Source organism: Cryptomeria japonica, chromosome 4, assembly GCF_030272615.1.
Source record: "Cryptomeria japonica chromosome 4, Sugi_1.0, whole genome shotgun sequence".
NCBI classification, from domain to species: Eukaryota; Viridiplantae; Streptophyta; class Pinopsida; order Cupressales; family Cupressaceae; genus Cryptomeria; species Cryptomeria japonica.
The window spans coordinates 243,154,100-243,226,188 of record NC_081408.1 but is presented as its reverse complement, the minus strand read 5'-3'; the positions used below and the strand labels follow the sequence as shown (position 1 = coordinate 243,226,188).

Below are 72,089 nucleotides of genomic sequence, written 5' to 3'. Positions count from 1 at the left end.
TTTTGGAATGCACTCAGTTAAAGGCCTATACTAGTTAAGAGCTTATAATATGCCCGGTTAAGAGTAGACCCTGTTAGGAGTCACCTAGTCAAGGGATTTGCCTCAACCCTGTTAGGAGTAACCTTGTTAGAGGATTTTAAACTCAAGTTAATGAGCCACTCAGTGAAGGGATTTATAACATAAGACCTATTAAGATCTACCCAATTAAGGGATTTCAAACTGTTGTAACTGTTAGGGAACAACAGGGCAAATGATCTTATCACAACACTTCCTTGCTTGCTAGTATGGATCCTTTTCAGCACAACTCTGCTACACACATGCAGACACTTCAATTTGGTTTGGAAACACCTTCTCTTCAAATCAGCGACATGCAATCTCTTCTCCAACTAGCCCTTAATACACTTTTCAGTTAGGTTGGGTACATAACCCTAACTACATTCAAAATATAATGAATTTATATTACAAATCATTACAACAAATTTCTAGACAATTTCCACCATTGAATGGTCACCGCACATCACCGCACATTGATTTGATAAGCAATCAAACCCTTGTCACATTCTACTAAGCACTTTGTTGTTACCCAAGAAATTTGATCCTTGTACGTGCTCAAACACAATATTATCATTACACATGGATTCCGACATGTCATCACTAAGTTATGAACATGATAAGATCCACCGCCAAACCTTAAATCATTATCGGTTAAAGATTTGTTATCGGTATACATTCTTCTTCACAGAGTTCATGACAGTTAATCATAACTTTCTCAATACACTGAATCTGTTGACGCGGTTTTGAACATAGGTGCATGTTCTTTTCTTAAACACTCCTATAAAACCGCAACGTCTAACTCTTCACCAATCATCCATAATGGTCTCTTGATCATCGCTATGTTCTTATTTACTGGTTTACATCAACTTAGCAGTTTTGTTGTCTACAACATTCATCTACCGGTTAGACTATACCAGTAGGCCTAGATGACTTAGATGACTAATAAAACATGGTTTCCATCAATGACAACACAAATAAAGTCATCAAACAACTTACAACTATATCATCATCATCTAGCCAACAATCTCCATCAAATTTACCGGTCATCTTCATCTCATCAACATCTCCATATGTCGACAATCTCCTCATCATTATCTTCATCAATTATGCCAACATTCTATATGAAGATAATTAAAAATTCAATGAGATTTTATTTCTATCATATTGGAATTTTTCAACTATGACTACATAATTGCATGCTTTCCATAAAATCCAACTTTCTCTATGTTTGACCTAAGTCATATTTTGATTATGTCAAGTTTCACAATTTGAGTTGTATTATAGATAAAATTGTATCAATAGCCATTATCTTAAAATTCTCGAAGTTTAAGTGGAGGTGAATCCTCATCAAAGGCCAAGAATTCTAAGCTAAAATTCAAAAATCCCCATTAGGTGGAGTTTTAAAGTTTTCATGCAATCTTGCAAGTTGTTGCACACCTGCACGAGTTCTTTGAAAGTTTAAAATTATACTTTGATGGGGTTTCTAGGTCTAATTATAGTCACACAATGTTTGTTCATTTGCACAAGTTCTCTTAAAAAAATTATGCTTTATATAAGTAGGAGATGCAAAAAAGATATACAATTATGTAGTTGTTGGGACTTTCCAACAAATCTTTGAAAACTAACTCAGCTCAAAGTCATTTGGGATTTATGTTTTCTTTACAACCTTGAAATCCTTGCATACTTCTAAATCCTTGAATGTTTGCACTATACCTTTTGTAGGGATTTTAAATCTAATTAGCATGTTATGTGCTTGCACCAAATGGTTGAAAGAATTATTGTTATGCAATTACCACGAAATACATATTTATTGCATACGCATGCTTGAAATTTATTAAACTATATGCCCCTCCATTTGCAACTCACTTTTCTAGCCACATGTGTTCAATACACAAATTTTCCTCCACATAGCTTTAAAGTCCACATAAGGCTATTATCCCCTAGTTTCAATATATGTTGTAGGTAGAGTCATCAATTCATTGTGGGAGCTTACAAATGAGCTAGGTGTTGCGACTATTTGTGATTTTGAAGCTTTGCTAGATTAATAAATTCAACTGTCAGGATTCCTTCATGTGGATGCCACTTCATGCTTCACTAGGTGCCCTAAATTATTTTTTCTTTAATCCTCTATGTACTATGTTGTATCTTTATTGGAATACTTCAAACTTGAATATTTTAGGGAATATTATAATAAAAAGCACGAGACTTGACAAATAATCTTATGAAGGCCAATTGCTTTCTATATCAAAGCTTTACAAATAATAGAAGCAATATTTCCTATGATGGTAATGTTAAGGTTCTAGTGTATGAGGAGAAAAAATAAATTAATAAGCCAATTCTAAGAATTAGTTGGTCAGTGAAAGAATACAATTCGAATGAAGAGAGGATTGAGCATATGATCAAGAGAAGCTTGGGATGAATGAATTTGAAGATCATGGAACCTAAAAAGTCAAAGGAGAATCATTTAAGCGAATGAAAAAGAATGGAGAGTACCATAAGAGAAATAAAGTTCTACACTCGCTTCCCAAAACTCAAGTACCTATAGAAAAGGAAATGAATGCAAACTAGTAGGAATATGAGTCCCCTAATGAAACAAAGAAGGCAATAAGGAAAAAGAATTCAAGAGTTAAAATTTCTTTTTTTATAAAGCCTGAGAAGGTGAGAGCACTCAAAATCTAGCTAATGATCCTTTTCTATTGAAATCTCTCATCTCTTATTCTTAAAAAATCCAATATGATATTCAAGACATTTGTTCTTCTTCTTTTAAGAAGTCTCCACTAGTGCACAAATATCCTCCAAAGAATCCTCCTCTAGTTGAGAGGTCAATTTATTTTGAAACTCCTCCTCCAAAGATGTCTCCTAAAAATCCTCTACCTCTTGAAGTCACATCACCTTCAAAGATATCTCTATTTCTACCACCTTGAGAATCTTCAAAGGTTTGTCCTTATATTATCTTAAATCTATAAGGTAGCCTTTAAAGCAAAACTATCTAGAGGAGCAAGTTGCAATCGAGGTTCCAACAAAAGGAAAAACTTCTATCCTTGTTGCTCTTGTATATCTAAATCAATTTTTTCAAAAGAGAAACTAGGTTACCAAAATAGTGGTGAAAGATTTCATGAAGCTTGTATCTATTTGGGCCTAGTCTCCCCCAAAAATGAGAGCCAAAATGAGATCTTATATTTTTGTTGATGCTAAATGTGCAAGATATGTTGAAATTGCAATCCTTTTATGAGATAAGGAAGAAGGGGGCCACATGCAAATGTTTTAATAACAAGTTAGAAAGGTTTCTCTTTGAAATCAAATGACAAAAAATATCCAATAAACCACTAATTTTTCCATTGATATCATGATCCAAAGGCTGGATGAGGACAAAATGACAAAACAATAGTTAAAAGAGAAGGTACATTCTATGAATTTTATTAATTGTGTTTAGTGGCTCTAGTGGAGTCATGGTATTTGAATTTATTAATGTCATAAGAGCCAGTAGGGCATGGACAAAGAGTTGGTTTCATTTGGATTCAAAAATGTTGACGATGTTCTCATTGTAAATCACAACATTCTGTATGCGAGAAAAGTGGGTCGATAGAACTCAATATATGAAAAATGCTCCAAAATACTTGTCCACACACACACACAGGACTTCTTGGTGCAAGTTATGGAGTAATGAAGTATTACTCAGCTTCCCAAGGTTGGTCCCATGGTTCTCTATCTTACAATGTCCCTCAAACCAATATTTTTGCTCTCAGATCACTGAGCAAAATGGTTTAGGGATGGCAAATGCAAGAACGAGGGATGCTTTGATAGATTTTAGAATGAAATGCATCCTGAGCTATGCATGATTCTAGAAATGCAATAAACTAACTATAAGATGACAAGGTTAGTAAACAAACTATCCTGGCATACTATATTTGTTCAATGATTTAAGCTAATGATAATAGAAGGTATTCTAAACATGCATATTTAGACTAATTTCTAGTTAAAAGAGAGGCTAAATGATGAGCATATATGAAATGAAAGCTTGAATGTATTTGAGCATAATTATGATACTACAAACTTGGATTGATTTTTCAAAATGGAGGAATGAGAGCTCTATTTATAGCAAAAACAGGGCAATGGATGGTCAGGATTGAAAGAGTTGATCAAGGGTTGAGTTTGAAAGTTGGGGATCCATGTTTGCAATTTGCACCAATGAAATGGTGACAAGTGTCAACATAGGGTTGGGTTGAGAGAAGGGGTTGGAGGCATTAAATGCCTAAGAAGACCTTATGGTTATCTAGAGATAAGGGTTAAGCTTAAGTTAGGCTTACCCAATGGATTAAGAGTTAATCCAAGGATAAACCCTTGTGCAAATGATTAAGAGATAATCATGGTCAAAGCATTAAAGGCTTGATGAGACCCTTGGGTTGGATGAAGGTTAAGTTAGGCAAAAAGTCTCTAACCATGTAAGAGGGTTGAATTAACCATTAATGGTTTGGGAGACTTTGGAAAATTAAGTGGTTGAAGACTTGAAGCCTTTAATGGTTATCAAAGACTTTAAGGGTTTGAGAAGTGACTTCCCTTTGTTTAGGGATGTGACAAAGTTTAAAAGATGGGTTAGGCTAATTAGAAGCGATTAGAAGAGTCTAGAAGAAATTAGAAATAGGTTTAGGAAGCAAGTGGGAGATGTAGGAAAATGCAAGTGGATGGAGGGATAATAGGATTTAATTGAAAATAAAGTTAATTTAATTCAATTTGGTTGTTATTTGGGGAAATTAAATAAATTAGATTTATTTAATTTAGGATAACTATTTAATTAAATTTGAATTTAATTAAAAGTGGATAGGGGGATTTAATTGAATAAAAATGATTTATTCATTAAATGGGTATAGTGAATTTAATTGAGTAATTTACTTAATTAAATAGAGGAATGCGGGTAATTTAATTAAAATCGATTTAATTAAATAGAGAAATGAACATAAAATATTCATTTAGGAATATGGTCATTTTTATACGTCTACACATTCAATTTGAGCTCAATTCCTAATTAGATTTAGAGGAGAAATTTGATGTCTAATTGAGGACTCTAGAAAAAAGCTTCCCACAGATTTAAAAAATGGTAAGAAATGAATTTTCCATTCATGTCTTAGAAGTGCTTGATGGAAGGAACCTACATTTGCATAAATAATGGAAAGAATCGTATGTATAGAATCCAAGCTTCAAAGAATAATTAGATAAAATTGAAGTAAGCTTATCCATCCACTTGAAGCACTATAATTGCTATGCATGAGTTCATTATAAAATTATGTACCTATTTTATTGAGAAAATAATTCAATCAATTCAGTCTAGATGTCTTAAAAGAGAAATTTGAGAAAGTAATAAAAAAGAACATATAAAGGATTGTCATTGAGTACATCATGAGGATAAGGGTTTCTTGTGAAGATTTTGAGAAAAGGTTGAGTGAACACAAGAAGGTACCTCATAGATTACTCGATATTTATATTGTAGGGAATGGTTGTTAAAATTATTATAATGGTCCTTGCCAAGAATTGGTTGAAGCAACAATATACAAGTTTAGCCAATACCAACAAAAGAGCTAAATAAAAGAAAAATAAACCATTGACAAAGAAGGAAATCAACAAAAACAAACTCTCTAATCAACATGGAGGCATCTAAATGCAAGTGAATTTTAAGCTAAAATTTTATGTTTAAATAGAAGACATTTTATATTAATTTTTTTGTAAAGACTATAGTTAGAGCCAAATTTGAGCACTCCATATTGGTGGCATTAAATATGTTTTTTATTTCTTTATTTATTTTTAACATCCAAGATGGAACATTGAATGGTTACAACAAGGAGAATATTTGCTGATATATTTGTAAGTTGGACATTGCAAAGGGACTTTTTGATACTTTTTGCAATTTAATGTATGAGAAGGAAAAAAAAATTGATCTTCTTATATTGAGATAGTAAAAAAAAGTTGTAGTTTTGGGCTTTCAATCAAATTTGTATATTCTATAAAGTGTGGTAAAAATTTACAACTTGTAAATGTGTTCAATGATATCCATTTTACAAACTCTCAAAATTACCCATGGTAGATCAATTAAAATTAAAATTTTATTTAATTTTATGTCATTATCACATGATGGAATCTTGATTATGCATTAGATTTTTGACATGATATAGATGCTCTTGGGAGAAAATACATTCATTTAGGACATATAATCTTATTTTGAAGCAATGTAGATCATGATATCATGGAGAGTTCGTAATTCTCAAGATTGGAGCTTTATAGGATTTTGGATAATCTTATTGATGAGTGGTGTGATCATTTTGCTTGTGAGCTTATGATTATTCATTTTTAATATTATAACTATTCGTTTGCATGATAAATTTTCTTTTTAAAAATTGTTATTAAAGTTCAATAAATTTTATTATTAAAAAAATCAAATATTAAAACGTATAATCATAATCTTCAAAAATAACTTAAAATGGGCCCTCGGTCTACTAGTGAAGTTGAATGGCTCTAATTGAGCCCACTAGGGATCAAGTCTTGATAAGGGATGAGGTCCAGTCCTGGGCTCTTAGTCGAAGAAGTTTCAGCCTAAAAATTACTCTATGAAGGCCCAAATCATAACCTCCGTAAAAAAAAAAAAAGAAAAAAGAAAAATAATGAACGGCTATTGATATGTGAAATTTATTAATGGGCTTTTATTTTTTTTTATTTTTTATTTTTTTCTAAATAATAATTAAGAGATAGAGTCCAAGGGGTTCAGCTTAACTGGTTAAAACACTGGGTTCTCACTGTGGAGACCCAAGTTCAATTCCCCATAGGGACATCTAAAATGGAACTCTAAGCTCTGACTCTTGGCCTTCCTTAAAAATGGGGAAGGTTCAGGGTTCTCACTCTGGAGACCCAAGTTCAATTCCCAATAAGGACATCTAAAATGAATTCTAAGCTATGACTCTTGGTCTTCCATAAAATGAGGAAGGTCTAGGGTCAATCAAAGTACTGGGATAGAATGTGCAAAGAATGAACACTTATATACTCTTCTCCTATTCTCCAAAACAAAACCATAAAAAACCAACATATAACCCAAAACAAAATTCAAATATTTTAACTCTCCTAACCATAAAAGAAATTATGGAAAGGAAGAAAGTGATGGGAATATGCTGTCCAGATTCAAAAAAATGCCATTATTCTAACCTTCACTTTCATATTTAAATTGCCAAAAGGTATTAAACCTTGTGCAAAAGGTCAAAAAAAGCTACCTACTTAAATAACGTGAGTTGACACGCATTTATGAGATGATGGTCCCGCCGCGGCAACAAACTTGCCGTTAAATAACGGTTAGGTTGGTATAAAAACCTCCTAAGCTTTTTCATAAAGGAATATTAATTAATTTTTAATCCATATTCATCATTAACCCTTCGACTTTAATTATTTTATCCATTCACTAATTGATATCCTTTGCTTGGACTACTCGTTTGTACGATTAGATAAGCACGTTCACATGGATGAGATAGTAAACAAATAGACAAATACTACATCACTCATGATTTGCATTCATATGGCTACAAATACATTAACTTAAAAGCACAAAAATAATAATCATGAATATTTCTAAACTTCAAAATTATATTATATTAAAAAAATAACATAAAAATATAAAAATATTAGACAGATGTATAAATCAAGTCATGAAAGTCAATGTCTCTAACTTTAGTATAGTATTAAAGAGATATAATCATAACAAATTTTGCTAAAAATGTTAAGAATCACATCATTCACTTTAATTGAAAGCGACAATACATATAAAGGATGTATCCTTTATTAATGACAAGATTTAATCTTTGAGATTTGAAAGAGAATATAAACTCCACAATACCATTTAGTTAGGACGATACAGTAAGACCCCTTAGGACTAAAATGTGGTCACCAATCTAGTTGCCACCTCCTTGAATATGTACACTTACTAAATTCATATTTTATTTTTATTATAGTACTCAACTTGATATGCAACCCACATCACCACTAGAGCCCTTTACAATTCTTGATTGAATGTATTTCATCCACCTTTTGCAGAACCAAAACATTAAAATGTGTTATAATTTCCACATTTTATCTTATTCAAACACTTTAAGTCCATGTTGAACATATTGCCATTAGAATTAATGTTGCAACCTAAAATTATTTTCTCTCTATCCCCCTATATTTTCCATATAGCCTCTAACACCCAAAACGTTGCATGAGTAATGTGCTAGTGATTGTTACCATGTTGTTTCCCCCAAATATTATAGCCTAAAAACCAATAAGATGTGTCACCTTTAGAGTGTTTAGGGAGGTCAAAAACTACTCTAAATCCCTCATGGTCTATAAAATATTGTCTCATATCCCTCCTTTGCAAATTCTAGCTTCCAAGTAAGTCCACAATAATCAATAGAAATTCAACTTTGTAGCTTATCATCTTTTACTCCCTCAATCAAGATCTTCATCTAGCTATTAGGAGCTTACTACATTATATTTGATAGTTTCATCGATCACTTGTTTGGTCTCGAGTAATCAACCAACCCTATGAAAGAGGAATGCATGTATTGCGAAGGATTGCTTCTTTCATCTTGTGTTTTCTAAGGGAATTAAGTAAAAAGCAACTTAAATAGGGTTATAGACATGACAATAGTTTCTCTTTAGTGCACCCCTTTAATTTTTGTTCTCTTTTACATTTGTTGAAACTTGCACTTCTTATTCGTTGCTTTCGATTGCACTTTAATAATTGCATGTGCTAATTCTATTCTTTTGTAAATATTAGCATCATTGTCTTATCTTAAAATGTGCATTAGCATCATTATCTTATCTTAAAATGTGTGCAAAGTCACAAAAGACTCCACCTTCGAGTAAATCTCTCAAGAGACCTACAAAATACTTCAATCTAATTAATTTCCCAACAAAAAAAAAAGATTCATAGAACACGAGATTTTGACTCATTGAATTTGAAAAAAACACAAATTTTAAAAAATAAAGATCTAAATCTTCAACCCTAATAACATCTTATATAATTTAATTTTTAATTTTAAATTTTAATTTAAATAAATATTAATTAATATATTCATTCTTTCCAATCACACTTAATAATTCATCATTAGACCAAAGAAGAATACCAAATTGAAGAATGGTGTGAGCCCACAAGAATATTGTATGTCATGAATATTACCATTTCAGGAAGGTGAATAAGAATTGCATTTTCAATGTCTCTACCTAGTCACTGTCAATACGAAGAAACCATGCAAATGGAGTCTTTTGGGTCAACGTTTTACTTTTGACACAAGAAATTTCCACCACGTAAACTGGGCCCCACCACACATGGGCTTCTAATTGTATTTAGTTAACACGTCCGTAAAAGACGCTTTCGTGAACGTTCAAATGGAAACAATGAAAACCTCTCCACGTCAGTGTCCCTTCCAAATAACAAAACAAAAAGATAACTATCGTTTTTACATATGGGTACAACTTATTATAGCAGCTTGAAAACACCAAAAGAATGGTTGTTTTTTTTTTCAAACATCATTGCCCCTAAATTTTGGTGAATACAAATATGATATGTATATTTTTAATGTCAATCAATTACAGAATTTAAGAATGTCAAAAAAATAATTAAATATGAAATTATTGTATTTTAATTAGAGAGCTTGTTGAATTGTTAAAAAAATAAAAAATAAATAAATACTATTTTTTATTATTTTATATTATCTAATTTATAATGTAAATTATAGTATAATATTAAAGATTTTGTAGATTTTAAATTAGGAAAAGAGAGAAGGTTATTTGAAAAAAAAAAAAGAAGATAAAATTATGAGTAGGTATTTGAAATATGTATTTCATTTATGTGTTCATTGTTTTGTTTTTGTGTCAAATGGGTGAATTTGTGTGGTTTTATTTTATTTGCTATAGTGTCATCCTTACAATTGTGTTAGCATTCTTTTGTTGAGATGTAATAAACAATTATGCTCGTGTCCTTTATAACTTTGCAAATAGTACTTGTAGTGAAAATGAGATACCTAGTTGGTGGTATTGTAGACACCTTTTGAGGATAGTCATGAAGTGGTTGAATGATAAAACTTCCTCAATGATGATCAAACCCCAAAAGTATTTGAAAAGAATTAGAACAGAGGGTTGTCTTGACAGTTGCAATGTGGAGAAAATGTTATGATGTGTGTAAATGCAAGGAATGTAGTAGTGGCTTCTATTGTGTTGTGTGGGATCTATTGTTATGGAGTGATTTCTACCTACCACTATGTATGCTTCTACTACCTTCTATGTTTATGCAATTACCCCTTTATTTACTAAGTAGTTTTCTAATTTTTGATGGTTGTATGGGTGTGGGGAAAAGATAGGGACATAAACTAGAGTAAAAAGGTATGTGTTGAAATGGGAAAAAAATAAATCAATCTTTAAATGTCATGGATGCTAACACAAGTGTTGTAATTTCTAGTATGTCTAATAATGAGGATTAAAATGGAGTTTGTGTGTTTACATTTGAAAAGGCTAAGTGTGGGATATATAACGATCATTAGTTGTTTATGCACCAAATGATCATAAAAGACCATCATAATATTTGTTAAACAAAGAGGTTTAAGTGGATATTAAACCAAGAGAACACTACTAAGTAGGCATTTTCCATCTGTGCATTTTGCCTTGCTTTAGTGTGCATGTGAGATTAGGTGGATTATTTGTGTGAAGTAAAAATAGAAACTATAAACATTAAAATGTATTTGAAAGGACACGTAAGAATTTAGATGGTGTTGTTTTCCTTATCTTTGCCTAAGAATGTCTTTAGACCTACAAAACATGCAAAGCCCATGAAATCAACCTACAAACTAAAATATCATCATAAACAATTTATACAAGTTAAAGAAATTATACCTTATCTATCAAGTTTGGAAGGGAGTCATGGAGATGTGATTGAGTTGACCTCCATGAAATACTAACAAAGAGGTTGAGTAAACAAAAGGGATAATGTTAAATGTGATAATAATGGATCGATGGAGTTGGTCTTGTGAGGTATATACAGTAGGATTGATTGTGATTTTGTAGTAACCATGGCACAATTAATTTTAAGCATTCCAATGAAGGTGTTACTTTAACCATTGTGTAATGAATACTTTGTATCATAGAGTCACTTTAACCATGGTGTGTGATGTAGGACCTATGAAGGTGTTACTTTAACCATTGCATGATGTGAATTTGCATACGACATAGGATATAATATATATTGCCCACAAATTGATTGTATATGAAGATATGCAATCAATTAAAGGTAAATAGGGGATCCGCACATCCTAGCACATCCGCCGCTGATGTCAAATAGAGTTATGTTAGAATGAAGTGTATAAAAGATGGGTTGATTCAACTTCAAAGGGGTGCAAGAATATTATCCCCATTGTTTCCCTTGATGTAAGTACATGTGTTGTGAAAAAATTACGCGTTTAAATATCAACATTACAAATATGACATATGATAACAACTTTAAGTTGCCACTAAAAGAAAATGCTCATGCTAAATTGTATGATAAATGTGTAAGGATGTTTTGTTTCAAACATAATATGATTCATAAAAACATTGAAATGCATTTTTATTTAAGAAGTACATGGTTTAATTTTTTGTCATTCTAATCACCAATTCATGTATAAATATTTGTAATATAAAATATGTGAGCATGTCAAATCGACTGTAGAAAATAATTTTTTGGTATTTTTAATGTTTCATAAAATAAAAGGCAGAGGCATGCTAACATAATCAAAGACAAGTCTTGAAAATGAAAAAGGAAAAGGAAATACAAAAAACATGGCTTAAGCAAAAGGTATAAACACAAAATTAAAATAAATCATGTTTTGGTCAATAACATGATAGTGTTGTTGAGGCACTTTATAGATCTGCATCATCCAAAATTCATTAAAAAAATATAAAAGGGAAAGAAAGAAAATCAAATAAAAGTACCAAAAGGAAATTAAGCTATATTTTTGGTCAATGTGATGAATGTTGTGAAGGCACCCCTTAACTTAATGCAATCCCAAATTCATATGAAAAACAAAAAAAAAAGGAAGAAGCACAATATGAAGGAAGATACAAACACAAGATTTTCATGACCTATACATATTAACATGAATCAAAAGATGGCATTGCATCACTAAGAGACTATGAAAAAACAAGACAAGAATGGAAACATAGAAAAAAATTCAAAATAGAAAGGTAGATTTTATGTATTTGTATTCTTTATTTTTATTGGTGATACAAGGACCTCAACTTTGGTAGTGGCGTGAACACTGCAATGAATCACAATCTGTGAGCCCACTGGAATAGTGAAGGCACAAGCCTGCGTGACACAATAGCCCAATAGGATTTGAACCTTGGTGGCACCATTAACAACACACTATGGGATGAACCCAAATATATATGATATGTATTCACTAAATTCATCTTCATCAATTTATTTTAGAGATAAGGTGCCAAAAATGTGTTTCTAATGAAGTATCTCTAGAGAAGTTATCATTGCTAAGAGAGAAGGTATATTTGTTTTTTTGTTTGGATATCTAGAATTATTTGGGTTTAGCCTCATTCTTAGTGGGAAAAGGTGTAGGAGGAGTTTTAATTTGAGTGGAATTATGTAAGGTAGGTTTAGGTTCAAGTGTGGGATGTGTTCACGTAGGTTGAATAATGGTGTGTTTAGAATCTAGCTTAAAAGGGAGAGATTGGAAATGTTGTTAAATTTAGATCAATTTGGTAGAGGAAGAGTTGGAGATTTGAGATTAGTTTTGGGTTTCAATTATGCGAGTTGTGTTGGGATTTTGAGTGGTTTTAGGTTTGCATTGGATAGGGGGATTAGGAGGTATAGTCTTAGGTATTGGTTTTGATTGTATGAGAGAGGTAGGAAGAAATGGGGAAAGAGATGAAGGGGTGGGTTAAGTATGACACTTTTGATAAGGATTGGTATTAAAGTACCTAGAGGAGAAATATCACCAAATTTAAGTAGTTTTAAGTTTTGGGAAGCACCATCTAGAAATAACATGTTTTATGCATTGTTGTTCTATGTATGTATTATAGTCTGTCTAATATACATTGATATGAGTGGGAACAAATATGTCTATAGTAAAATGGGCATATCCTGAAAGTGGTTGGTAGAAGTCATTATGAATTGAAACCACCCTTGATGTGCAAATTTTACACATTGATATTGAATATAGGGGATGGTCTAGAGTTGAGAAATCCAAGAGTGGTGGAGGAGGAGGATGAAATAGATAGAAAGAAGTAGGAATCACATGAAAGAGAATTAACTCTTTATGTTCATCGATATACACATAAAGGATACTGGATCCAAAGGTATTTTGGGGGACTGTATCACAGAATCTTTAGGAGACACTAAAATTGCCATATAAAGGTTGTTCCTAATGGTTGGCATACAAATATTCTTCTAAGCAAATATTAAATTGAGAACTAGAATCAACCATAATACCATAGGTGGCCTTATGAGAGACAACAACCATAATATAAAGAGGTCCTTGGTATCCATTATTAGGGATTTCATTGGACCTCAAGAACATTGTTGAGATCATTTAAAGAAGTAGATGGGATGAGAAGTGTGTCAAGATTAGTCTCCTCAGTAATAGATTAATATTATTTGTTTGAGTGTCTCAAAGGAAAAGAATAATAGGATAATCAAAGGTTTTTGTTAGAAGGGGTAACATATTTGTTACCCTTATCATTAATATCTTTTGCATGAATCATATCGTTATCGATGAGGTCTTGGATTTTGTGGTTGAGGCCAAGGGAGTGTTTAGTGTCACGATTGTTAATGTGATGATATCCACAAAAGACATTGACATCATAGCCACGAGGAATGAAAAAAGATACATCTATGGGTTGGATAGGGGATAGAGTGATCATTCAACTCTTAGAAGTTATTTAAGAATAACATATGAAGGATCTAAAAGGTGGTGAGTTTTTAGAAGGATTTATATATAGATTAAATTAGTAGATGAATGCAAATGATCAACATGGTTGACATTAGGATTTTTATTGGGTTTAAAGAAAGGAGAGGTCCAACACCCATTTTGAATGGAGTTTTTCATTATAACTTGAAAGGGTGTGTAGGATTGGAAAAAGATGGTTGAGATGAGGAGCTATAAATGAGAACATTGTCATCAATAATTTTCAAGTAGTAAGCCTAGATATTAGCATACACAATATAGATTTTATCATAGATGCAAAATATGACTCTTTTCTTGATTTGTGGCATTAAGTTACCAAATAAAAAGCATTAGGTTTATTGTTAGGGAGCCAATAATGCATCTTGGCATGTAAGAATTAGAAACAAATACCATGGTTGTTAAACCATTTAATAGTGCCTTGCTTACACTAGACCAATTCATATAGGTAACTTTTAGGATGATATTGACCTACACGTTGTACAAAAGAGATGGCTAACCTAGTATAATAATAGATGGAGCTATGAGGTATAGAGTAAAACCATTCCAAGGAACAATATGTTATACATGCGAGGAAAGAGTTTAGCTGGTAAGTAGTCATTGCATATGATGTCAAGGAAAGTGACATTGAAGAACAAACATGGTTCACTAGATCTTCTTTACCATTATAGATATTAAATTAGGGAGCCATGAAATCTATGGTGAAAGCATTATATAAAGTGTCACAAGGGAGTGGATTACAATTGAGATCTACATTAATGTATTTATAGGAGAGTGTGGGGATAAAATACAATTTACTTTACATAAAACCTAATTGTTGAAGGGTGTAATAGATGGTGGAGTTAGTAGCAAGATTATTAGAAATGAGAGTGTAAGTGATAAGAGTACAAGTTGGGGGAAGATGTGTCAATGTAATGGGTGGGTGAATGAGGGTGTTTTATTACTATAAGAAGTGTCTTGAATGGTTGATGGTGGGGTAATGTGACAAAGAAAATCAAGGGGAAGAGTTAGAGTAATAGGGATGAGATAACTAGTTATATGGATTTAGGATGGGTCAAGGGAGATACGAAAGGGGAAAGTGGAAAGATGAGGTTGGGGACAAATAGAGGATGATGGATCAAACATGTGAATAGTAGGTGGTTGTGAGGGGGAAAAGGAAGGGGGCCAGAGTGTGTGAGTTAGGAGGAATAAAGGGGTGATGGAAGAATGAGATCATGAGAGAATAATAGAAGAAGCTTGAGTTTGAGGAGGAATATACTCATCCACTATTTGACCAATCCCTTAGAGGGTATCTATTAAGTGTAGTCAAGAGAAGAGTATGGAGGGAATCCACAAGGGAGTAAGGGTTAGTTCCACCATCTAGTGTCTTGGAATTATCTCTAAGGAATTGAAGTTTGTTAGTGATATTATTTATTTTTTGTTGTCTAGTGTGTTCACAATGGCCATCATACTCTAAGTTTCCTCACTATTGAGATAGGATGATTGATTAATATTTTTTATAATGAGGATGTTGTTAGTTCCATGATGAGAGAAGGGTTGAGAATAGGACTATGCCTAAGAGGGAAGATAAGTCACTAAAGATGTTTCAACATACAATACAAAAGAAAGTGCAAAAGGAAAATTGTTAAATAGCTAGGTTAGTCAAAATGAAAAGAAAAAAAAAAATTATTTCTTTTTGATCTTTTCATATTTTTCATTCTAAAATCTAAATTAAACTATACTAGAATATTCAAGTACACTTTTAAATTCTAAACTAGGGAAATATATTGGGGGTTGGGGGCTTGTCTCAATTGGTGAGAGCTTCTTGTGGTAAAGCACGGGGTCCAATCTCTACTAAACCCACGTGTGACTAGAGGATGTGCCACATCATCATCACCAGTCACGTTAAAAATTTTACCAAGCACACTACAACTTATAGGGGGTGTTATACCCAATTCCTACAGTCTAGGAAAAAAAAAACTAAGCAAATATAATAGGCTACTTAGAAAATATAAACTCAGGAGAGCTTAGTCATTATGTTGTTGATGTCTAGCTCTTATGTTCATTTTTTGAATTAGGAACAAGATTTTGGCATATGTATCTCATCTTTGTCTTTTATGTTCTCTATCTATATGTCAAGAGGACACATCTATATACAAATATATCTTCTTTGGCATAATATTATCTATATGATCATGATGGAAATATGATCATGATTACAACCTTTTGTTGTGGAGGCGTTCTTGATGATTGTGACAACATCTTCTATGACTTGACAACCTATTATCTAAAGTGGAAATAAGAAATTTGAATTTTGTATTATTATTAGCACCTTCGGGGGCTTGTCCTAAGATAGTTGAATAACACAACTTCCTTGACTATAATCAAGCCCCATAAAGATTTTGAAAGAATTGGAATAAAGAGTTACCTCGAGAGTTGTCCACTGATGAGATGGGCCAAATCTAGATGGAAACTAAAAGGTAGTGTCGACATATCGACAATGCCAGGGGGTCTCTTCCTATTTTAAGTTCATTGCGGAGGAAGACCTAATCTTTGTCCTCTCAGGCTCATGGGCTTATGGGAAGCATTTCCTAACTCTGGCTAAATGGAAACCTGGTTTTGACCCCTCAGCAGAACTCAACCGCATGGCTCATGTTTGGGTTAGACTACTTGGCCTACCGCTAGAGTTCTGGGACGAACAGATCTTCTGCTAGATCGAAAACTCGTTCGACAACTATGTTACAACAGATTTGGTCACTCTTGCTAAATCCAGATTGGTTTATGCACGCTTTTGTGTCAATGTTTCGATTAACAAAGCTCTCCCCAATTTTGTTTCTCTAAATTCGAAGTGGGTAAAATGGTCCCAAGCCATTGTTTATGAAAATGTTATCCTTTTTTGTTACAAATGTGCTAAACAAGGGCACACTTATACTGAGTGTAAGACCCAGGAGTCTACATAACCCAAGCTAAAAGAAAAGGCTATTGTTGATGAACCCATCAGCATAAGTGCCCCCTCTTCATCAGCCCCATTGGGACTGCCTAATGTGAAAGAAATCCCAGATGACTACCCCCACACAGACAAGATCCTTGAGATCTTAAAAACCTCGGCTGATCCTGTGAAGAATGTTAGCCCAATTGTTCCCTTGGAAGAGGGTGAAATCCCTCCGGTGAAAAGCCTTCGGCTTCCCTCTGATCCCTCTCCATCCCCCTCTGTGGCTCTGGGTAATAACTACCTCTCCCCCAAGCCTCTAGCTTTTTCTATCCCCACAACCCTTCAATCACCCAACCCTAAGGGAACTATGACCCCTCAAGTGTGAAAAAGTTGTTGATCACAACCCCCCTTTGTTCCCCTTGCAAGGCGGAGTCGTTTGTTCAAACAAAAAAATCCCCCATACCGACCCCTCCTTTGAAGTTATCACCACCCGGATCTCCTCTGGTGGACAATGAAGAATGGATGACCCAGAAGAAGAAACCCAAGGCTAAGAAAGCAGATGTGGGGGGTACTAAAAAATAAAGTCGGAAGACCTTCGGAGAGGGAGTTGAGACATAAAGTTATGGCAAGGGACATTGCAAGGGGCAGACACTTGACCTTTGATGGTATCAACAAAAATAAGAAATGAAGTTCCTCTCATGGAACATAAGGGGTCTCAACAGTCCCCATAAGCAATTCACTATAAAATAGTACATTTTGGAAATGAAACTTGATATATGTCTTCTTTAGGAGGTTAAAATGTCTTACCAAACTTTTGCAACCATTGCTGGTAAACTTTGGTCGAGGTTACCTTTTTGTATGTGGATGCTTTGGGGGCTTATGGGGGAATTGCTACCCTCTAGGACCCCCTCAAAATTCAAGGAAAGATTTTTATTAGCACTCAGAACTTCTTAGCAGTTACTTTCCAACATGGTGAGCACAATTAGCATCTGTTCAATATATATGCCCCCAACTCCAAAGTGGGAAGGCAGCTGGTGTGGGAGGAAATCTCTGAACTCATCCTGGTGGACCAGAAGTCTCGGTACATGCTGGCTGTAGACTTTAATACCCCACTATACCCCTCTAAAAAATGTGGTGGTCTAGTTGATTTTACTAATAGCATGGGAGATCTCGCCAACCTCATTAATGTCTCTAGCCTTTTTGATCTTGATCTTCAGGGTGTACCCTACACCTGGTCAACTAATAGGAAAGGCAATCACCTGATTCAAGTCAGAGTGGATAGACTCCTTGTCTCTACCAACTGGGATATTGGCCACAACTCTTACCTCAAGACTCTCCCAAGGACAACTTCTGATCACAACCCCCTCGTGCTCCACTAGAAGGATAGACCCTACCTACCCCCCCCCCCCCCCCTTTCCATTATGAGATTATGTGGGCCTCTCACCCGGATTTCAGAGACCTAGTCAAGGGTTGGTGGCCTACCCCGATTCAGGGGACTGCTATGTTCAGAATTGTTGAGAAACTGAAACTCATTTGCAAGGAAGTCAAAGGTTGGAATAAGGCAACTTTTGGTGACATCTTCAAGAAGAAAAAGGAGTTATGCTCCAGACTAAAACTACTCCAGAGAAATATGGTAGTAAGGGACCCCCACACTCTATGCAGGTTGAGGAAGAGGATTGTTGTAAGAATTGGAAGGAAATCCTCTCTAAAGAGGAAATCTACTAGAAACAAAGATCCAGAATTCAGTGGCTGAAAGAGGTGACAGAAACTCGACCTTCTTCCATCGCTCGACAAGCATCCATAAAAGGTGAAACTTTATAAAAAGTGTAAGGGATGACTCAGATCAGGAGATCACTGGAGATTCCCTAATTGGCCAAAATGCCACTGACTTCTTCATAAGAATGTACATGGAGTATGGAAGGAACAATGTGTCTCTCCAGGAAATTCTTTTGAGTAAGCTCCCTAATGCTATTGGGGAGGAGGATAACTGTCAGCTACTTGCTCCTATCTCATCGGAAAAAGGTTCATTTGGCAATCTTTGCGATGGGTGCTTTCAAGACCCCGGGCCCAGATGGCTTCCCCCCGATGTTTTTCTAAGATTATTGGGACATTGTTAATTATGATGTTACTAAAGTAGTGAAAGATTTCTTCAAGACTGGTAAATTACTGAAAAAATTGAATAGCACTTACATTGTTCTTGTCCCTAAGTCATCGAACCCCAATTGCATGAAGGACTTTTGTCCCATAAGCCTCTACAATTCTATCTACAAAATAATTTCCAAGGTCCTTGTGAATAGAATCAAGCTCCTTCTGGCAAAGTTTATCAGTCCTTCCTAGAAAGGCTTTGTCCCTGGTTGCCAAATTCTAGACGTTGCCATTGCCATTCATGAAATATCCACTCCATGGACAAGAGCAGAATCCTAGGTATGGCTTTCAAGCTTGACATTTCAAAAGCCTATGATAAAGTAAACTGGTGCCTTTTATTTAAAACTCTATCAAAACTGGGCTTCAACCAGAAGGTTGTTGATATGATTCGATAATGTGTTACTACGATTCAATTCTCGGTCTTAATCAATGGGACCCTTAGGGGCTGTTTCAAGGCTGAAAAAGGTATCTGATAAGGAGACCCTCTGTCACCTTATCTTTTCATCATGATTGTTGAAGTTTTGAGTAGAAATATGGTCGATATGTTGATCAATGGTAGAATGCAAGGATTCAAAGTTGCTTCCATGATCCCCCCCTCAATTATCCAACAATTTGTTGATGACACTTTTCTGTTTGGTATGTCATTTGTTATGGAGGCCAACCTATGGAATAATTTACTAGCAGATTATGCCAAGGCATCTAGGCAATGTATCAATTATGATAAGAGCAATCTCTTCTTCTTCAACACCCCTAATGACCTTCAACTTAAAATCCTCTCTATACTGGGGTGTAAGACTGCTGCTCTTCTGGGGACTTGCCTAGGTCTCCCCCTCACTGTTAAAGAGGTCACTCCCTCATTTTGGAATACTATACTTGAACGGATACAGAAGAAACTTGCTGGTTGGAAAGGGAAATTCCTTAGTAGTGCGGGCAAGCTTCAACTCCTAGTTGCTTCCCTCCAAGGCATCCCGATTTACTTCCTTTCCTTGTTCAAACTTTCTAGTGCTATGGGGGAAAAGCTTGAGAAAATCCAAAGAACCTTCTTGTGGACGGGTATGAAGGAAAAAAGACACCTTGCTTTGGTAAATTGGGACACTGTTTGCTTACCCAAATCCATGGGAGGACTTGGTATCATAAAGATAAATGCCTTGAATAAGGCTTTAATTGCTAAAGTGGGATGGACCTTGGCTAAAGGTGAGGCAAACTGGTGTAACATTATCAAGGCCAAGTATCTGGAAAGGGAGCAATTCTATTGTAACTTGAGTACAAAGACCTTCCTCAGGGATCTAAACTATAGAATAGCATCCTGAAAAATAGACCAGTTATTAGAGAAGGACAGAAATGACAAATTGGAAATGGTAGAAAGATTAGGTTTTGGGAGGACTCTTGGGTGGAAGACAAACCTCTGGCAAACACTCGTTTCCACCAAATTGTGTATCACCTAAAGGAGCACTTGGGGGATTACATTGCTGATTATATGGAACCAGGAAGAGGAAGATGGAAAAACATTGTCCAGTTTTTCTCTAATCGGCCCAACCTGTTACCCATGGTTCGGTAGTTGCAGGGTATTATGCTGGAATATAGAATTCTCCTTGCTCCTCAGGAAGACAGATTCATTTGGAAAGGGACCTAGTGAGGGGATTTCTCGGTCAAGTCTGCTTACAGACAACTCCTGAGACCCACTGGCGATGTCGAGTGTTGGAGGAAGATATGGAACTCTTAACTAATCCCCAAAGTCAACTTCTTTTGGTGGTCCCTAATGCATAGAAAAATCTTAAAAGAGGGGCTTCCAACTTTCCAATAGATGCATTCTTTGTAAAGCTGAAGAGGAAACAATTGACCACCTGTTCATCCCCTGCCCCTTCGCTGGACACTTGTGGACTAGGACCCTAGAAAAATGTAGTCTACAATGGGTCTTTCAAAATAACATTAATCAGTTTGTTACTGGATGGACTCCCCCCTTCCACCACCCCTTGATCCTCCAACTATGGAGGCAGATCCTGCTGCACATCTGCTAGCAGATATGGAAAGAAAGAAACGACAAATTTTTTAGAGATGTTGAAGCCCCCCCGGATAGTGTCTTCCATAATTGCCTCAAAATGATTCTTGATAACATATCTGTGACTAAGTGGAAACCCCCCCCCCCGCCAATCCTCCTAATTCGATGGAGAAAAAAATTGCTAAACTTTGGAAGCTCCCCCCGGAGTTCAAAGTCTTCAACAACAGTGCTAAAATCAAAAGGAAAAAAGACCAAATGGTTAGCCCCAAAACCCCATTGGTACAAACTGAACTTTGATGGGTTTGCCCAAAATGTCTGCCAAAGCTAGAGATGGAATCATCCGTGACCACTTGGGGAATACTATGGCAACTTACACAGGCAACCTAAAGAACCATACTGTCACCTAGGAGGAGGGAATGGCTCTCCTATGGGGTCTAAGATTTTCCCCATCCATTGGCATTAAACATCTGGAAATTGAAGGTGACTCATAGATCATTATGGAAACGGTGAGTGGTAGATCTGCTGCTAGGTGAAAAGTTGATCCCATTTTGAGGGATGCTAGGATGCTTCTGGCTAACCTTGATGGATTCACCATCCGCCATATCTTTAGAGAAGGGAATGCGGCTACGGACTCCATGGCATTGGTGGGAAGGCTGCATAACAACTTACGATGTTGGAGGAACCCCAATCTGCTGCCAGTTACCACCAAGGTGATCTTGGAGACTGAAAAAAACCAAGTCCAATGATGAACCTATATAACCATTACCAGATGAAGCGAGCCAATTTTCAAATTTTAAATTTAGAAGGGAAACCCGCCCATCACGGGCTTGGTCTACCACATAGCCACGAATGGCCTTGTCATCACTCTCAAAACGGGTTTATTAATGAGGATAGTAATGATATCAGGAATGGTAATTTCCTAATTATCATCCAGACAAAGTTTATTGGCAGCGATAAAGGAGATAGTTGGGATAAGTCTAATCACATTGGCTAGATTGAGGGTTCGCACGAGTGTAGTAAATTTCAAGATTGCGATATCTACATAGGCATAAGTTACAATAATCACATCGTTTATTGCGTGATTTTATATCAGGACTGGATAAGTTTTTATCACAACTCTGCTCTTTCTCTAGTTCAACTTTGTGTTTCTGCTACCCTGTTTCTCCTCTGCTATGCTAAGCTGGAGGAAACGGCTATGGGGGGTGACAGGCTAAGACTGGAACCCGATAAAACTGACGATTTTAAAGTGAAGCCGACGGTGTGGTTTGTCTATTAGGAAGGTGGGATCGACAAATTTATGGAAAGCATGAAAGGGAATGATGAGAGATTGTCTAAGCAATTTGTGGCTTCCTAGGAGGATAGAAGGGTTACCATGGGGGGTATCTCCTTTGAAATAAATGAAAGTTATTGCTCAAGCGACAAGTCTATCTATGGAGGGGAGGAAATGGAAGAAACAAAGCCGCATTTCGGATACCACCAGTTTGAACAAGTTCTTTTGTGAAGGCGAAAACCTAGTGAAGAGGGCGGGCGGTTTCAACCGGGAGGAGCTTCCGCCTCCATGGGACGAGGTCTGCTATATCGTTATGAAATACTTCACTCTGGAGGAAGGTATGGAATCTTTTACTATTACCACCTCCCATTCCTTAACCACCTTAGAAACAAGGATTACATCTCCATTCCGTTTTTCCTCCTTAATTCATTGGATTCTAATGTCAAGGATATTGCCAAGGCCAAGAAAAAAGGAAAAGACTTCCCCATTCTGCACCAAGGCCTCATCCTTCATCTCTACAACTTCCACTTGGCCCTTTGCCCGCCCCAAACTATCTCCATCCAGAATGTGGCTGATAATCACCCCCCTGCTATTACTACCATTAAACCTGACGCAAGCCCTCCTCGGCTACCTGAAATTGGTTCTTGCAGCAAGAAAAATAAAAAAACGCCCTCCTGAGGATGTTAGAACCCCCAAGAAAGTTAGAATCCAGGAGATTGATTCCGATATGGAAATTACTAATGAGGCCAACACCCCCCGCCGTTCAATGAGACTGGCCTCCAAACCTCCTGAAAAATCGCTAAGAGACCCCTCCTCTTCCCATGAAACTGGGAATTCAATCCCTTTTAAGAATGTGGCCCTGTTCCAGTCTACCTCGACTCCCCACTCTATCAGCTCCACTCATGCTTATGAAAGCCCTAAAAATTCAATGAGTTCGGAGACCGACCCCAAATCCCATACAAATTCTCCCTCCCTGACTCTCAGGTTCGAGAAAATGATGGTGGTGGAGGAAGTGAGCAGCATAAAGGAGGAAGAAGAAAACAACCTGGTGGAGTTGAGCAAGAAAGTGGAGGTTTTGTTTGATAATGTGTAGGAAATCACCAACAGGTTGGAGGCAATGGAAAACAAGCTGCAGGACGTCTCCAAGTTTGCTTTGAACGTGATGCGTTGCTCGACGACCACTCTGTGTCTCCTGTAGGAAAGTTCTATCAAAGGCAAAAACAAGGATGACGAGGACTACAAGGCCCTTTTCAAATTCCTCACCAAGGAATGGCCTAGGAAGCTCCTCCCTAAGAGGAGCCATGGAAAAAAGAAATAGTTTGTTTCTATGTCTCGAAAGTTTGGTTTTTTGTTCGGTCCTAGCTGCCTACGGGCTGATAGTTTTATTTTTTGTTTATATGTGAACTTATCCACTTGTTGCCCTGCTTGGCAAAGGTTTAATATGTTTATTATGACTTTTATATATCTGTTGAACTTACGTAGAATGATCAAAGTTTTTTATAGAGGAAAGTAAGAGGGCTGTAATTTTGCTGATGTTCTGTTGACAGTTGACTTGCCATTGTTTCCTTGTTCTCCTCCTAGGTCAGCCCCCTTGTTTTGACTGCTTTTAATATAAAAAACAACTTCTACTCAAAGATGTGAGACATGTTGCTACTTATACAATTTTTACTTACTCTTATTTATATTTATATTACTTGTACTATCTTCTTCATTTGTACAACTAACTTTTTATTTAATAAACAATTTTTATGAACATTCATGACTAAATGCCACCACAATATAATAACATCCAAAATAATTACATAATAAAAAAATGAGGTGAAACTTAAATAGATAGATCCAAAGAGACTAAGTGAGACAATATACAAATGAAAAATACATATAAGGCGGGGGCATTTTGACGTGCATAGACATATTCCTCGCGTGGAGGGAAAAGTCATCATAGCCGTTAAGGTAAGTCTTTCATAGCCTCAAGATTATGTCATAAGTATGGTGACGGTGACATTTAACTAACTTAGATCTAATATACTCGATATATTAAACTCAATTCTAAATATGGACTAGCAAATCTATCTCGTAGATAAAGGTGAAAAAGAGAACCTTTAAAATAATATATATAATAATTAAATATTTGATTAAAAAAGTTGAGTTAAAAGAAATATTAAATTATATATAAAAACAAATATTAAAATTAGTAAAGGGAAAAGTAGTAGTTGTTTTATATTTGTAGTAATGGATATTTTGTTTTTATATTAATAAAAAGGAAAATAAATATTATAATTTTATGTGAATGTATGAGGTGATAAGGAAAATTAAGGCTTTATATTTCAATGGCTTGTATAGCATAGAAAAGTGTGTTTATTGTTTGTTTTAGATTTTATTAAAAAATAATGAAGAAATTTTAAGATGATGATATGTTTGATTTAAGTTTTGGAAGTTTATAAATGAGGATTTTATCTTTTTGGAAATTTATAAATTTAACTTAAAAGAAAATGATAGTATGATAAACAATTGAATGGTTGAGAAGATTTGTTGGTTAAAATAAATCTTTTTTTTTTAAATGTTTTTTTTTCATAAGATCTTTATTTTATGGACAAGTCATATATAGATGTTTTTAGGATGATCTTGATTACATCCATTTGATGTGTTTAAGAAACTAGAGGTGTCCAAGTGTTCTTTATAAAATTTAATATTATATAATCTTATAGATTGGATATGTCACTGATAATGATAATGATGCTACTATCCATGAAATGTTATAATTGGTCCATGGGACTAAAAATGTCCAATGAAAAATAAAGAATAGAGAATGCAAGTGCAACTCTAATAAATTGAGAATAAAACAAAAATAAAATTATTGCACTAAAGACAAATTATTTGAAAATAAATCACATCCTTTGATGCCATACAAATCTTGTCATATTTGTAAGCCTATTACAAGGTCACTTCATACCCAATCTTGAAATAGAAATAAGCTATGTGAAAAATTCAATCCTCTAAGTGTCTAGAGTATTGTAGACATGAATTTCTTGACCAATTATTAACAAACATAAAACATCTCTTAAAGGTAATTAGTTAAACATTTCTATCCACACAAACCTTGAAAATCTTGAGACAATTATACGAGTCTTTGAAAGTTTGGACAAATTCTTTTATGTATAGTTATTTTGCATTTCTCAACCTTATTACTTAAAGATTTAGTATTAGAATTTTATTTCATTTTGAGGTTGAGATATTATATTATACTTAAATTGATTAACATCGCCAAGATCAAGACATGTTTACATCACATAACACGAAATATTTTGGAGAAAGGTCAATTATCCTTATTGGTGGTCTTCCCTAATGACCTCTTGTGAGATAAATTTACCACTATATGCAAGTGTCTCCCATTTTATTGTCATGCTATTACAATTTTTTGAGTATGATTATTTGTAGAAATAACATTTTACTATGAGTTTTTGTACTTTGTGTCTTTGTAGGAAGCACTTAAATGACAAAGCCTTGTTGACTACATTCCAAACATTATGTGACCTTGCACACAATTTTCATCAACAAAAGTATGATCCATAGCAAGTTAGATTCAAAGAAATGTTAACACACATTAGGAATGCAATTGCAACATATGCGGATTGCCAAGTACTTGTGAGATAACATACATCTTAGTGAGTGTCAAAGAGTATGCAATTTAAGCTGCATTAATACATTTATATGCTACAAATAATATGGACATGCTCTAGAATTCATCCTATAGTGTGATGGTTAAGTGGTTGCATTGTTAATGGTGCAACCAAGGTTCAAATCCTCAATTGCCTCACATGGTGTTCATGTCATTTATGGGCTATCAATGTGGACATGTTACTAGTGGCAAGAGAAATAAGGTGGGCATGTAGGAGAGGAAGACACGCTGGAGGAAGAAGACAAGATGGAGGATGTGGAGGAGAACCAACTGTGTGTTAATGCCAAAGGTGGACATGTTGGAGGAGGAGGACATGCTATTGGTGGAGGAGAGACAAGAGGAGAAATGGATGGCCAGAGATTAATGTTAGGGTGAAGGAGGACGATTGAGTGTTAATGTCTGGGATGAGGCCCCCCATTTGTGGCCTCACCTAGAGCTAGGGCTAGGCTAAAAATTCTAGTGCTTTCATCGATAAAAAATAATATGGTTGCTGGTAAAACAAAAAAAGGAAATATTTTTTCTTGGGTTTCCTGCTGATCAAACGAGATTTGAAGTACTTTGTTATTTCTGTCTTAAAGATCTCTGATATAAATTTGTTTGGCCCATCCGAGACACCAACATTTTCTTGGGTCTCTACTAGGGACACAGATGCATTCGGAAGCCTCACGCTTTCGTTTGAAGATTAGTGTCTTGTTGTTTTCAGAATAATTTTTCTTGGGTTTCTACTAGGATACGATACGCATTCAAAAGCCTCACGCTTTTGTTTGAAGTATACCGGTATGCTATTCATTGTAATTCCTGTTCTTGCAGTTTCTCAAGCTTTCACCAAGGATATGTTAAATGGTTGCTCAAGGTCCTTGGGGGAATGCTTTTGGTCCATTGAATTTGACTCCGCCATTGCATGCTCTTCCTGATGGTTCGAGGAAGAACTTTCCCAAGTTCTTTGGAGATGAACATCAACACCTTGATGAACACATTGTTGCTTTCTACATTGCATGTGATGTTCATGGTGTTGAACACGAAGATGTATTTGTAAGGCTATTTGTGGAGACTCTTCAAGGTATTGCAGCTGATTGGTTTTATAACCTTTCTGTTGGTTCGATTATATCTTGGGCCACACTTAAAGTCAAGTTTGAAGAGAGGTTCAAGCCTGTAGAAGATGTGCATGCATTGTTAGCTTAGCTGGTTCAAATGAAAAAAGAGTCACATGAACCCATGCGGGATTTTGTGGCTAAATTCAATAAGTTGTGTAACAAAATTCCAGTTGTTGCTCAGCCTACCGCTACAAATTTGAAGTGCTTCTTCATCAATGCTCAAGTGCCAGAAGTATGTTTTTTGTTGAGAAGGGAAGCTCTGAGAGACCTTGCAGCAGCGCAAGCCTTAGCAATTGATATTGAAGATGATCTTATCCTTGCTGGTAAGATAAAGATAGAATCAAATGGGTCCAAAGAAATCTCTTCATTGGGATCATGGGCTACCAAGAGAACAGATCCTATGGTGCAAAAGTTGGCTAATGAGCTAATTACCCTCAAAAGACAAATATCTCAAGGTGTATTCTCTTCCCCTTATGAAGACATTCCAAGGAGGCCATACCCCAATATTGCTCCTAGTTATGTAGCTGAAAATCAAGATAAGTTTCCTTCATCACCAGAAGGGCTTTCTCTTGAGGCACCACCAACAAATGCAGCAGTGGATGATTCTGAATTTGAACAAAGTGATCTTGCTGGTCTCTTCCAAGAAGATGAGGAAGCAGACGTAGCTCGCGACTCTCAAATCTGGTTTATGCAATTCCAGAAAGTTGATGAACAAAAAGAATGGACCATGTCGGATACCATGGACAATGCACAACAAGAGGTTGAAATCCACTCTTCCAAGGTGCTAATAAATGAGGACAATCATGTCATGGTATGTGAAAAGAAGATTTATGAACATAAAGACAGTTCTATTTTGAATTTTGGAAAGTTTGATGAGAGTTGTCATGAAGCAAATTTTAGCTCTCCTATTCAAAAGAGCAAAGAAGATATTGAAGAGGATACATTTTGGGATGAGATGGAACAATTTTGTTCAAGCTTTGATATCAAACCGGTATCCTATAAGTTAAAAGATCATGAGCAACTTGAGAAAGATGAAAATCAAGAGTCTATTTTCCAAGATGGAGGTTTTGATATTTGTTCAAGTCCTCAAGAAAGCTCTATAGAAGAATCTTGTTCAAGTCTTGTTGATGATTCTCTCAAATCTGAAGTTTGTAAACAACATACCGAGGAATGCAATCCAGTCATGGTTTCATTTGAATCACATGAAGATCTTTTTGTTCAGCATAAGGTTATGGTTGAAGAAGCAATTGATAAAGATGTAATCAGGAAGAAAGATTCAGTCTTTGTCCCATCAAGAGGATGTCCAATCAGACATCTTGCTTGGTTGGAAGCTAATGGAAAGCCAAACATTCAACTTGTTCCTGAGCCGGTAGATACACTTGTTGAAGAGGCCAAACATGCATTTTCAGCTAAGCAAGAGCAGTCTAGTTTCAAAAATCTACTTTGGAGTAGCAGTACATATGATTCATTTCAAGAGGAAGGTGAATTTGTTCATCTTTTCCAAGGACTGTTGCATCAAGTTCTAGTACAATTGTTTGTTCTTCAATTGGTTGTGGCTGCTCATGATCATGCAAGGTACAATAAGTTGTTGAAAAAAGGCAACTATTTTGCTAAGCCAGTGAATGGTTTCATTTGAAAGGTTTTTCTTTGTGGCTAGTTTAGGATAGGTAGGTTTCCATTTTCAATAAGTGCAGTTGCACAAGTTAGCGTCTTAGGTAGTTGCTTTGCGTCAGTCATATCATTCGTCTTGTCATCCGTGTCTCTGTTGCTTGACTCTATAACCCAATGGATACTAAGGCACTTAGAGATCTGGATTCTACTCCCTTCAATCGCCCCAACAATCAAAGGAAGTTCCCCAGTCAGAGCCAATTGTCGTCCTCATTTTTGGATTCTAAAAAATATAACAACCCCTACAAATTTTTGCCTAAAAAGTGTCATTTTTGTCTCCAAGGCATGTTTTACGAGGTACAAAACTCACATTTGATAGTGTCAAATCATTGGGGGGTGTCTTTGCCATCATTGTCTAAGTTTTGGTGAGTTTTGGTCTTCCTTTTCCTAGCTTTCTGTGCAATTTCGGGTTTCAGAATAGTCACTACAAGTTGAAGATTTTACTCTATGGCACGCTTCCCGGGGCATAAATTTGCCCCATCCTTGGGCTGGATCGATCGTTGATCCATCCCCAAGCTACGTTTCGAATTTCGTCGCGTTTTGAGTCCGTTTGCTATGTTTTTGCTTCAATGTAGGGGAATTTTTCGATGATTACTAGTAACTGGTAATTTTTTTTTAAACCCCCCCTTGAAGCTTTTTAGGCTTGTAGGGAAATTTTTCTCCAACTGCAAGTTTTTATAAAACTTGTAACGGGGGTTTTAAAACCCCCATTACCAGTAGCTTGACTTTAAGTGTTTAAAAACTTGTAAATGGGATTTTAAAACCCCTTTACATGTCTTTATAACTTAAAGTTGTTTTTATAATGTTAAAATAAAACTTGTAAATGGCATTTTAAAACCCCTTTACATGTTTTAAGTGAAATCACTTGTAAAGGGAATTCTATTTCCCTATTACAAGTAATTTCACTTGTAATTTCTTTTCTAAAACCCGATTTTGTCTAACATGCTGAAAAAGTGAAATTTTAAACTTGTTATATCCTCCAAAAAACTCGGTTTTCATTGTTTCATGCATTTTAAACTTGCTATTTGTTCCAAAAAACCCGATTTGCAAGGAAAAACATTTTTTTGAGGATTTTTAGCAAATTTTTTGTGGAGAATTTGTTGGAGGAGGAAGGCGTTTAGGATTCCTTCCTATTTCCATGCATTTTTAGACACCTTTCACGCCACATGGAGGTTAAGTTTGTTGTTTTTTTTTTGGTTTATAACAACCACCACGTTTTTTCAAAAAACCACATTTTTGTCATTTGGAATGCCATGAATCAACAATGTTATGAATCGTTTTGGCTTGGTATGCTAAGGCATTGAGGTTAGAAAGAGTCTTGGCCATTTTCCATGCCATTTCTCATGCATTTGCTGCCACGTTTTTCAGTTTTGGGCATTTTTTCAAAAACGTGGCTAGGGTTTTGGAATGCGGTTAATTTCTTTTTAAGATTTTTTCTTTCCTCTTCCAAAGATTAATCATCTTGTTGAAGAAGCATTTTTAGATTGGAGCAAGGTAAGATTTCTTTTCTTATTGTTTCATTTTTCTTGTTTTCAAATATGTTGGTTCTTCCCCCAAAAAATGGGTTTATGAGAGGAAATTCTCCATTTTACAAAGAAAATTGTAAAGTAAAGTTGTTCTTCCCCTTTGAAATTTCTCCTTCTTTACTTGTATTCAGGTTTTAAAAAATCGATTGCAAGTAAGAGGAAAATTAGTGTTCTTCCCTTTTTGGACAAAGACTTAACCTTCTTTAGTCCAAAAACCAAGCTTCAATGATTAAAAAATCAAGGTCTTCCCAATTTTGGGTTTTGAAATCCGGATTGCAAGTTGAAAGTTCTTCCCATTTTTGCATTGGCAAAGTTCCAAGTGATTTTCTTGAAATTCATTTTTACCTATCCGCTTCCAATTCCCTCGTCCGTACATACCATTTCATCCACTCATTTCACACCTTCATTCATTTTCCCCATTTAAAGTCTACTTGTAGTCAGCCATCCAGAACCAAAAATTGGTCCAAAATGCACTCAAAAAACACTTGAAAATGAGTTTTAAAGGTCCAATTACAAGTGCAAACTTGTAGTTACCCATTACACATATGAAGTTGCATGTTTGTTCCCACATTTGCAAGTTAATGCTCTTGTTTTTCCCACACATGTAATGCAGCTTCCAAAACCCGAAATTCACTTGTGAGCCCATTTTTGCATTAAATTATCCCTTCCCCTATTAGTCCGGTTTGCACACATGATCTACCAAATCAATGGATCAAGGCATGAGCCTTATTTTGCAAGAAGATTTCAAGAATGAAGGATGATACAAAGAAGAGATACAACAACAATTCATGGTTGAGAGCATAGAATGCTTTCAAGACAAAGATGGCCATGATGTGAAAAGAGGAAGGCAACCCTTTTCCTCGTGAAAAGCTAGTACTACCCCAAGAAAGAAGATAAGGATGCAAGTTCCCGTTTTAGTTCAAGATGTCTTTACCAATCCATAATACTTCAACTTCTAGCATCCTGAAGTGACATGAAGATCATCACAGACAAAGGATGATGCAGTTAGAGTCGTGTCTTTAGACACATGGAATAGTTTTAGTTATGAATTTGCAATTTTGTTTTGACAAGTTACATGTAAAAAATAACTTTGTAATTGCAAGTTAACTCATTACTTGCACTTTTGTAATTACATGTAAGGCAACTACAAGTTGTGTCCGATTAGGACTGTAGTTGGAATAAGTCTTAGTTAGTTAATGAAGTCTTAGTTAGTTATTGAATAAGTCTTGGTGGTTGCGAGAATCTCTCAAGTTAGTTAGGATCCTCCCACCTTTTTCTCAAGGCTCCTCTCCTATAAATAGAAGAGAGGGTCCATTGTAATTTTTATCTTTTTGGGAAAGCAAGCAAAAACTCTCCCAAATTTACAGCAAGAAGTCTTTGAGCTTATGTATGTGAATTGAAGGTTTTGAAGAATAATAAAGAAGGATTACTCAAGTTTTGAGTCTTTGAGCTACAAGTTTGAGTTTGAGTCTTTTTATTTATTCTATGCAAAGTGTTTCTAAAGGAGCTTAGTTCAATCTGATTTGAAGTCTTTGAGCTGCAAGTAGAGAAGATTAATTAAAATAGGAAAATCTCTAGAAGGAGCAGCAAGTCTTTGAGCTTGCGTCTATTCTTGAGGAAAAATTACTGTTTGATAAGAAATAGCAGCAAGTCTTTGAGCTTGCATTAGTTCTTGTCTTTGTGTTGAAAGAATAGATTATTCCAGTCTTTGCGTTGTTATCTTTTATTTGTTGTGAAATTTAGTATAGCAAAGGGTAGATAGGACTCGCAATAGTCAAGTCTTTGAGCTTGATATTGTTGTCCTGTCCTGAAGGAAGTGACGAAAGTCTTTGCACTTTCAAGAAACTTCATTTCCTTTCTCTCATTTCACTTGAAAGTAGTTACTGCTCAATCGCTATCCTTTTCTGTGAAGAGAAAAGGATATTGTCTTTCTTGAAGAAAGAAGGAAGATTGTTGTACCATCCTGTTTTTATTTCAGTTTTAGTTAGATAGGGGGAGCCTTCCCTTAATTAGGAGAGTTTTTACTCGTGTGCTGTGGTTGAAACCACAATTTTGTATATTTCCCCAAGTGTACAAAATTTTCAACCAACAATGGCCATGCTCCATAACAAGAATATGTTAAATTAATTGAACACACAAATAGTATTATTGTCTCTTCATATATTCAACACGCGTAATCACATTATGTAAATGATGATAATTCAAATGGCAAAAGTATTTCTAATGTGATAACTAGCCACCACATTATGTTCGTATGTACATTATGAGTGTCTAGCTTAATTGATGGGGCACTTGGAAACTATAAAGAACATAATATACTATCAAGGTACTTGCTTACCAAAGTCGTGATTATAAAGCCATGAAATTCAATAACTAAGTGAGTGTGTGTTGGACATTAATAACCCAAAGTTTATCTCCATTTTGCTTGTTATAATAATAAAATTGTACACAAATGTATGTCACAATTATGTAGGATTTAACCACACACAAGTCTTAAGGGCTAATGTTTGAAAAGGACAATAATAGATATCGGTGCTGCTAAGAGGAATTATTTGACATCCACTTTTATCTCTCAAGTTAATTCTCTCAAGATATTAGAAATATCACCACCATTCCCATAGGGTATTATAATGACATTCATGTATTCTCATATTGCTATTATACATGTTATGCTTATTACTTGAATGTTTTGGTCAATGTGTAACCTGCAACCTTATACCTTCACTTACTGTCCCATTATGTCCTATCACCATTTGAATTTGGTTGTAGATATTTGCTCTCAGACTGCACTGTAGTTGCTTCCAAGATGACAATTTGATGAATGGACTGATAATTGGATGTTTTATAAAAGCTAAATGATTGTGCAAAGCTAGATATGCAATTATATGAAAGATTAAACTAAAATGCCAAAGGCACACTGTAAATTGCTAAAATGCTTGATTACTCTAAACTCATGTGAATGCAAGATAACTCCTAGATAACAATTAGATTTAAAATGCTCAGGAAATGCCCTTTTTAATAAATTTTTATGAGCAAAAATCCCATGTGGTAGAGATCAACGGTTGAGATTAAATCTTGCACGATTGATGGCTATGACGAGATTGGTTGGAATGTGAGAGAAAAAGGGGAAGATGTTCCTCCTACACATGTAGGATGGAGGAAAAGGTGGAAGGAGAGACCAAGTGTCAGAAGGCTCACCTTGACTGGAGTTGAAGATTTGAGAGAATATAGGATGGTTGGAGAAGATATAGAAGAATCGAAAATCTGTGTACTTAAACATTATTTCATTTAGGAGACGAAAGTTGAAGATAACTATGGCTATTTAATTATTGAAGATTAATAATTTATTTAGCCACAAAATTGTGAGTTGGCAAGATTGAGTGATGTGGAGATGAGGTGAGTTGGAAAAGAAGAATAAATAATTGTGGAATTATTTAATTAATGGAGACTTTAGAAGAATGCATAGTGCATGATTAAATATTAAATATTTAATAATATTGATATTGAAGAATGACTAAATGAAATAAAATTTTCAATTTAATTATTTAATAGAGGAGTTAACATTAAATAAATAATAAATATTTATTTAATTAATCATAGCCAAATTTGAGTGTATACATTTTGCCCCTCTTTGAAATATTGTTGGAACAACATTGTTTCAAAGAAAATCAAGTCTCGATATTTTTGCCCCTGTTGGTGATAATTTTTTTGGCGTGGGTGCCAAAATGTGTAACCTGGAAATATACTTCAAAAGTGAACTTGCAAGATTGAATAATTTTCACAAATAACAAGAGAATCCTATAGAATACTCCAAAAGTTACCAATGAAACAAATAAAAGATTTAAAACTTAGAACATTATACCTTCACTTACTGTCCCATTGTGTCCTATCACCATTTGAACTTGGTTGCAAATATTTGCTCTCAGACTGCACTATAGTTGCTTCCAAGATTGATCATTTTTGCAAGATTAAACATTGACTAGAACATTCAAGTAATAAGCATAACATGTATAACCTGGAAATATACTTCGAAAGTGAACCTGCAAGATTGATTAATTTTCACAAATAACAAGAGAATCCTACAGAATACTCCAAAAGTTACCAATGAAACAAATAAAGGATTTAAAACTTAGAACATTATACCTTCACTTACTGTCCCATTGTGTCCTATCACCATTTGAACTTGGTTGCAAATATTTTTTCTTAGACTGCATTGTAGTTGCTTCCAAAATGTGTAACTTGGAAATATACTTCAAAAGTGAACCTGCAAGTTTCACAAATAACAAGAGAATCCTACAAAATACTCCAAAAGTTACCAATGAAACAAATAAAGGATTTAAAACTTAGAACATTATACCATCACTTACTGCCCATTGTGTCCTATCACCATTTGAACTTGATTGCAGATATTTGCTCTCAGACTGCACTGTAGTTGCTTCCAAAATGTGTAACTTGGAAATACACTTCAAAAGTGAACCTGCAAAATTGATTAACTTTCACAAATAACAAGAGAATCCTACACAATACTTCAAAAGTTACCAATGAAATAAAAAAAGGATTTAAAACTTAGAACATTATACCTTCACTTACTGTCCCATTGTGTCCTATCACCATTTGAACATTATTTCAAACAACTTAGGATTTAAAACTTCGAACATTATACCTGCAAGATTGATTGTGAAATTTTGAATTTTTTTGATTGAACGAGGAATCATTGCCAAATTTGAGTGTATACAGTCCACATTTTCAAAAACCAAGTATTTGTATCCATCACAATACATTGTAATTGTATAAAAACATTTTATGACGAAAAATAAACATTGTACATTCAAATGTATTCAAAAAGTATACATGTTTATTTTGTATTAATGTAATTTTCTATTACATAACTTGTCCATTATTTCAAACAACTATAGCTTTATTGAAAAGAAAATTATGAATTTGTCATTCTTATGATTAATATATTTGTATCACTATTGAGTATCTTTATATATGATCATTAATAATAAATTACAATCATAAAAAATATCTCTTAAATTAGCACATATATGATTTAAAAAAATAAAATAGTAATTACATCTTAAAAGAAGTATACATGTTTATTTTGTATTAATGTAATTGTCCATTATTTCAAACGACTATAGCTTTATTGAAAAGAAAATTATGAATTTGTCATTCTTGTGATTAATATATTTGTATCTCTTGAGTATCTTTATATACGATCATTAATAATAAATTACAACCATAAAAATATCTCTTAAATTAGCACATATGTGATTTTAAAAAATAAAATAGTAATTACATCCTAAAGGTGTTACCAAATACTTAATATACACAAATATTTATAGTCCTTAACAGAACATATATACTAAGATACACAGTTTAATGTATAATGCTTGGTGATAGTACTATAAATATTTGTGCCTTTCCAACACTTGATAAAGATGTTGGTTACTAGCTATAATAATCCCATAATTAAAAAAATTGAAGGCAAGGTTAAATTTGAAATGAATATTTTTTGTCAATGGAATTCTGGTATGATAGCGAGGTTGAATGGTTCTAAATGAGTTTATTAGGAATCAAGTCTTGTTGAGTGCAAGGCCTCAAGGGATATGGTCAAGATTGTGCCTTGGGTGACTTTGGCAAATGGATACCCCTCCTTCCTTGGCTCTTAATATAGGAGGTTTTAGCTTAAGGCTCATGCTTTTGTATCGAATAGCTAATCAATTATCTGGTTTGATATAAAACCCTCTACCAAAAAAAAACCTTTTGAACCAACTTTAGTGGACTTAATAACTAAAATACGGGATAGGTGGTTAAAGTACTTGTTCAATTGACATAATAAATTCAATTTTAGATCTTTAGATCAAGCTTGAATTGTAGAAATATTAATTAAAATTTCAGAAAGTACAATAGAGTTGCAGCTCATTTGATTGAACACAATTTATAAGTGTGATGATATGCTCCTTAACTCGGCCCCCCACCAAGATTTAAATCATCTAGAGATGAAATAATAAGAAATGAGATCGAAATCATACCTTAGATAACTTTAATATAAAATCTTTGAAATTAAAAATAGTCAAAGCGTAGGTCAATTAATTGAGCACGATTGGTGAGGATGATGACACGTGATATAAAACCACCAAGATTCAAACCAAGGCACGCTAGCTTCAACTTTGACGAATTTGATGAACTAGATTTACCATAGAAATGCTTTACCCTAAGACAACTTATGGTTTAGATATATGCTTACTCAAAATGTTATAATATGCTAAATAAAGATAGAGATATTGACATCTGTTTATTTCGACTTATTTTCTTAACAAATAAAATAAAATAAAATAATCTGAACTACAAAAAGAGGGATTCAGAGATATCTTATTTAGAATCATTTCCGCCGCGGATTTTCTCGCATATGCTATTTTCATTTATTAACTCGGAGGAAAGTGAGTTGGAAATCTTATGGCTCGTATTTAAACGCCTTCCGACCTCCGCTGTATTTTGATGCCAAAAATGCCCTTAAAAGCCAAGTCAATAATAAAGTAAAGACCATTACAATACAAACAATAATTATGACGCTGTTATTCCTCGAGCTTTTCAGCTTCTCCAACCTCTCCGACGGAGACGGGCATCCGTTTTCATCACACGTTAAGTTTTGGTAAATCCCTCACCTGGTCAGGTTGTGAGAAAAAAGTGAAAAAGAACATCCGCTCCCGCCACTGTGTTAACCAATTTTGTTGACTATGGGAGTCGATCGCGTGACCTCCAGCTGCCCACCTTAACAGCCAAAAAGTATGAAGCCCCTTAACAGCCAAAAAGTATGAAGCCCCAGCAGGCCAACGGAAAATTTCTTGTTTCTATGTAAAATTAAGAGTTTTTTCTGCGATCTGTAGCACAGAGTAGAAAGAATAAACGCATGGCTCCTCAATCTGGCTACGGTATAGCAGGTATTTGTTTTCTTTAACATTCTGTAGTTCTTCTTAATTTTAATTATTGAACAAATTCATCTAGACATCGATTTATTTAACACAGAAAGGAACGCATTATTTTTATTTTGATTGTCTGGTCACTGGCCTTTCTGTCCAGCTTGCATCTGATAGATAAGGCATAAAAGACAAAACGGACTCTTATCTTTATTTTACCGTGCTACATTAACTCCTCAATCTGGAGTATTCATTCATAGCCATCGGGAAAACAACGTTTTCTGCCTTCAAGATTTGTTTCAATATATTCAGCTAGCTCAGTGCAGCTAACGGAGTCAAATCGAATCAATTTTTGCACGTGTTCTATCCACTGATAAGGATGAACGAAAAACTTTCGAAATCTTAGACCATTGGATGAATTTTAAACAAGAAAAGGGGCAATAGCAGGCACTTTTTTCTTTTCTTTAGAAATATTTGACGGGAATTAGTGTAGTGCAATGATCTCAAAGATTGGACTATAATTTTGATCCACGAACGTTTTACAAGTAAAAGTTGGACATGAGTCATAACTGAGGGCTTACAATATTATTCTATATCTTTTTAGCAGAGGTACAATGAACGTATTAATCTAAGTTTCTAACCAAACTTTTTTCTGTTTATTTACCCCGATTCTATCCCAGTATAGGAATATTTGCCTTTTCGATTTGCCCTGAGCATTTAGTAGGCGAATTTCTATTGGCTAATATTTGCTTATACGTCTTGCTCTGAGCATAAGTATGGGAAAATTCTAGTGGCTAATATTTGCCTATTAAAATCACTGTTCCTCTCAATTGTTGTGAACAATATTGAATTTTCTATGGAACTGGCTAGTGTTTGTATAAGACAGAGAATTTTTATCAATTTGAAAATTATGTAATCTTTAATGAGAATTGGATAGAAAAAGATTTGTCAAAAATTTGAACTTTGCAAAATATAATTTTACTATAAATATTGCCGTCTGAAAGGGATGGATTTGGAGAAATTATGTACAATTATACTTGGGAACTTGACTATTTCTTTAAAAACAGAATTAAAAATTTAGGCCTTTTAAAATCCAGAGAAATTTCAATCTTCTGAACATGCGAGGCACATAATTAGAGTGATTGATGTTAAATGAGGGCTTTTGTCAGTCTAGAAGACATTTCAAAAATCCCCATTTTCTGTTGGCAGCTGCCTGGTTTACCATTTGCTCTTTATGAAGTTTTGCTTGATAAACTCGTAACAATTTTAGAGCTGGTTTTATCTGAGGAACAGCTATTATATTAAATTACAGTCAATCTTGTGGTTTATTTCCTGGAAAAAGAAAGATATTGATGCGCCTATAAAGGACAAGAAAAAGATAGCTTCTTATGATTGAAGAGTTTTACTTATACCAAGGCTCTTAAACCCACTGATTTTCTGATTCCAAGACTTTTCAAGCCAGAAAGAAATATGCAACTTCTTTTAGATCTTCAATAAGAAATGAACATGATGAAATTATCTATTCAATGCTTTAATGTAATATGGAATCTATCCTACATGGTAACATGCTATGTCTCTTGCTACCTTGTAAATATTTTTGATAAGTATAATCCTTAAGAGCTTCATCTTTGTCAAGTTACGCATTGATATTATGGGGTAGTGTGAGGTATTTTGTTCTGACTTCTGATCTGATCTACCACTTTGATGTGTTGTGCAGTGGTGTCTAGAAGGAAAGCTCGATCTGGTCTTTCATCCATGAGCTCCTTTCATTGGGAAGCATCTTCAGAACTTATGTTTTTCCAACTTTGGTTTGGATATATGTTGATATTGTCATGGGCTGTCATCTCCAATGCTAGTGGAAGGTCACTGTCTTCACTATCAACAACAGGATATGAACATGAAAATGTTCCAACTCCAATCCATTCACCAAGCATACACCCAGCAGTCACTCCTGTTAATTCTCCTCTTCCACTGCATAAGTTTCATCATTCTACCGCACAATCCCCGTCTTCGTCACACGTGCCTCATGGAAAAAATCTCATGGCACACCATGTCAATTTGCGCTTTTCAGGACCACTACTGTCTCTTAAATCTTGGCCTGTGAAGGTTGATTCGCATGCTTCAGGGAGTTTAACCACATTATCTGGATACGGGAGAAGATTATCGGCACCTGTTTCTGATATCCTAAAACCTCCTGCAGGGGGAGTTGCCCCTCCTCCATCTATTTTTACATCCATTGCATCAAATTCCACTCCACCATCCTTATCTCCACATGTTGGTGGTAAGAATATGTCCTCCTTTTGACTGGGAAATCTTTGAGATAACATTAACAGTCAGTGTGTAGGTTTATGATTATATTATTTGACATGTATGTGTAGAAGGTTAATGAAGAAGAAACAGACAGTTTATCAGAGGAAACGTTGATCTTTGTAATTTGTTCATTGTTTATGTTAAAATAGTTACTATATCTTTTCATTGCTATTGACATGCAAACTACTTTGAAGTTTAATGTATTTACTTTTACCTTTATTTTTCTGCTAATTGTTAAAATAAAAGTTCTTCATTTCTTCTCATTAAATTCTTCAATAGGTTCCTTTACTTTCAAAAGTGACTCTAAATGTTGGAGTAAGTTTTTAACTCGGCAGTCTAAATATGTTGTCCTTGTTTCTTTGTACAGATTGCTGTAAATCCATTATGATAAGCAGGCCAGGAAGTCACAATTGCTCTTGTGTATATCCAATCAAATTACAGCTTCTAATTTTAAATCTTTCCACCAGTAATACAAATTGGAGTGCTGAATTCCAGCAGGAACTTGCTTCCCAGCTTGGTTTGTCAGTTGTTCAGTTTGTCATTTCATATTTTCACATTGACAACACAAATGAGTTGAATATGTCCATGGATATTGCTCCGTTATATGGTCTAAGCTTTTCTTACAGTGAGGCACATCAAATCAATTATACATTAGTCAGACATAAATTGCACCTCAATAGTTCCTTGTATGGTGATTACAGGCTTCTGAATTTTACTTGGTTCGAGAAACCTGTTATACCTCCTGGTAATCTGGATTCTTTTTTCCTTTGTTTTCTATTATCAAATTAATTTAGATAGTTTCTTTTGTGTTCCAGAATGTTCAATTTATTATATGGAAAATGCCAAACTTGAATTCTGTCCAATTAGAGGATAAATATAATAGAATAATAAATTTTCTTTGCAATCTATTTCAGAAGAAAAGAATGATATTGATAATATAAAACTAGATAAAAATTAAATTTAGGGCAGTGCATCAGAAGTAAGTCACTTAAATCTGAAAATCCTGCTTGGAAGATGCTCTTGGGGTAAGTCTTCTGTGTAGAAAAGAATGATTTTTAGAGGAACAAAAAACCTTGTTAAATTATATATTTGAATTGTCTATTCCTTATGGATATTTATATCTATGGAAATCTTGTGGTGTTCTTTTTGTAAAGTTTAACAGCTTTTGAAGAGCTATTTCTGTAGTTTTTTTTTTTATTGCATTGTGTTGTTTTATGTTCCTATGTGTAATGATAATGCCATCAATATGTACAATTCCCTTCTTCCAACGGTGTAAAATAATTGATTTCTAGATCAGTTATTAAATTCATATTAAAATGGACCTCTATGTATAATGATACAAACTGATTTATTTCCAAGTCGTTTATTGAATTCATGTCAGAATAGACATCAAGTGCATGAATCCATGTTTGTGATTTAGTTTTCCCTGATCCATAAAACATGGGGATGGCATTTTTTGGCATCTAAGTTTGATTTTCAGCTCTAGCCTCGTTATTGGTTTCCTGTTCTTTATGCCCATGATCTCTTCTTATGGTGCAGTATGCTTGGAAATCATGGTCAGACTTAATCATCAATAAGCTTTCCATAACCTTCAAATTGAGCCTTGATCAAAAGTTTTCAATTTCTCTTATTGTATTCCTCTGTCTGGGAGGACAATGAGACTGCCACACTGAAAATAAGGATCTCTTCTGGATTAAAGTGCTTTTCCAGCATATTGAATAAGCAAAGAAACTACCATTATCATAAATCTTCCTATACTTATGGAAAAGCAAACCCTTTTCCGTATTTAGGCACACTCCTAAACATAGACTTTCTCCGAAAGATCCCCGTACATGTTTTATCCTCCAAAATCAATTTTTATCATTTTACAGAAATAATTGCTTTATTCTTTCAATGATCTTTGGCCTTGTATAGCTTAAGGTTCTTATTTTACTGTTATTTATAGAATAAACCTTAAGATTTATTCTCTTTTCTTTTGACTATGTGTAAGCACTGTTTATTTCATTTAACTGAGGAAGTCAATGAGAGTTCAGTTGACTTTGAACAACATTTTTGGAGATCGAACTTTTCTTTATAGAGACATTGAATCTCTCACCGGGTTTGAATCTGGGATATTTTCCTGGCAATGCCCTATCTCAATCAATCAACTCTGTCAAATAGAATTTTTGTTCTTTTCCTATTTCCCTCATAATAACCTATTCCATTTTCTTTTTCCCTCTTTCTCTAATTCCTCTAAAATAATTTTATTTTTTGATAACATTCCTCTAGATCAAGATGCTTTGTGAATGAATTGTAGTATGTCCATTATAGGCTTATAGCGAATTGATTTTTTTTGGTTGCGGGACACTTAAGGAAAATACTGGTATTTTTGTTCTCTATAGATTTTCTCTTGGCTAATTTTATTCTCAACTTGTACATTTTGAAGTCCCTGATAGTAGAACAGCTTATGAGTCAGTGATGTTTGATCTGCTGGACTAATTGCATAACTTGTATTCTGCTAACAATTCCAGTTCCAGCTCCAGTCTTCTCTCCTAGGGTGCCATCAGCTACACCCCCTTCTGCGGTGCAGACCATAGCCCATAAAAGTCGGAGAAAGAGTCCAAGTTTGGTTTTTGTAGTTGGCTTAGCAGCTGGCATCATTGTGGTAGTTTTTGTTTCTATACTTATTTGCTGCAAATGTATGTCGAGTCGAGACAAGGATTCTCATCAACACCTCAAAGAAAAAGGTATGAAGATTTACTATATAAATTTTGCTTTGCTTTGCTAATTATAAGATTCATTGAGTAGATTGAATTTATCTTAAGTATAGTATTCTATTGTTTTCTTAATTATGAGAAAAATGGTAGCTGAATATATTTCATACTTTAATGAAATGATGCTATTTGTAGAACACATTGATAAATAGGTTTATAACATGAGTTCTTTTGATATCATTTGTGCAATAAAAATACCAATATACTGGAAAATATCTTCTATTTTGAAGTAGTGTTGGAGTGACTGTGGTTAGAAGGGAGCAATTAATTGACACCTAAACTGGTGAAAGTCTTTTGGAGGTTATAATCTATGTTTGGAATGATTGCACATAGGCATTTTCACATTTGATAAAAGTGGTAGTTGAATAGATTTCTTATTTTAATGAAATGATGCAATTGGAGAACACATTAATAAGTAGATTTGTAACTTGAGTTCTTTTGATATCATTTGCGTAATAGCAAGACCTTGATGCACTGGAAAATATCTTCTTCTGAAGTAGTCTTGAAGTTTCAAAAATCACAAGGAGGCAAGTAAATGGCATCTAATCTGGTGAAAGGTTTTCAGGTGTTATAATTTGTGTCTGGAATCATTGGCCATAGTTATTTTTACATTTGGGTATTTCTTTATCCATCTGCTAACCATAGGCCATAGGATTCTGTTTCTGGGATATGAAAAGATTCCATAATTGTATCTTGGGCTACTTACCAAGTATTTGTGTACCATGGAAAAGGCTTCCCCCTCAAGACCAATTAAGTATTTGTAGCTATTAAAAAGTGTGTGTGTTTAAACACTCCTACACTTGAAAACTCATTTCCTTCACTCTTTAACATTTTATGTACTTCATGTAACTCGTTTGTGTTAAATTTTATGATCAGATTAGATAACAGTAAATCAAACAAAAATGCACAGATTATATCCTGGGAAAACCTTCTGGCAATCTCTTCTAGCAATCTCCCTTTACCGTTGCCCCACTCTCTTCTAGCAATCTCCACAAAGTTAGTATAGGCTTAACTTTGTGATGTATTTGGAGGAAAACTAGGGAAGATGAAAATGCTTGTGCTAAAAGAGATGAGATTGGAATTTTTAGGGTAATTTACTTGATAAACATTAGATTGGGAATTAGTAATGAGGTAGAAGTTGTGGAATTCATGGAAGTCTTTATCAGGCTTTATCTCCTTAAATTTTGGAACTTAGGTATTGGAAAAATGACAAATATCAAATTGATATTAGTAACGTATCGATGAAGTTCTGACCTTACTAGTCTAATCGAAAGGCTTCTCTATTAAACTTGTTAAAGAGAAGCTAGTAGGACTATGGTGATTGGTATTGCAAGGAATCCAAGGTTCCAGTGCTAGCCATTGTATATCGAACTGAATAATTTAGTTGTGTTAGTCCTAGGAAATCCCTAGTTGTATATTTAACATCTTTTTAACCCATTTTAAAACATTGATATCGTAATCAATGTAAGATGGCATACAATCACTGTTTTGGGAGGTAGCAAACTTTGATATGATCTACTTGATGCAAATTAATGAGTCCGGGGTGGCAAAATTGAGGCATGACCACCATCTGTCATTTTTTGTTTTCATTTGTAGCCACTCTTCTCTTCATTCTCACCTTTTCTATTTTTTTTTTCTCTCATCCATGGCCACATTAACTTAGCTACAAGAAGCAAAGTGTGTTATATTCAAGAAGAGGAGTTGTAATGTTCGAGTTCTTTCCATGCTCTATTTTTAATAGAACTGCGATAATGGTTTTTTGAGTTAAAAGATGAATTTGAAAAAAATGCAAGAAATGCAACTTCAACTATTTCACAAGGAATCTAAATATTTAGATGGACATGAATATTGTATTCTAAACTATCTATATTGCAACTTTGTCACAATTTCCTCATTGGTTATATTATGACCAAAATAAAGACTTAAAACAAATTTGTGCCACAAGACCTTCTTACCAGCATTTTCTACCAATACCAAACTTTGGGGTGAATATGACATGCAGGCAGCACATGACATTTTCCCACAACTACCATGGACACAACTGCATTGCAATCTTGGATATTTATTAACCAGGACTCAAAGCATAGGTGTCATAATGCAATTAGTAATCTCTTTGATTCATCTTGCTGCAAAACCAAAGTGTTGTGAGATTTGTGATAAGTATGGCATTATATAGGTCTCATATAAGGAGAAACTATGATTGTTTTGTTACCGTTAAGGGAATGCACACTTTCCTATGAGATAATGATATGATATAGTACTTCCTTTTTCTTTAAAGAACTTTCAATTTTTGTGAAATCAAGAAAGGTAGAATATTGTTAAGTCTCGAATATTAGACATGAACACAAGGTAGAAGCTTGTAGTAATTTCATAAATTTAATAACTACAATTGCTCTATCATTGTCACATGTTCTAAAGAGGCGAAAAATGGTTAGCTTTGCAGGTGTATGTTGACCCGTGGCCCATAGAACTAGAGCCTGTTGAAAAAATGATAAAAACATCAAACATGGAAAAAGAAAAAAAAAGTCAATTGAAGTAAAAGAGACAAACTTATAAAAAAAATCACAAAAAATTACCTAAAATGAAAAATTCTTCGTTGTTTCAAGCTCCCCAACCTCTTTGGCAGAAAATGAGCACTTTTGGTTGAGAATAGCAAAGCAATGAAGTCTAAGCACCAGCTTGACAAGGTTTCAGCCTTGAGCATTGGCAGAAGGTGATTGGGAGGCAGGTTTTTGTTTAAACCTTTATAGCCATTTTAGGATTTAGGGTTGTTACTTTATGTTTTTAGATTTTAGTATTAATTTTTTTATTGTTTCTTTTGACTTGCTTTGATTTAAAAAACCATTTGAAGAAAAACATTTTCTGAAACTGGGTTCAAGCGAGGCACAATGTACTTTGCTTTGGGTTTGGAACTGGTCAGCTTAGATATTTTCCTGTTTAAGATAACACATTCTGTTTCCTTTTATTTTATGTTTAGAATATATTGTGGAAATTCTGTTGATTCCAATAGTTTAATTGGTGTGTTCAAAAGGGTCAATTTCTTATTTAATTTTAATGTTTTGAGTACGATGTCCTGAATAAGCCTTGTCCCACCATTTTTGGATATTCTGTTAGAGCATAGGATGAGAAATCCACATTAATTCAAATCTAATTTGAAGATATGTGATTTATTGTTTCCTCCAGTGGAAAATAATATGGGATAGTGATCAAGATTCAAACCCAACCATCTTGGTTAGGTTGGAAGAAATTTACTTGTGTTATTAGATTTTCACTAAGTAGGACACTGTCTAGCCTTTTGACCACGAAAGTTGAACCCTGTCTTTGGTTAGTCCAAGAATAAACTCCATCAAAAGGTTTGATATTTACTAACCTTTGGATACACAATTCAAGGATAGCACCTTGGAGTATGTCAAATTATGCTCTTCTTTTTTGATAATGTGCAAATTTTGTCCATATATTGAACTTCTATGGTGTACAAGAATTTGGTTTGCTTCCACAAACTGTAGAAAACATTTGCTATACTTAAATGCATTATTGGTTTGTATAGTGTCTGTATGTATTCACTATGCCTTGATTATGGTCTCTTCTTGGGATGACTGAACCATGTTATCCAATGTTGGCTTCCTGCCATGGGGCTGAGATCAAGTTTCCTATAAGTCCAACAGATTTTTTATTTTGCCACCTTGTGCATCGATGGTGTTGAATCATAAGGTCCCCAAGTTGGGGCATCCAATAGTCAAAGTTGTCATTATCAATTTTAGTTTCCTTTAAAAGGATCAGATTTGTTTTATTTATTTTGACATGCATGTATAACGATCTGCATTGAGGATTTTTCTTCAGTTGTAGCACATTCGAGGATAATATTTGGTGGCAGTTTGAAGTTTTACTCTTGGAAGTCGCCTTTATAATAATCTGTGATGTAGCATTAGATTTGGTTTGTGGTTCCTTTTAAAACTCTAACTTAGGTTTTATGGGATGGTATTTGGGCTTCTTGAGTCGGATTTGTTGCTTCTCTTGTGGGATTTGTTGCCCTTGTAATCATTCATTCCTAAGCCTCTACAAATGGATTCTCTGTGATCATTGTTAGGGGTTCTTTTGCTTGTATAATATATATCTATGACACCAAGGGTGTTACTGTGAGTGATTTGGACTATGCCTCAAACGATTTGCAAATTTTGAATAAGTGTACTGTTGATTTAGTGACTTCTTGGCAGATTGGGTACTTGGAAGGCCCCAGCCATCCTTTTTTTGTAAATTGGCTGCGATGATTTCTCCATGCAAAAAAAGGTCAGGTAAAGGTTTTTATTTTCGCCCAGGGTTGAAGTCTCTAGATTCACATAGATATTTTATCTGCTGTATGATTTGTTATTTAAAAGAGTGACATTTGTATATGAGACGGTGCTCATGATTGATGGATAGGGCAGGCCATATCCTCCTGTCTCCAATGTGACAGAAACATGTTTTTCCAATTGAACCCTTAATGCCATTACTGCCTGGAAGTATTTGGTCTCTTATCTTGGATATGAGTTCTTTGTTCCATCTGGTTTCTCCATCTTGAGAGTTGAGGTAGTTGGAAACAAAGCATAATCCATCATCGTGCAAGGCAGATTTAAGTTGGAGGAAGCCTTTGTTTGTGTGCAAGGATGGTTTTCATTCCAAATATTTTTCCGAAGTCTGACCTAGGTGCTTCTGTTTATTTTCATTTTATAAGCTCGTCAAGCAATATTGCCTCCCTTATTTGCTTGAATAGAGCTGCACCTTGTATGGCCAAGTTAGTTTACTGTATTGTATTGAATTCCCAAGCATTAAGATATACTTTCATTGGATTCTTTAACTTTCATGGTGTAGGTGGATCCATATGCATATCCATGTCAATTTCATGGCCAAAGCCTGATTGAATAAATGAAGATTTTTGAATCTCAACTGTCATATTTTCTTGTGGCCATGTGATTTTGGACCCCAGTTAAAATAAAAATCTGCAATGCTCTTCCACTGTTTGCCAGACATACTTTTTCTGTATCTGTAGTGTCATTGATTCTACTTTCCAGGGTAGGGTGAGTAGAGTTAACAGATAAACTAAGTTTTTCTTACAAAACTTACTGTCACAGATAAATCCTTCCTGCTAGCAATAGCCATCCATTGGTCCAATAGATAGCTTGTCTTGCACCTTGCTGAATGAATATAAGATCCCTTAGATTGGATGTATGCTAATGATCATGGATTGGGAAAACTAGATCTCATAGGAAGTTTTCCCTCCCTGAAGTTTAACAAGTGTAGGTTTTGCCTCTTTATGATTGCTGGAGTATTGGCAATATTCTAGCAACTATTATATCTGATTTTTGAGTACTAATTTTGTTATGGTGCATTTTGAGATGTATTGAAAATTGATTTCATATTATTGAATTCCCTGTGAATTAGTGTGGATAGGATGTCTATCATAGCCGTAGGTGAATTAAAACTTGGAAAATCACTGCCCTTGACATGTTGCCTACAGTAAATGTGCTGTCCTTTCACCTTTTTATTTTTGACACCCCCATATTTATGGTGAATTTCCTCCCCATGAGTATATTGTAGTATATGGTAATATACTGATAGATATGGGGAACCAGACCCTCTTGTCAGGTTAAAGAGCCCCCATTTATTGGTATGTGAAACTGGGTGGAGTGATGCAGCACCTTACCTATTGCCTTAGAAGTGAACCAAACCCAAATGCCATTGGTACTTGATCTATGAAGTCTCAGGCACACTTCAAAATCCTTTTGACATATCTAGCCTGAGCAGAATTTCAAGCATGTTTTGGGCCTTCTATAGGGAATGACTTTCTGTATTGGATGAGTGTTTGAGTTTGAGAATTTAGCTTTGAGAGGAGTCATTTAATTCCGTTAGTGATAATTTTGGATATTAGTTTGAGTACCATGATTGAAAGCTCAATGGGCCTGTATTAATCTATGGCTTGTGCTTTTGCCAGCAGTTGAAGAGCTCGGAAACAGAACTGGTCAATATGTATTGATCCCCATAAGCAGTTTTTTTTCACCTTAATGAATTCTCCACCACCTCTTGCAACTCTTTGTTGAATATTTCCCAGTTGGTTGGTTAGGTAGAATTTTGTTGTAAAACCTTCTAGGCATAATGCTTTGTCTAGTGCTAAGGGGAAGACAATTTCTTTGCCTCGGGTAGAACCTTTACCAATTTAGGAATGTTTGTTAATAGTTTTTCCTTTGCTTGGTCTCTTCCCTGGTCACCCATGCTGCTTGGAACAACTAACTGAATAAAAAATGTTGGAAATCTGTGTATTTCATATTTCTTTGCATAGTATTCAGGAGTTGCCTATTGGTTTGTGACTTGTGGAAAAAATGGTGTTTGTATCTCCCTGCTTGATCTGTAGCTCCTTGGATCTATAGCACAGGCAGGACTCTTCTTTACATTGTATTTCAGTTAATTTGTATATGAAGTGCCGATCATGCTTATACATTTTCATAGCTGAAACCATTCTGTCTTGTTTTAGGTATCTACTCATATGCTCCTGTTTGCTTGTTATTTGGTTGAAACCATTTTTTCATTTACTTCTGAGATGGTGCAATTAAGCCACAATTCTGAACCTTATGCATCCCTGGACATGGGCAGCTTCTTTCCACCACTTCACAATGCAATTAGAAAATCAGTGCTTCATCCTCATATTGTCAAATTTGAATGTGCGGGTTGGTTTGAAATGTGCCATTTCCAGTTGTCAAGAGTGTAGAGTCATGGACATTTGCTGTTACTTCCATTATGTTGGATAGCCAATTATGGGAGATAAGCCTATCAAATTTTTCTATCATATACCTGTGCCTTATTCTATGGTTACACCATGTGTGAAGATATTCTGCATATGGGACATCGATCAGGTCAGTCAAGATCACATTATGCTTCATATGTTCTGAGATTGAGGTTTTGGCCTCCTGATGTTCTTAAAATCTTGTGCTATATCAAATTTCTTGTTGAATATATGCTGGATTCCAGTCTGAAATCTGCTCCAGGTATCCAGTTTTAGTTTGCCCATATGGGCAATTGTAGATAGAGATAATACAGCAGTCTATTTGAAACTCAAATGAATGAATATCATAATCCCCAGTTAAAAAACTGGTGTGAAGATAGGTCATACCTGGCTAGATTCTACTAGATGGTTGTTTTTCCTTGAGGGCTCTGTAGAACACAGAAGTACTACTGAGAGGGGGAGTGGGAGGGAGGGGGGGGGGGGAGGTGTGAATCAGTAGTACAACAACTATAATCAATTCTTTCTAACTACTTAAAACATTTATCAAGCTTTAAACTGAAATTGAAAGATTTGAAAGAATCAACAACTGAAAAAAGATGCAACAGCAAAAGCACAACGCACAAGATTTTACGTGGAAACCCAATGTGGGAAAATCATGGTGAGAAATGCTGCTAGGATCTACTGTCCTAATCCGGCCTCACAGTAGAATCCAAATACAATCTCAAGGGCACCAACCCTTCCAAACTTCAAAATGAGCACCAACTCATCACTTTTCACAATTTAGTAATCTGAGCACCAACTCAGAAACAAACTACCAAATTACTTTGAATCAATGAAAGCTTATGATCTGAACAAAATAGATTCACAAATTCTCTGTAAACTGATCTCTGCAATTTTGATGGTTGTTTTCTGGAATCTGAATTCAAACAGGCTGCATAATAACCCTATTTCAACATGAGTAATACCAACACACTGTCTTCAAGATCTGTATCCAGATATAAACCGGTAACAGTATATATTTACTGTGACATAATAACTTTGCAAAATTTGTCTTAAGTGTAGATAGGTTAAAGATAAAATATGTTGATCAGACTTATAACAATATGTTGATCAGTTTTGCTTCAATTGTATAGACTTGTGCATGCTTAACAAAATATACCTGCTGTTCCTTATATCCGAGATATCGTTTTCTTCTTGAAGAAATACTCACAGACTGTGTTTAATGAAATATCTTCAGAGACAATAGCACTGAATCAATGCAAACTTACAAAAAGGTTTCCAGATACGGCTGTTCTGAGTCAATACATTCTAAAATGAAGCACTTTCTTCAACACGAATTCATTTATTATAACTCCCGTGATCTCAATGTTTTCATGAACTCATAATTTTCTTCGAATCACTCATTCAATTTTTTCAGAAAAGAAAGCAGAGTGTATTTAAGAACCGTGGATGAAGAGGTTATAACTATCAACAACTAATCACCCCACCAAACACAGCAAACTAAGCTTTATTTCTTTTTCAAATACTTATTATGAATTGTTGACCACAAATACGATATCCAACTCATCGCTTTAAGATGGTTATTCTCCAGCATACTTAACATAATCACCGAGTTATTATCTTCCAGCAACTGTCCAATAACTATAACCGAATCTTAGGCAATGACAATATAGTGCAATGAGAAGAGATAACGAACAGCATCTGTCCAAACAATACTCAACACAGAAATCTGCAAGGTTCGATAAAGAAATTCAACCTCTGTTCTTCAAGATAGCTATCAATGTCTGATCGTAAAGATAGATGGTAGCAGCTAATACTCCAGACAACATAATCAAGAGATGACTTAATTCTGTGCAACAAAGAATGCATGTTCAGAATGATTATACTGTGCACAAAAATAGGTAAGGTTTTGTATTTACAAAACTTTGATTAAGTATGAAAGCGTTCAAAACAATTTGCACTTAATGCTTTTGTCAAATGACAATGGGGGCTAACAGGCTCATGATCATTTGCTTTGTCCCGCATTGTTCTGCATACTTAAGATATTGTGGGAAGGTTTTCCTTATTACTTCTTGGAGCAGAACCTGTTCTATATTTTCGTTATATATTTTTTCTGACATAAATTGGTATTTATAGAGAATGTTCAAGTCTCCAGAGTTCCATGATAAATTTAGCTTTATAACACTGCAACAGACCAAGATTTACTGAATTTTTTCCTTAGATTTAACTGCTGCTCATACCTGATCCAATATTCCTGAACACCCAATTGCTTCCCTTGATGAGATTTGTTTAACAGCCTTCTATGTAGGTTTTAATTTTTTCACAGAATGTTTGGGCCTTATTCATAAAGAATCAAACTGTGGCTTAGCCTTGTGCTTTGCTTTGATAATGCTAGATTTGACTGTCAATGGAGCACCTGCCATTTATTGAAAAGTTCTTGCTCTGGGGTTGGCTTAGAGATGGTTATCTGCTGATGATTATCCATTTTTTCATTTACCTTGAGGCTGAATTTTATTAGTTTTTGGTTCTCCTTGCAGCTGTTCTATATCGATGCCCTCTGTTTCAGTATCTTTTTGTGATGAAAGAGCATGAAAAGATTGCTGTGTTTTGGTTTGTTCTTATTCGGGTTTTTGAGACTTTCTCTTGTGTGCATTAGTTTGAAATTTTACTTATTTTGAGTCACTTTTAACTTCTTGTTGGCAATTTGGTATTCCTTTAGGAGATCAGCAGTGTTCTTTTGTTTCTTTTAGCTCTTTGGGTTGTTGAGTTGGGCATGGCCTTTTTAGGTGGCCACACACATGGCCTATCCTGCATATTAATGGGATTTTCTTGTAGTCAATTGGTTGTTCCCATTCTATCCTTCCTATTTCCAATAGGATGTTATCAAGCAACGTTTTTTGTCAAACCCAAATTTAGCATGGTTGAGGACTCTGGGTTTGTTGGTAATTTCCAAGGCTGTAATTACCCTGTTTACATTTGTCCATCCTCTGAAGTGAGGATTCTTATCAGCATTTTATGGGGAGCAAAGGTAGTCTCACTTATGCTAGGACCATGCTCCAATTTCTGTAAAAAATAGTCTTAGTTAGAAATCCTGGTCTTCCTCATGTTTTGTAGAATATTTTGCCATGGAGTACCATTTTTTGAGGAGATGGTGTGTGGGTATATATATATACATATATATATATATATATATATATATATATATATATGTATGTATGTATGTATGTATGTATATATAAAACTCCTTACAAGTTAACAGCGAGTGCTATTTTGTTTTTTGTGCAATTGTGTTATTTCATATTTTAAGTGGAACCTACTGCTGTATGCTGGCATAGTCTGCTGATAATGCTTTGAAAATTCCATCAGTAGCTTCTCTCCCATGTCTGTGAAAGTTGGATGTATATAACAACCAGAATTGGGAACTTGATATTGATGATTGGATAGATACAAAATTAATACTATCCAAGAGTCCATGATGTATAAAAGAAACGTTACTGAGGAAGGTTAGGGTTTCAGAAAAAACTCTAGTATGTTGATCTTTCTTGAAAAAAAGTACTGATGAAAACTTTTCTTTCCAATGTATTTTACGAATAATAGTGATGAAGTATGATTTTTTGTTAATAGTTAGAAAATATTGTCTTTCACTATCAGAGTAATGTATCATATTGTTTTCTGAGAATACAAAGTTCCTTTGTTTCTTCCCCGTAAATAAAATGAGGTTTAATAAAATTGTTCCCTCACATGGATTTGACTGCTCATTGTAAGGATCTTCACCTTCTAGGAATTTTCTGAGATTGTGTCAAATGAATTAAAACTGCGTAGTCATAAAACTGTACAATGATTGTGATGGAGGAATCTAGAGTTTCTGTTTACTTTTGAAAAGATTGTGAGCAACCAATTGACATATTCAAATAAAAGTTTTATGAAACAACTTATATGATAAATTTATCTTGCTTTTTAGTGCTCATGTAAGTCTTAGTCATAACGAAAAGAATTATCACACCACAAATCAACCCAAAGATTTTTTTTTCTTTTAATCTTTGTGATCATTTCCTGTTACTTTTTTCAGCAGTATCAAGGCCAGCTAATCCTATTCAAAATGAAGGATCTGTAATGCGTCCCAGCAGCACAAGATGTTTTGCATATGAGGAGCTCAAAGAAGCAACCAATAACTTTGAAACTGCCAGTGTACTTGGGGAAGGTGGCTTTGGACGAGTTTTCAAAGGTGTGCTTAAAGATGGAACCTTAGTGGCTATCAAGAAGCTTTCAAGTGGTGGACAACAAGGAGATCGAGAATTTTTAGTTGAGGTTGAGATGCTAAGCCGACTTCATCACCGTAACCTTGTCAAACTTATTGGGTATTATAGTAATCATGATTCATCCCAGCATCTACTTTGCTACGAACTTGTTCCAAATGGAAGCTTAGAAGCTTGGCTTCATGGTAAGTCATAGATTTGTGCCAGCCTGCTGATACAATTTTTTACCAAAGAGTTGGTAATTTTACTCTATCTTATTCTTCAGTGAAGTCTACTGAATTGTTGAACTATATGATGCATGACAAAACATAATATTAAGAGACTACTAATCTGCCCTGCTATAAGACTGGATTCTTGTATTTGGTGCTTGCAGATTTTGCGACTCATATGCATTGTGATCTGGATTAGCTTAAACACAGTGTTCTCTCTGAAGTTCAGGAACTTCTATGTCATCCCTCTTTGATACTAATGCTATGATAATGTTTTCCTTTAGGACCTTTTGGTGAAAATCGTCCGTTGGATTGGGATATAAGGATGAAAATTGCTTTGGATGCTGCCCGGGGTCTTGCTTATCTCCATGAGGACTCTCAACCTTGTGTCATTCATAGAGATTTCAAGGCATCCAATATTTTACTGGAGAATAATTTTCATGCAAAAGTAGCTGATTTTGGCCTTGCCAAGCAGGCACCTGAGGGTCGGGCCAACTATTTATCTACTCGTGTAATGGGCACTTTTGGGTAAGACTGCTTGTGTTCTGTAGAAATTCTTTTTCCTTTATGGATATGAAGTATTGCTTACATTCTTTGGCTACAAATAAAGAAAAAATTATATTTCTAATTTACTTCAACAGGTTCTAAGCCATCTGCCAGGGACTTTTGGCTTGTCTTGATCTGTTATTCATGTCAGCTATATATCTGATTTCGGTTTAAATAGAAAACATCTTTCTAAATTCTACTTGACATCTAAACATGCTCCCAAAAATATTTCCAACAATATTTCCAAAAATATTTATCTGAGTTTTATTTACATAGAAGGCTTATTTCTGAATTCCAGTCTATGTCTAAATTATGTTACCAAAAATGTTTTCAAAGTTGCTTGGTCTCTCATTACAGGTATGTAGCACCTGAATATGCTATGACTGGACATCTCCTGGTGAAGAGCGATGTATATAGCTATGGAGTTGTTTTATTGGAACTATTATCAGGAAGGAAACCTGTTGATATGTCTCAACCATCCGGCCAGGAAAACCTGGTAACTTGGGTAAGGATCTTTTCTATACTTATTTTATTTTTCATTCAAGTTGTGTCAGAGTTCATATACTAAATATGAGTCAAAGATATGAAAATGATTAATCTTTGGAGATATTGTTATTAATCTCTGATTCGCTTTTTCTGGTGGCAAAGAAATTTCCTCATTTGTTATTTCAAAATCATTTCCTATATTTTATTTGGCATATTAAATAAGTTGATGCAAACCCTAGCAAAAGTAAGCCCTTCACTCTAAGAGTCAAAATGGTTTCTGTCCTTTGGAGAGAGGAATCCTTTTCTGGTTGACATATATATGATACTTATATGATACTTAATTGCAGTTTCCTGTTTTGCCTTTTTTTTCAGGCACGTCCGATTCTGAGGGACAAAGATCGGTTAGAAGAGCTTGTAGATCGTAGGCTTGGTGGAAAATATCCAAAGGAGGACTTTGTGCGTGTCTGTGCAATTGCAGCTGCTTGTGTAGCTCCTGAAGCAAACCAGAGGCCAACTATGGGGGAGGTGGTTCAATCTCTAAAGATGGTTCAGCATACAGGTGAAAGCCATCAGACTGGAGAAAGAGATGGGTTTGCTGACACTTTGAAAAACTCCAATAACCCTCATACATCAAGTGGAAGAAATGCCAGACTTGTCTCAACAACTTTTGAGTCAGATGTATCTTCATCGATATTTTCTTCTGGTCCTTTTTCTGGGTTAAGTGGAATTGACAATGACAATATTTCACGCACTGCTGTTTTTTCAGAAGATCTCCAGGAAGGACGATAGTTCATGATTTCAGTTTCAAAGGTTTTGTGTGATTTACAACAAGAATTGGGGCAGAAAATGGTTTACTTTTCAAATTGGGATTCCCAAAATCTTATTAAGATCAAAAGCTGTAGGCATTATTGGTATTGGTGCCTGCTTCAGAATGATTGTGAGCCAGCTGAATTCTGCTCAAGTCTGGATTGGACAGTTGCATTTAATACAGTGTGAATGAAGGTCCATTATTCCTTATTGGAAACCCACAGCATGGTCACCTTGGATGATGCAGGTTAAAGTGTTTATGAAGGTGATCTTTCTTAAAACTAAGTTGGTTCAATACGTTTAAGTCAGCAGGATGAAGGTTGTGAAAGGGCATGCACTTATTTGTGGTTAGTTACAGTTTGCAGTTTCATCTGCAGTATTAAAACATGCTTCAGAAATTGTACGATGAGGTCATTGGTTTATATTTGACATTCATCCGAATTATGTTTTGGGGTAGCCTATCCCGTATTTATGGAGTACGTGTAAGTACAAACTGGCATTCTAGTTTTGCCTGCAATTTTGGCGGAAAGAGACAATGGCATCTGGTTGTAAATTAAATTATTTGTAATGCCAATTTGCTATGTTACAAGTAGTTAAGATCAGTTTCAACGAAATGTCAAACACGATAGCTTTCTATATATCGACTTTTATTTATTATGTAGTGTCAACGATGCATTTTCCTAGCTTCTCTTTAGTGTGTTTTGCCAATGCATGTAATGCAATAATGTGGATCAATAATAACTTATACTGTCACACAACACTTTATTTATCTGAACCTATACTCTAAAACACTTAAGGAAGATTGGGAAGTGAGCATATGTCTAAAATGTAGCACTAAAGCATTAGAAACAGAGAAACCTTTTCTGTTGCCTTGCCTTAATGGCATTTAGATCAATGACATTGAGAGATTCAATGAACTATATGCAGGAAATTTTTTAAGAAGAGATTAAGCAAGCTTGGGAAAATTTCAATCTAGATAAACGAGGAAATAACAGAGCTTTACGAAGAAGAAACTCAAGTTGTATGTTTTATACCCTTATTTTGGGCGAGTCTTAATTCTCTTGGCTCCATAGACTTGAAGGTCTTGTGGACACAATTAAAATAATTTCATTTCTTTTGTTGACAAAGAAAAAGGATCTAGCAAAATAGAAGGGAATTCATTATAGCAGCACACGACGTGAGTTCCTATCATGTTTTGTTAAATAACATATGTTCTGAGAGTGTAACCATGTCTTCCAAAGCAAGCCAATCTACTTCCACTCAAACCATAAACCTATCAATTAAGTATCATATAAATTTGAACTTACTAAATGTTCTTGTAAATTTCTGTCCTAAATTTTGAACACTATTATTGTCCTAACTAAATCATTTAGTTATGGCTACTTCTACTATCGTGATGAAGTGGTTTTATCTTCAATTAATGATATAACGACCGAACTCTAGTAGTCTCCTTTTATGACAGAGAATATTGTTTGATATTATTAATATTTATCTAATTAAGAATGAATTGTAATAGGATTGGTATCTCTCTCTCTCTCTCAACTCTTGGGTGCATACCATCCACTTCAATATTATTATAGTATCTTATGTGATATTTTATCTAGTTCAATTATATAGTTTTTGAGCCAATCATGTTGACCCATACTTCATGAGTAATTGTTCACTAGAACCCATCTCTCATGAGCATGAATGGACTGCTTAGATCTAGGCAATGGTCATAAGGGTGAAGCATTGGGACTCCCTAATACTACATTGACTCGAGTGTGCTTAACAATGGAGTTGACCCCAAGATCAACTGCACTTTGCATGCTACCTAAATGCAAAATCTTAAGCAAGTGTTGTACCTTCAAACCATTCATTAATTAGCTTCTTAATCATTCATTATCAAGTAGTTGGTGTTTTTTTGAAGTATGTCAAATTATGTGATATTTTATCAAGCAATAGTAGTTTTTGAGCCAATCTTGGTGACCTAAATCTCAATAGTAGTGATTCACACAAACCCATAACTCATGAACATCCTTTTGTTGGAGATAATTCATCAACCCTATGACTACCAAATATTAATTGCAATCAAACACCTGTCATAGAAAGAAAAAAAAACAATGGAATTGTTGTAATAGTTAGGGTTCTAGAGTTGAAAGAAAGAAATGAATAACATGAATAATGATACAATATACAATGATTTACTCTTGACAAAGGATAAAGCGACCTTAAGTGAAATCTTAAGTTATGAGTAAATTGCATCATGACATGTGTCCTAACTTTATGACTTGAGACAAAATAAAAAACACATAACCTATATAAGCTTAAGTATGCTAGTATAAAAAAGGACCTAATCAATAAAATTATTAATCAAAATGTACCTTTCACTCCAACATCCCCCTTAAGTGTAACTTAGGTAAAAGTTAAACTAAGGCATGACGAACAAAAAAAGGTCCCAACAACTAGCCTTGATGAGGTACTTATGTACAAGTGAAAGAAAAGATCTTTCACAATTAGAGAAAAGGACAAAACTTTATGGGAAAATAATTCTCTTATAAAAAACATGTAAAATGTGAAGGAGAACTCAAGTAGACCCTTGAGGACTTCCTTCACTCTAAGCATTGATCGCAACTTAAGATAATGAAATGATGCCAAAGGTTTAGTGAAAGATGTCTACAACTTGCTACTTAGTAAGAAAATACTTTGAGGAGAGATGACTAGCATGAATTAGTTGTCGAATGAAATGCCTATGCATCTTAATGTGGTTCATCCTTTGATGCTCAAGTGGGTTGTGTGCAATTTGAATGGCACTTCAGTTATCACACCAAAGAAGTTTAGGACTATTATGCGATAGACCGAAGTTTGTCATAATTTGTCAAAGCCACAAAATCCCTTGACTGACTAGAATTGCACCTCAATACTTAATCTTAGTGGATGATAATGTAATAGTGGTTTGCTTCTTGCAAGACCAATCAATCAAACTAGAATCAAGACAAAAGACAAACCTAGGAGTGCTTATGTGAGTCAACAACACTTGTTCGATATAAGTTAGTGAAGCCTACTATCTTTGAAGCCCCTGGAGTGTATTAAATGCCAAAGTGTGTAGTGCCCCTAATATAGCTAAAAATGAGATTGGCTTTCTTCCAATGAATCTTATGAGCATCATGGGAGTGTTGGCAACACTAATGAAGGAAAACTGAGAGAGGAGGGAGGGGGGGGGGGGGGGAAGAGGTGGGTGGGTGAATCGATTTTCACCGGATCTACAAACTTAATCACAAATACAAATCTAATAAAGATAAGAAAATTGATAACATAACACACAACACCAAGATTTTGAAGTGGAAAACCCAGTAAAGGAAAAAACCACTGTGGGAACCTACCCACAATAAGATGATACTCTACAATAGTATGTGAAAATATTACAATGGGGAATGCACATGCATTTAGGTACACTGTCTATAGCTCACTGTTCAAAAGATAATGACCCAGAAGGCTACAACCCTCAGGGAAGTCTCACTGACTTACAACAAGATTCAGACTACAATCTAGAAGGAATGAAATACAATAATAACATCTGCTAATGCCCGATGACAATTCCGATTAAGCACAATTGTTTGCTCAACAACACCACACCAAAAGATGAATCCTTGTTCGCACATACACCACTCTCTGATAATGCAGACACAATCTTAATACCTAAATTGCATGACATTATCACCTATTTATACAATTCATCAACTTTGACAACAAGGTTGGCTAAACCCTCAACTCACCATTACAAATTACATCACACGATACAAAGAGCGACCATCAAACCAAATATAATGATATACATGACATAACATGGACCTAATTCAAATCTCCAAACACTCAATACCACCAAAAATCACGCCAAGATCAACCACAACATGCTACACCACCAGGAAAACTGCATAACATGAAGAACATCACTGGTTCAACAAAATCACCAAGAGCTCACACAACGATCAATGCAGATTGTCAAAACAAATAGGACACAATTAGGAAACACCAACAAGCATGTTAGAATCATCAGTAACAACTGCACCAACACCACTTATCAAATCTTCATCTGTCAACGTTTGAAACTCAAGAACACTCAAACAACAACAATTGTCACGAAGAAAGTTAACTTGTGGAGCACAAAATCACAAACCATTTGAAATGAAGATACACAAGACCATCCCAAACAATCTCCCAAAGACTCAGCTCAAGATTTGATCACACCAAAATATATTGAAGGAAATACTGAACTTTGCAAAGCACTGATAAGAAAAACAAACTGCAAACCAGATCATATGATATGATCAATTGAGATTCTCGAATCACCAAAACCAATATAGAAGAATACAATGATACTATAAATACTCCATACACCAAACCAAAATCCCAATAAACCAATTTGCAAGCACCAGAGCAATAAATCATTGGAATATGTTGACATCAATGACAACAACGTATCTTAGCAACATCAATGTCCAACAGGGAGAAACAAGAGACACACACAACAACAAAGGTGATATTTGGATGCATGTGTGTCAAATACAAGAGACTAGCCACTTTCTATACAAAGTACCATAAATGCTAAGTGTGGTGAAAATGACAGTCAATGTGATGATTGAAATGGTGTAGGAGCTACCTTACAATCAAACATGCTAAAACAATGAAGAAACTCAACGAAATGATTTTTCTCATGAATTGATATACCTTTAGAAGATTGAAGAACTTGCATACCAAGAAAGAAGTGTAGAAGCCCAAGATCAATCATGTCAAAGTGTTCCATCAATGAATGTTGTATATCTTGAAGCATAGAGGTGGAGCTACTGGTAAGAATCAAATCATCTACATACAAGACCAATATCAAAAGATCAACTCCGTGTCTTCGAGTATTGACTATGCAATTAGAGTGATAATGCGTGAAACCAAATGCAAACAAGAAATCTTGTGTCTTCTCATACCAAGCCCTATGTGCTTGCTTAAGACCGTACAATGAATGTTGTAGCTAGCAAATAAGGAAGATTCTTGCATGAATCACAGAGGTTGCACCATGTTGATCTATCCAATAAATAGGCCAACCTTGAGATGTAGCTAGAAAAATGATATGACAAATTGAATCCATCTTGGATATAAGGGAAAATGTCTCAATGAAGTCAATACCCTCAACTTGTGAAAATCCCTTATCAATAAGGTGTGCCTTGTAACGCTAAATAGAAGTATTCTCTACAAACTTGGTGTGGTACACCTACTTGCATCAAACCATCTTTCTCCTTATAGGAAGATAAACCAAATTCTATGTGTGATTTTTCATCAATGAAGAATACTCCTAATTCATAGCCTAATTGCACTCTAAAATACTTGAAGCCTTTGAAAAACTCTATGGATTAGTAGATATAGAACAACTTAGATGATTGTACAAGAAAATTGAGAGCAAGTACAATGAGAAGCTGTAAGATCACCAAATAAAGATTTAACTCCAAAATAGCAGTGTGGGCCCACTTAGGGAGGCAGAAGTGGAGAAAGAGGTGGTGGTACAAAACCATAAAAACTATCATTTGAAGTATCCTCCAATGCAAAATTATCCTCATGAGATAGGGAAGGTGGAGTAGGTAGTGAGGAAGAAGAAATGGATGCCAAATTTAACTATGGGAAGGACTTGTCAATCTAGACATCATTGTGAAAGTAGACATCTCTTGTGGTAGCATCAAACAACCAATAAGCTTTCACATCTTCACAATAACCAACACAAATGAAAGGTTGAATTTTCTTCTCCAGTGTCCTACACCAAACATACAACATGAATGCCCAAAACTCACTACCAAATACCCCGAAGAAGGAAACATCATGCTTGATATTTGACCAAGCCTCCTCTGGAGAGAGATTCAAAATTGCCTTATGGGGAATGTGTGAGAGTTGAGAAATACAACACCACAGGAGCCTAAAGATCTCCACAAGCTAAATAACCTGTTACAAGGAGAAGCAAGGAAGCAAATAATAGAAAAAGCAATACACAGAAAATATGCTCAAAAGATGAGAGCTCAATATTCACAAAAATGTGTAATGTGATAATGGAATAATACAAAGGAAAAGAATCCAGCCTCTAATAGGTCAAGAAACCTTAAAAAGGAAAACTTAGGCTTGCACATAATAATTAATAAAAGAATTAATTATTATGCACCTAAAGTTAGCTTAAGTGTAAAAGAGATAAAGGGAACTTAAATAATTAAACAAATATTGTTTAATTAATCAAGTAAATACCTGAATACTCTAACACCCCCCCTTAAGCTAGACTTAGGGAGAAGCTAAAACGTAGAACAACTACTGAAAGCAGGAAAGATGGGTCCCGACAACAAGGCCTGATCAGGTACCCAAATACAACCAAATCTCTATGAACCAGAGAAATAGAGAAAACCACGTGGGAAAAAAACTCTACTCCAAAAAGAGATGGAAGAAGCACGTGAAGGACTAAAAAAGCCTCCAAACAAGAATGTTCCAAAAGGATAGGAACACTTTTTGTGCATAATATTAGGAAAACTAAGTACCATCTCCCATGTACTCAATTGCTATAGATACAGGTATAGTTGACATAACCAAAACATTCATGCTAAATTATACTCAAGAAATCTACATGGGAAATATGTGATGAACTATTAGATGATTCAAAATCATGGAACTTGTACAATCTAGACTCGTGATTAACTCTCTTGAAGAAAAAATTGTCTGCGGATGAGGGAGATAAATTTTTTTCTATGGATGATGGAGATAACAAATGATTGGTGAGTCCCTGAGGTCACAACTAGGGAGACAGTCGTATGGTGGGTTCATTCACGTAGCTAATGCCATCTCCATTAATCTGAAGGCAGAGACGACAAAGGAAATAGATCATAATGCTTTTGTTCTCTCCTTACATGGTGTGATCTGTTGGTTTGGGGGTTTTTGGCCTTCCCTCCCTCAGTTGCACACCTGTATCTCAAAACAATGGGAGCCTCTTATTACTGGTAAAGTTCATATTTTCCCCATGGCTAAGGGGTTTTTTCCTTCTAGGTTTGATAATACTCGGGATAGAAACGAAATCTTATGTGATCATTTTTTTAGTTGGGAGGATAGATTTTTGTTAATGATTAAGCCTTGGCACTTTGATTTCAACCCTTCTGAAATGTTTAATAAGATCCTGATTTGGGTTCGGCTTCCTTAATCTCCCCCTCCATTTATAGGCTGATTCTATTTTGGAGGAAGTGGGTGATGCCCTTGGAGATTTTTTGATGGTGGTTGATGAATCCTCTGATATTTTTCACTCCATCTTTGCCCACATATTGGTTGATATGGATGTTTCAAAAGGGTTGCCTGCTAAGATTTTACTCAATTCTTCCAAGGGTTTTTGGGTTAAATCTTTGGACTATGAATGGATTCCATTCCATTATAGAAGATGTTTTCAAACAGGTCATGCGGTTGCACAATGCGGATTTGAGAAAAAAAGGCAATGATGACTACATGGTGGAAAGGTGCTTCTCAACAACATTATATAGTTGAGAAGAAATCTGATCAACATAGGAGTTTTTCTGAGGTGGTTGTGATGGAATCACAGGATCTAGGGGCATCCTCTCCAGATGTCACAAATGGTGGGGATGCTAAAACTATGCAAGACTCTCCTGTTGAAACCCTTAAAGTGAGAGAGAATGGGCCTCAGGGTGCTAATTCTGGTGAGAGTACTCCAACTATCAATTTTGGTGGCTTTTTCTGATAAGGCCATGCCTTTAGGGAGGAATACAGATGAAATTTCTAAGATTGTGTCTATAGGCATTCATTCTTAGGATAATGGTGTGCTGGTATGACATGACAAAGCAGCACAAGTGGAAGAGGGCTGGATTTTTGTTAAGGGAATGAAAGAAAAGTTCTATAAGCCTTATTTTGTCACGACTCTCTGCTCCCACAAGAGCAGCTCTAAATGTAAATCTTGATGGTTCTCAGTTGGGGGTTGTTTTTAGGTTGGCTGCAAGCTTCTCTTTTTGTAGCTTTGCTTTAGGTTGGTTGGTTGCAAGCGGTTCTTTTTGCATATTTTTTTACACATGGTTGTCTGTGCTTTCATGTTCCTTACAGTTGGACAACTTTCTAGTTGAGGGTTTCAAATCCATTCAAAATCTATTTGTAAAGGGTTTCGGGTCCCTTTAAAACCTGTTTTTTCTATAATAAAAAAAAAACAAATGACAACATCATTGAACTTGATAATCGTCTTACCCTCCAATGTGGAAAATATAGAAGATAGACAATAGATTATATTAATCATTCATATGACGCGAGGCTTTAGATTCTATAATCCAAGCATGTGTTGAGAGTGGATGGCCCTTTCTAGTGTCGATAGAGGAATACTCAAAGGATGAAATGATGTGTTGTTGCATGCCCTCCTCTAATGCCTTAGTCTCTTCCAACATTTGGTAACTACATGTACCTCATTTCCACAAAACCAATAAGTGTCTCCTAATTTATTCTTTGTATTAGAGGAAGACTCAGTAGGCTTAGAAGATTTGTTATTTTAAAGCATGAATTGATGATTATGATCTCACTTCTACTTAGGTTTCAATAAAATATCACCATCTAATGTAGATTATGTCTTGGGATTTTGTGACTTCTTACCTTTTCCCTTAGGTGTCTAGGATACCAATGCACATGTCTTGGGATCAAAAAGTGATTCTAACTATGACAACTTAACCCATTTTCATGTCAAGTGATTACAAAAGACCTCAAATGAAGAAAAAGTGAATGTATCATTCAATGCATCTGTATTGGAATAGAAGGTATAATAGAATGACTAAAAGGGTCCTCAAATATTAGACACAATCAAAACATACATGTCTTGTCAGCCTTGTCCTTTCCACAACTTTTAAAAAGTAATCTTAATAACTTATTTTTGAAAAAAAATTCAATGGATGGAAATGAATCATGTGTGATAAGACCCTATGTAAAATAATAGTTTGTTTGAAACATGAAGTGCTATAATTCCCATGACTTCATCCATCTTGTTTTTGTAGACAAATATCTCATATTTTTCAAAGGTGATCAAACTCTTATACCATTTTTAAGGAAGTCAAGGTAGCAGAAAAACTTCCTACACTAATTTTGAGAGGAGGGTAATGTAAATTTTTTACATATCTTCATAATAGTTATAAGATTTTAATAGAAATAATCATAAATAGAATGCATGCCACAACACAATGTTCTACGTGGGGAAAACCCTTTCGGGAGAAAAACCCCACACTCCAAAAGCCACCCAATATATTATTTAGAAATCAACAATAGATTACAGTATACTTGTGGAGAAAGCTTCTCATAGGAGTATCACCAATGGAGATCCAGAGGTAACTCAATAGATATTAGACTCTTCAAATACATCACAATACATAGCATAATACAATGCCCTCATAAAATAGGGTTGAAACTACCCGCGCTCATGTATCAATAGTAACCTTTTATCAACAATACATTTTTATTATTGCAAGGTTGAGACATCATTTTCCTAACAAATATCCCACTTGTTGAACACCTTGCAAGAGCAAGAGGAGGGGTACCAAAATCATTGATTAATCACTAGGGGTTGAGAGGCCCATAGGCTCCAAACACCATCTAAACTTCTCTATACTCACAACCTTAGTCAAATAATCTGAAAAATTCATCAAAGTCTCTATCTTAAATAGCTTCATCCTGCCATCGTTGACCATATCTCTAACAAAATGATAATAAACATCAATGTGCTTGGTCTTGGCATGAAAATTTTGGTTATGAGCTAGGCAGATCACACTCTGACTATCACAATAAACTATAATTGTACCTTGTTTTATTCTAATATTTGAACAAAGTGTCTTAAGACAAATGGCCTTTACAAGCATGAGTAGCTACCGTATACTCTACTTCAGTACTAGACAAAGAAACCACAATGTGTTGCTTACTCATCCAACTAATTGCACCACCAAATAAAATATGCACATAAACACTAGTGGATCTTCTGCTATCAACATCACTTGCATAGTCTAAATACACATAACCATGAATATCAAGGTAAATATTGTCTCTTATAAAATTACCATGTTAACACAAATAATACTCTAAGGTACCCTTCAAATATTTGAAAACTCTTTTAACTACATCCCAATGAACTCCACTAGAATTAGACATATTGGTAAATGTCTAGTCTAGTACAAATCATATCATACACCAAACTTCTAACTGTCATCCATAGAATTTTTTTAGGATTCTACATCATTCATACCTAATGCCTCTTCTATAAATCCAGGTTCATCCATAGTAGTATTAAAAAATACAAAAACATATCCAATCATCAGGTGAGTACCTTTCAAGTGGTTGTCTATGTCTTGTAGACTTTCAAACAAGCCGAGTTGGAGGTTCTTCCTCCACTTTTGAAGATTCAGAGCTAGATGAACTTACAGGGGCTTCACCTGCTCGACAATATTATATCATGTGCATTCATATTAGGGGGTTTAATATCCCCAAAATCCAAAGCAATATATTGTAGATATATTAAGGATGTAGGGGTTTATAAATTGTTATCCCTAATATGAATATTCAAAGGTATTTTTTATTCATCAAATGCCAGAAGTAGGGGCTGGATACAAGACTTCCACATGTGTCATCATCAGTGGATCGTGAGATTTAAAAATTTCTTACAATGATCCCACATGTCTGTCATGGTCAGGCAACCTCGCCCATCACTGAGTCGTTGGGATGTGTGAGAAGCATCATTGAAATTTCAAGAATCATCTTCACCATCTACTATGTGCATGTGTACATCCATGTGGGATTCCCTTTCTACAACCAAGTCACTTGCGAACTTCTAGTTGGGTCATTAAGGTATTTCAAAAGATTAAGCTATAACAAAATATTTTGTCGATGGTCATCCCTTCTGATGCATGCATCCATGTATGCGTCATCAAGTAGTCAACAAGATGAGATTTGAACTTTGCTCGAATTCAGAATTTCACCGACGAGCTTCTTTTTGTTGAGTGTATTTCACTTAGTAGGGGTAAAAAGAGAATTTTTTTAGCATAGCCACAAATTAGCGACATAGAGGACAAGCTGGATGCACTAAATACGTATTTGAATTCAAATAATATTCATTTCAAGTCAAATAATGTTCATTTAGAAGGCGAGAAGTAGATAAGTAGCGAAGTGGAAGGAAACCTCATAGAAACTTGAAACTTCAAGCCATTATCAATATTTACAGTCGAAGAGGACCGAGGAACAATACTTAATTAGGTATTTAGAAAAATTCTTGTCCCCTCAATTGAACTATTATTCTTATTCATCTGTTTTAGCTTAGTAATGTCGACCATGGAAAGCACTATTCTATCTGTAAAAGCAATTAGTAAACTAGGGTGAATAATACATGAAGAACCATCATCTAATATGTAACCAAGAGCTATTGAAGACTGATTATAGTTTACAATATTTGACAATACCAATAGAAAAACATTAGAAAAAATACCCATGAGTGGGTATGGAGACCTTAAATAGAGCAAAAGAAACTGTCACAACAACATAATATAGTTGAAAACTATAAGTTTTTTTTACACAAGTACTTATATAAGGGGGCAACTCCCATATGTTAAAAAATAGAAAACATGTACATAGATATTAAGAGGAGGGACACCATGAGGAGACAGGGGGGATCTGAGATAAGAGGGGGGACACAAGGAGGATCTGTGATACAGATAACCAATCACCTTTCCAATCACTTTCAACCTTTCTACAATCTCTTCAGGGAACAGATCACCATTATCACTCATGAAGGCCTCAAACTCATCCAAGTTGTATTTCTGGCCTACCCCAACTTTGAATAAATTTCATGCTTTAGCAATTTTGGCCTTTCCGTCTTTTACATTAAGATCAAAAAAATCAAGCATGATCTTTTGACTATGGCACAATATCAAGGGTCTCTAATGCAATCTTGACACCTTCATCATTCTCCTCCTTCACTGTATGATGCACAATACCATAGGCATTAATGGCATATCCCAAAATCTAGGCAATGGGGGAGGACAGGTTCTCATAAACAATTTCATCATGCACATGCTCGTTAGCCCAAAAATTCATCCCTAAAATATTTATCACATAGATTTCTCCTGCTCATTCCCTTTGTTGAATAGGCGGACAATCTACTCCTCTAGGGATTCTTTGAGATTGTTTGTGCATACACACAAATACTAACACCAAAGGATTTCAGAATTTTTTGTACACATACTTGATGAAGGAATCACTACTTAATAGCCTTCATATCCTACCAATAGAAACAAATCTCAAAACATAGCTTTTTGGGATATGTTTCTAAATTGTGTGCCCAAATATTGAGTTTTCTACATATTGATGGCATTTTGTTGAAAAGGATAAGACCCTTTCATCCATCTGCCTCATGTTATGTTCATGTTGTAAGGTGTGTTCCCTTGGTCTCCTTGTGCTATGCAGCGCAACTCTCAGGTTTGTGCAACCACACTTGTAACAAGTGGTATCAGAGCTTGGTCACAGGTTCAAACCCCTCACTTGCGTTGGGGGGAGGGGTTGTTGCAAGTTGTGTGCCCTTGGTCTCCTTGTGTCGTGCAACACATCGCTTGGGTTTGTGACATGGATTAACTACCTCTTGTGGATTCTATAAGTCTGGTGGCTGTATAGGTCATTAACAGGGCGATCTTTTGGTGCAACGACAACCATACTTGTAACAGTTCAAACCTGCATCTTGTACCTTTGACTACAAAAATATATACAATTGGAGAATTCAATCAATTACTTTTCAGTTTTGGTGAAAAATCAACTCATCAAGCTCACATTGAGCTCCAATGTAATTTTTTTTATCATTTTTGTAGCCTCACAGATGGCAGACTCAGCCGCCAAAATGGAGATTTCCAATATTATGGAACAATTGTAGTTCCATGTGAAGCCATCTCATTCTTTCCAACTAACCAATATTCATTTACACTTATCTCAAACCAAAACATGTCATAAATCATGCATCAATAACCCCAATTGGAATAACAAGGAAAATAAACAGTTCCTCGGGGCAACTGCAAAGAAAATGAAACACCTTCATTGACTCTTAATTTTCCTAATTCTAAATTAACACCTTCATGTGTAAATTTGACTTTCTTTTTTCATTTACTTATGGATGCACTAAGATGAACATACACATCATTTCATAGCAATAATGTAGCTAGACTCTTGAATTTTTTCTTATAATTTTATCCATTACTTAACCAACAGATAGGTACATGTGGATTGAAATGCAAATGGATCCAATTGTAGATATGGAATATGGAATATATAATTGTTACTAGTGAAGACAATTTTGTTGTTGGCACAGTCATTATTTGAAACGGTTGCACGCTTGCTTACATCCATCATGAAATTATGGATGATGAATTAATTGAATATCCTTTCGATTTTATTAGTGGTCTTGGGCATCTTTTAAATATAAAGCAAGAACAAAAAAGGAAATCTACAACAACACTTATAAGCATTAAGAGGAAACATGAAATAGTGGCTGTTGGTACACTTGAGTCAAATATAGTGGAAGTACACCAAACCCTCAATACAATAAAGAGAGTGGAGAAATATATTGGTGTAGTCATCGATTAGGAGAGACCTCAAAGAGATCAATCCGGACCAGTCAGCAAGACTAAATACAACAGAAACACAAGGATATGATGGAGGCAATGCAAAATAGAATGAATTAGATCATGAAAACTTATTACAATCAATCGGTAATATTCGGGTTACAGAAACTGGCTCACTAGCCTGCTGCTCACTAGCCTGCTACAACACACTCAATTATAAAACAAGTCATAATTGGGACCTCAAATCTAAAGATCTATCTTCTATGTTCTGTCTAACTCCTTCAATTTGCATTCTAATGCTTAATTACAATGATTTATACGATCTAAGGGATCCGGTCGGCCCTAAAAGGGATCAAATGCCGAAGAACAAGATCTAACGTGTAAAAACAACAAGGTCGACCTCCGCTAAAGAAATTCCTCTGGAAAATCCAAAGGATGAAGTGTAGAACTCAAGGAAGGTCGGCTAGACACCAAGGAACATCAAAATCAACGCTCAAGGCTCCACAAGCTACAGAAGGGATTCGGTAGATCACCAATGCAAATAGGTCCAGGCAACTGGTACCAGAAAACTGTCTCAGAAACCAATAGCGATAACTTGTCAAAAACTGATCCAAATGCTCCGTGGTTTGGGAATAAGGTAGATGATCAAGTCCTCAAGGGAAATCCAAATCCTCAAGATCCGGTGAGCCAATGCCAAAAAATGCAAAATGAAATGTTGAAACTGCAAAACAGAAAGCAAAACATAAAGGAAATATTTTTGATTGATGCAAGATTGCCAAGAATTGGGGATGCTCTTGCATCAGACATTCAAGGTTGTTGAAAAAGTGAGTCTCTCACTTTGCTGGGGTCAGAGGAAAACCAAGGCGGTCTACCTCTGCCTGAGAAATCCAAGATGAGTCTTCAACTAGCCTGCCCTTCCACTTCACTAGATACTCCTTATACTGACTGCTTTGGGTACTATGCCCAATCCTACTATCCAAAATGTCTTCAATCTGCTCTGGTTCTTTCCGGGGCAACTATTTCTCCAAGTCTACAATACCATCCTCACTTAATTTTGATTCATGATACTGATGTAGATATGCAATGTTGAATATAGGTGAAATAATCAAACTATTCGGTAACTCCACTTCATATGCATTTCCGAAGCTGAACTTTCTCAAAATCTTGCAAGGTCCAAACTTCCTCATTTGCAACTTGTTATATGTCCCAATCGGAAATCTTTCTTTTCTTAGATTCAACATCACTTCATCGCCAACTTCAAATTCCTTATGTCTCCTCTTCTCATCTACTTTCTCCTCATACTTGTTGTTCATATCCTCCAAATGTTGTTTAACCTGAATATGTAAGTCCTTTATATGATCTGCAAATTCTTCTACTTCTGCACTTCTCTTATATTCACTATTGATATCTCTCAATTATGATATGCCTCTAGGGTGTGCTCTAGTGAAAAAATCAAAAGGTGTTCTTCCTGTACTCCTATTCACTGAATTATTGTAGGCAAACTCTGCTTTTGCAAGAATCAAATCCCAACTTCTGGTTTTGTCTCCAACCAAGCATCTCAAAAAATTTCCCAAGCTCTAATTTACTACCTCTGTCTGTCCATTAGTCTGTAGGTGAAAAGTAGAACTGAATTCCAAATTTGTCTTCATCTTCATCCAAAGTGTTCTCCAAAAATAACCAACAAACTTAGTATCTCTGTCTGAAACTATGCTCTTAGGTAATCCGTGCAATCTCACCACTTCCTTGAAAAATAGGTCAAATATATACACTGCATTTGATATCTTCTTACAAGGTATGAAATGAGCCATCTTTGAGAATTTATCCACCACCACACATATAGAATCATTTCTTCTATGTGTCTTAGGCAGTCCTAGTATAAAATCCATGCTGATATCCTCCCAAGAATTATTGATGCTATCAAAGGCTTATACAATCCTATATTCTGACGACTACATTTTGCAACTTGACAAACTCTACAACTTTGCACAAATTTCCTAACATCCTTATGAATTTGGGGTGAAAAGTAATGCTCACTCACCAATGCTACTGTTTTATTAATACCAAAGTGTCCGACTAATCCTCTACTACGTTTTTCCTTTATCAAATTCTCCCTTATAAAACTCTTAGGTATACACAACTGAACTCCTCTGATTAACATCCCATCCTGAATGAAGTAATCCAACCACTTGCTTCTATCTACCATAATCGGTTCTCTACATGCTCTCCAAGGTTATGCAAAATTCGGGTCATCATCATACAAGGTCTTCAACTCTTCAAATCCTAATACTTTCACTCTCATCTTTGTCAGTAAATTCCTTCTTCTACTCAATGCATCAGCAACTTTGTTAGATTTCCCACTTCTATGCTTCAACACAAAGGTGTAACTCTACAAAAATTCTACCCATCTCACATGTCTCTGATTCAACTTACTCTGGCTGTTCAAATACTGCAAAGCTTGATGATCCGTATACAACAAAAAATCCTTAAGCAAAAAGTAATGTCTCCACTTCTTCAAGGCTTGGACTATGGTATAAAACTCCTGATCATACGTTCAATATCTCCTCTGGGCATCATTCAACTTCTCGCTGAAATAAGCTATTGCTCTCCCTTCTTAACTCAAGACTGCTCCTATTGTTGTTCCACTTGCATCACAATCTACTTGAAATACTTTGTTAAAATACAGTAAAGCTAACAAAGGCTGCTCAGTCACTTTCTGCTTTAATAGTACAAAACTTTTATTTGCTCTGGTGGTCTACTTGAACTCCTTCCTATCTCCCCTCATTGTCTCAATCATATGACTACAAATAGAACTAAATTTTTTGATAAACTTCTGATAGAAACTAGCCAATCCATGAAATGATCTTACCTCTCCAATGCTTTCTGGTGTAGGCCATTCAACACTTTCTTTTACTTTCTCTAGGTCCATCTTCAAACCATCCTCATATATCACAACTCCCAAATAGCCTAAATCTTCCTTCATAAAAGTACAGTTCTTAAGGTTTATCAACAACTTTTCTTCTCTCAACCTTTACAAAACTTGTTTTAATTGCAACAAATGCTCCTCTTTTGTCTTACTGAAAATCAGAATATAATCCAAATTTACAATAACAAAATTACCCAATAATTTCTTC

General features: G+C 35.1%; 1 protein-coding gene across 5 annotated transcripts; it reads left to right on the top strand.

The window, feature by feature from the left end:
- Positions 1-36,786: 36,786 nt before the first annotated feature.
- Positions 36,787-56,002, top strand: LOC131065517 (probable serine/threonine-protein kinase PBL21). Of its 5 annotated transcripts, none has more exons than XM_058000024.2 (8): positions 36,787-37,251; positions 38,945-39,508; positions 39,905-40,282; positions 42,048-42,263; positions 53,117-53,485; positions 53,794-54,037; positions 54,413-54,560; positions 54,914-56,002. In XM_058000024.2, exons 1-8 carry the CDS (start codon positions 37,221-37,223, stop codon positions 55,328-55,330), a joined length of 2,367 nt encoding a protein of 788 aa, XP_057856007.2. In that variant the 5' UTR covers positions 36,787-37,220; the 3' UTR covers positions 55,331-56,002. The 5 variants fall into 5 exon arrangements, with proteins under 5 accessions (XP_057856007.2, XP_057856009.1, XP_057856008.1 ...); XM_058000023.2 differs by having other exon boundaries at positions 36,788-37,251; positions 53,114-53,485; XM_058000026.2 differs by lacking the exon at positions 42,048-42,263.
- The last annotated feature ends 16,087 nt before the right edge of the window (positions 56,003-72,089 follow it).

Coding starts and splice junctions, on each gene's coding strand:
- LOC131065517 (XM_058000023.2), top strand. CDS start 37,221: ATGGCTCCTCAATCTGGCTACGGTATAGCAG. Junction 53,486..53,793: donor CTTAGAAGCTTGGCTTCATG/GTAAGTCATAGA, acceptor GTTTTCCTTTAG/GACCTTTTGGTGAAAATCGT. Junction 54,561..54,913: donor AGGAAAACCTGGTAACTTGG/GTAAGGATCTTT, acceptor CTTTTTTTTCAG/GCACGTCCGATTCTGAGGGA.